At 36.2% G+C, this 72,089-nt stretch overlaps 1 protein-coding gene across 1 annotated transcript; it reads right to left on the bottom strand.

Moving 5' to 3' along the window:
• Positions 1-13,202: 13,202 nt before the first annotated feature.
• LOC110455266 (sex peptide receptor-like) lies at positions 13,203-67,056 on the bottom strand. The gene is made up of 2 exons (XM_021505279.1): positions 66,050-67,056; positions 13,203-14,336 (listed from the first exon to the last, which is right to left on the bottom strand). The coding sequence occupies exon 2, from the start codon at positions 14,294-14,296 to the stop codon at positions 13,283-13,285; it is 1,014 nt and encodes a 337-aa protein (XP_021360954.1). The 5' UTR covers positions 14,297-14,336; positions 66,050-67,056; the 3' UTR covers positions 13,203-13,282.
• Between the last annotated feature and the right edge of the window lie 5,033 nt (positions 67,057-72,089).

Here is a 72,089-nt window from a genome sequence, read left to right as displayed (position 1 = left end):
CAAGACGGAAAAAACACAGACTTATTCTTCTATACAAAATTCTTACAGGAACTGCACAACTTTTTTAACTGAATTAATTGAACCCTTTTTCAACAATATGAACCCATACCTATTAAGAAATGAAAGAATCTTTACAATTCCTATGAGCAGAACAAATACTTATGCCAAAAGCTTTATTCCGTCTTCACTTTAAGATTATAATGAACTTGCAGCAAGGTTTTACCTGACTAACATCACATCACTATACCAATTTAAAAAAACTTTTAAGAAGAGCTGTAAGTGACATCATGTTATTAGACACAAGTAGAAACTTTACCTATGTCAACACAGGTGATAGAAAATAAAACATCATACTCTGCCAACTTAGAAATTCTTCAAGTAACCTTAATTTTGATCTACACAGAGATCATCTTCTCGAATCCCCAACTTGTACCTGTGGTAATGCCAATGAAACAGTACATCATTTTTTTCTCATTTGTAATAAGTATGATGAACCACGTAAAACCCTTAAGGATAAATTATTTGATGTTAATTACAATCACTACACTCTGGATGTACTTCTATCTGGCTGTGGTGATTGTGATGAACAAACCAATGTAAATATACTTGAATGTACTGCCGCGTTTTTCACAGCTACACATAGATTTCCACATATATAATACATGATATATTTCTGATTGATACTATATCTCTTAAATATGAAAACCATCAGTTATGACTGTGCTTCTACATCATAAACATTGTGTGTCATTATCACCCTTTCTTTTTCCTATGGCCGCCTTTCCCCCTTTTGATCTGATAAGCATATATTTTGTATGTTTTGTATGCTATGTATCATTCATTATAATTATTGCAGTGTTGTTATATGTGATAGAATAATAACTAAGTAAGGACAATCTCATAACGGTGGACAAATTCATTTTGCATCTTTCTGTTTACTCAATTTTGTTATTCACTTATTAAAAGATCAAAAATTAAAAAAAAATCTGAAACTAATGTAAAATCCTTGATTTACCTTCTTATTAACAAACCGTTACAAAATATTGATTAGAATCCACCAATACTTCAAAATCTGCCAAATTCTCTCTTAATTATCTTAACTATGAAAATCAGAATGCAGTATCCATGACTGGCCCCAAAACTCATGGGTGGATGACCAGTGGCTGATAAGCCAATATGGACATTTTTGGTCTGTATCCCATGAGTGGAGGGAATCCTGTCATGGATGCTGGATTCGAGGCTTTAAAACAAACAAAAAATGTTTGGAAAACATAGTGAATACACTATTTCACAAATTATAACAACTCTTAAATGTTTGTCCTTACTTCCAAACTCATATTTCATATTTAAACATTTTATGTTTCATACTTAAAATAATCAACTTTGAAATTTCAAAATAACAACATACTTTATTATTTATATATATATATATTTATACACCCACTGTTACCTTTAGGAGAGAACTAATATAGGCTATGCCTGTTGTTCAATCCTTTTTCTAAATGAAATAAAATTTGTTGAAATGAAATTAATGACTTACCTGTGTGTAAGTAAAGAGTATGTGTTTGAAACAAGTTTCAAAGTCAAGTCTAGGTTAATTACTAGGATTTGAATCCCAAAAACAACCAGAGAATACCAAACTGTCGACAAAACCGTAATTCGAACGCAAAAACCAATAAACTAGGGCAAAATGTGAACAAATGGAAGACTCACATGGATACCCTTAAAAAATCACAAGGAGAATAAGACAAAGTGTTTAAGATGCGAAGGTGTCTTCATTGATGACACCCGCCATGTAAATCTAGGTCAAATCTAAGTATATCACTTTCTCACATCGAGAACCCGGGTAGTGACAGCAAACTCACAAGGCTTACTTACTATTTAGCATAATCAAAATGATGGACCTTTATTTCACACACATTAATGGCAAATTGCTCTAAGAGATCAAGATGGCGGCAATAAAATGTGTTTATAGTCTTTATTAATCTGCATGTTTGGAATCCTTGTGTTGCAAATTTGTCAACCAGAGTATGCTGTGTCGTTTTTTTAAGTTCAGGAAGTTATATACGATCGACGTGGTCAATAAGTGTTTTTGTTTTTCAAAGACAGCAAATCATCTATGTTCAAATCCGAATGTAAAATGGAGGACTAGCTGTTTTCTTACCGTCCTGATATGTTCACCAGTGCATTCAGCTTCATATGAAAACAACAACGAGGCCCACAATGTGGTCCCATAGTAATTTCTAAAGTTTGCTGGGAAACCTTCATATTGAAAGTCAACACACATATTGTCAATCAGGATCTCCATAAGTTTTACAATTTCATCCTCAATACATTAGATTTGGAGTTTTGCTGTGCTTTTCACAAAATATGTTCCCAAATAAGAATGATGGGGTTTGGATAATGGGTTGGTTCAACAACTTGAAGAGCCATCGATCTTGTGATTCCAATACAAACCTTGGACGATTTATTCTATTCTTTTATTTCCATTTTGCTAGTACATCTTTCGGAAGACATTTCTTCCGAGTGTCGCTTTTTATGCAAAGATCCATAAAATCAACATGTGTCATTGTTTTATCATTTTTGTCATTAGTTTCTGTGAAAAACTGGTTTGGAGGGTGCAGCCGCTTTGCGAGTAGATGGCGTTTTCCAGCAGATACGGCTTCAACAACGAGGAATTAGAAGTGGTCCTGTATGCCTGTTGAGGTGACTCTAACAGGTGTCCACGTCAGCTCTTCTCACAGCAGCTGCAGACAAACTAGAGAAACAAAAGTGACAATTAAAGATACTACTTTGCGCCAGTAACACTATGCAAATAATTAGTTCCATAAGTCTGTAACGGAACAGACAAATGTGTGTAGATGGAATAAAGTCATTTGTTATGTCGTTCGAATTCGTTATTAGTTAACGCTTGTTACTAAATGGAACTATTTTCGGTCGTTGTTGGTTAATTTTTAAGGGTGACACACTATATGATCATTTTGTCAAATGCAAATGATTGATAGACATTTTGAATGAAAGGATACTGTTTTCTGCAAATCATTTTGGTTTGTACATGGATAAGATCATACCTAGACCGAGAGAAGTAAAATGCTTTACGCTTATGTGGTTAAAATTGGGCCATTCTAAATATCAAAACCAGTCGTATTCCAACAGAATCATTTCTTCCAATGAAATATGATTCGTTCCATCAGGTCCAGCAAAAAGTTTTATCTTATAAAACATTTGACCCCTGTGACCTTGAAAGTCGAACAAAGGTCATTACGTTGAACAAACTTGTCAGCCCTTCATCTCAGCATGCAACTTGCTAATTATCACCACCATAGACCTTTTGTTTATTGAGATTAGGTCATTTAAAGGTTTATGCAATTTTTACCAAATGTGACGTGACCTTGCGTATCGGTCAAGGTCATTCAAATGAAAAAGTTTGATAGCCCTTCATCCAAGCATGATTCTTGCCAAATATCAACATTCTGGGCCTCATGGTTCTTCAAAAGAAGTCGTTTAAAGATTTTAAACAAATTTGGCCCTGTGACCTTGAATATCAGTCAAGGTCATTCATTTTTACACACTTGGTAGACCTTCATTGAAGTATGTCATTTGCCACATAACATCACTCTATGCCTCTTGGTTATTCAGCGAAGTTGTTTTAAAGGTTTTGAACATATTTGACCCCTGTCACCTTGCATATAAGTAAAGGTAATTCATTTGAACAAACCTGGTAGCCCTTCATCGAAGTATGTTACTGGCCAAATATCATCACTCTATCCCTCTGATTTTTTTAGAAGTTGTTTAAAGGTTTTTAACATATTTGACCCCTTTCACCTTGAATATATTTCAGGTGATTCATTTGAAGAAACTTGTTAGCCCTTCGTCCCAACATGTTACTGGTCAAATATCATCACCCTAGGTCTCTTGGTTATTCAGAAGAAGTCGTTAAAAGAGTTTAACATATTTGACCCCTGTGACCTTGGAAATCATTTGAACAAAATTGGTAGTCCTTCATCCCAGCATGCTACTGGCCAAATAGTGTCATCCTAGGCCTTTTGGTTACTGAGGAGCAGTTGTTTCAAGTAAAAAGTTGACGCCGGACAGATGGACAGACGGACGACGGACGCCGACCATGGCAAAAACTCACTTGCCCTTCGGGCAGGTCAGCTTAAAACTATGATGACGCCAGTTGTGAGATTTAAGCGTAGCACCTTGGCATTGAATGACCAAAGCTGTTCAAGGTAGCATTTTCGTAAGGACGAGTTATACCCCTTGCCATATTGGAAGCCCAATGGAATGTCCTCGGAAAAAAACACCGCTTTACGTGCCGGAAGTAATATATTCTGATAACATCTACACCAACACTGATTCCAGCTTTAAGTTTTTTGTTTATTTAGACCTAGGAGTAATGAAATAATGACATTTTTTTTTTGTAACAGTTTCATATTTTGTATAGTGATAAAAAAGCTTTTCGCGACGTCACTACCCTGGAGAACATTGACGAACACGTTTTTTTTTTTTTTGTTATTTATAGCAACAGACTGTACAAGTAATTGATATTGTAAAATTATCGTTTCCAGCTTCAATAACAACTGACATAAAAGTGTGGTCAGTAAAAAAATTGTTTGTATTGATTAACCGCGGTATGCATACCATAAAAAACAGCACTAAAAATCCGTGCAAAAGGCAATAATAGAAACTAAGCAGACAACAAGACAATACATCATGATCTAAAATAAAAACCTTAATGCTGATAAAGTGATATTCTATTGATCAATTTGTTCCGTCTTCACTTACATACCCTGCATATCATGTGATGATATAGTTCTTATGTGATATAGCTGTCTAAGAGCTTGTATCTCTTTTACCATAGTTGAGGAAATGTACTCTTTTTGTCTGCTTTGTATCAGATTAGGTGTCAAGCAGGATACTAGGGTTCCCGTCAATGACGTCACTCAGTTATTATATAAAATTTGAATCCTTTTTGACAAATATTCAACACGTGTTTTGTAAAAATAAGACATTTGGAGCATAAATAGAATAGTTAGCATATCAAAATACTAGGTTAATTCCAGCTCGTGACGCATATATCAAGAGGATTCGGGATGTTGGAAGACACTAACATTTTTTATTGTCTTTGCTAAGCTAGTCTGACAAGATAACGTATCTGTATCGGAGGGAATGTTACCATGGAGACACAGATTCACGTTCTATCTGCATATTTTTCTGCAGTTTACGAATACATGACTTGTCATATTAGACCTATATTGAACTGTGCTCACACATACATGTATAGTCTAATCCACCTTTGACAATTCACAGCAGAACACGTGATTGTTATATACAGCATTGACGTAATCGTATATATTGTCTGCATGCTGTTTTATATATTGCCTTATGATTTATTTTATCGTTTCTGAACATTTAGTTATTATTGTAGTTTAAATGCTTGAGAAAACAATTCCCATGTGTTCTCCCATAAAACAAGGAAAAATGTTTGTACGACCGTTTTGTCTTATCCTAACATCATAATAACATTACGCATTGATACAAAGTAACGAACCTACCTCAGGTTGAGAACTGAGAATGCAAGAGGTAAAAAAAAGAAAACTGTAGCTAAGCTGCTGAGCGAAATGTGCGACAGGAAAGGAATAAAAAATAAAAAACGTACCGAAAAAGTATGATGTATTGAAGGCGACGTCTACTTCGATCCTACAATCGCACAAAGAAATAGAGTTTTCCAAAATAAATAAGTCAGTTCCTATAACCAATTCATAATGGCGGTCGATCAAGACAACCATGTTTTATGGTCCAAGTTTAGTACACCCATGTTAGAGACTGTCTGCTGGTTTAACATTTTCACATGTCTGTAAAAACCAAAGGCCGTAAAAACTGCAGGCTTTGCCTACTGATGGTTTTACGATGCTATGTCATTCCTTGTTCCTTTGACAAAGCATTGTAATATACATAAGTAACATTTACGGGTTTCAGCATACACTTATACATGATGAAGCAGCAAACATTACATATCATTGCTGTACCTAATCTTGACAACAAAGCCAGGTTTTTACAATGGTATTTGTTGTGTGTATATAAGCGCTTCCCCTAAGAAGAGACAGGTTATTAAAAAAAACTGCAAATTATATTGTTTTCATTTGTCTTTACAAAAGAGGATTAACTGATATATGTTTTAATAAAAAAAAGTTGGAATAGAAGGAAATATGATCCACCATATATTAATTTTTCGTTTTAGAGTATTTCTTTCATCAATTTAAATTCAACTTTTGTTTTTCTATCATGAAGGTGTTTTGCGTAGAGTTTGAATCTGCGTATGGGCGAAACTGTTTATAGGATACTCTTACAATAGAAAACAAGTTTTAAAGTAATGAAACAATATCAGTAAGAAAATGACAAAATCATCATTTTTGTTTTATCAACTTCAAAATGGCAATCAGAAACACCCGATTATAGATTACAAACAGGGATTTATAAATAAAATGGGTAGAACTTATTCATATGATAGGTTCCTGGTATTTGTGCTTACAACTTAAGAGGATAACAGGTAAACATATTTACGAGTGTATATATAACGTTATGTAGTCACTACAGGCTATCTGACGCCTGTCTTTTCTAGTAAAATACAATTTTCATCTTGACCATGTTTGGTGTACCACAACGTGGTTGAAAAGGGGATATGATAAAATGATTCTTTAAGTTTAGACAATATGCTATATCCCTATATCCGAATACCTTAACTCGTTGCTGTATCAACTTATTTCCGAGACTTGTTTTGTCTTTACCCCTTGTCAGTTGAAAGACTGATAATTGAAAGCATGCAGATAAATATATTTTCGCCCTTTATAAAACGTATTAGAGGAGTATATGTAGAACATTTTAGTACGTAACATTGAATGGTTTCAATATTATTCATTGAAATCATGAAGGATGATCAAATTTCGAAAAGTTGCTAATTTCGCCAATATCCTTTCGTACAGCTTTGTTACTCTGATATGCTGATAACCGATTGAAATTTATTTTCTTGATTTCTTATCAAATATCATCCAATCAATCTCTTTTTTACTATATTTATCCAACCAGTGTCTTTGTTATTATATTCATCCAATCAGTTTCTTTGTTATTGTATTCATCCAATCAATGTCTTTGTTATTATATTCATCCAATCAGTGTCTTTGTTATTATATTCATCCAATCAGTGTCTTTGTTATTATATTCATCCAATCGGTGTCTTTGTTATTATATTCATCCAACCATTGTCTTTGTTATTATATTCATCCAATCAGTGTCTTTGTTATTATATTCATCCAATCAGTGTCTTTGTTATTATATTGATCCAATCAGTGTCTTTGTTATTATAAATCCTTAAATAAGCGTATTTGGTTGCACATCTAATATTTGGTTGCACATCTAATTTTCTGTCATTAAAAAATATGAGACAACAAATGCAATATGTTCAAAAGGAACCTTTTTTAATATAAGAGCAAAAAGTTGGTAAACAATGAATGACGTTTTAGGTGTTTACATCAACATCAGATGATATGGAAACAATGGAGTTACATTCGATTCTTATCATACCATAAGTATCCAGCTCGAGTTTAATAACCTTAATATACTTTTTATTACCACATAAATGCAATTTTCGGGAGCGCAAACGGACATGTGTTTTTTTATCAGAAGAATTATCTCCCTTGTAACTCTCATCTTATATGAAGAGGTTAGAATAATCCTATTGCTAAACTAAACTTTGCATTTTGTTATTCCAAAAATAGACTTGCAGACACCATAAAACAAAGGATTAAAAACGATGATGTCTTATTAAATACAAAGTTCGTTTACTATATAATATTTCGGCATTAAAAAAGAAACATTTACAGAAATTTCTTACGGCTTTTTAAGGATAGAAGAAAAACATGAGTAAATGTATGAATATCATGAATTGTATTAGTGAAGTTTAACCTCGGTCTGGCCGTTTGCTCTCTCGCATATTGATTTCTCTCTAACAACATGTTAAAATAATAACACAGTAATACTGTTGGATTCAAAATCCCAAAACTTTTACACATAGAAGTCATGTTTGATATTAATGTTCAAACCCAGAAGAAAAAGAAAAAAAAAAGGTTAATGAAAATAACAAGCAGTTACATGTCATACAGTGGGAGAATGTACTTTCAAATACCAGAGGTAATTTAATAAAAGTCACAAATACTGAGGCATTCTTTGGAATGTGTCTTGTTAAAATTTACTTTACAGCTGTTTATCTAATAATGCTAAATTGTGGTCAACCAAGAATAGACAGCAGCAACTTGAAAATATGGCATTCAAAAAACATACGAAGACAATTAAAATGATGACATGAGTTTCTGTTCCGCTGAATTAAGCAACCAAATATAATGTTTGATCGTATACATTATACTACATGTAACAATGTTAGGCAGCAAATGCAGGTTCACTTGGCGTCGCTGAGTTTGTACTTCCAACTCCCGCAGCAAACAAAATGATATATTTCTCAAGCAAATTAATGAAACCCGTAGAGCCAGCCTAAAAACCGTGGTAACTGTTTTATCATGTTTCAGAAAGTTTAAGTATTTGCTATCAACCTTCAATTGTCCCTTGCGATGATAACGCCTGTAAAATGAACTTAAAATGAACCGCACTTGCCAAAACATTACTACGGACCATTTCAAGCAGAAGGTACTGTGTGTGAAACTGTCTATCTTATGATGACAAGCTATACATATCGACATATACTGGTACATATGTATTTGCCGAATGACCGTTACCTGATGAAGGGTTTCTACAATATTTTATTAGAAACATTTTTCTAAACGGTGACTTGTGAATGTTAGTTTAAAGGAGGGGTATCAAAATATCAGTACCATATCTACCTTATATCAAATAAAAATTAAACAAACATCATGGAATCAGTAAGCGCACGTTAAATAACTTTTAATTTTTGAATTTTAGATTTGCCAGAGAGAGGCATCGCTAAAGTGAAAGACCTTTCCCCTTTACTATGAAAAAAAGGGGAAAAAAACCTTTCAGTGAAATGAAATGAAATAAAGCTTCCAAAATAAGGGAATATTTGTGACTCTAGGCCCTGATTGATGAAAAAAATAAGCAAAAAGAACTTCCGAGCGGAATACATGAATTTTCTTTTTAATTTTGTTCAGCAATTACTCACTTGAATACTGAATAGGTGTTTGTCCTTTTTGTATTTCTAGTTATGATTGTCTTAATCACTTCTTGCTCAGGAATATCCAGTTTAATATTGTCAATATTTGATATAATTTCTATCATGAATGAGCAAATATTTTGCAAAAGAGATAACTTTTAATGTAAACTATATAATTAAGATGTACCTGCTGCTAATGGAAATGGTCAACATCCTTCATTTGAAAACAAATTCTGAGAGATGAAATGATTCCGTTTGTACAATGATTCAAAATCATTGTATTGTAAAATAGAAACAACGTTTACATTTGCCATTCTCAAAATTCTAAATCGTGTACATGTTTATTCTTGTACCGATTTGACGAAAAAATATTCTGACACGTGTGGTGTCAATGGAATTACATTTGGAAGGCACAACGTTTGACACAATTAGTAACAATGATTACAGTTAGACATTGCTAAGTAACAATTATTACAGGAAGACATTGCTAAGTAACAATGATTACAGGAAGACATTGCTAAGTAACAATGATTACAGCAAGACATTGCTAAGTAACAATGATTACAGCAAGACATTGCTAAGTAACAATTACAGCAAGACATTGCTAAGTAACAATTATTACAGCAAGACATTGATAAGTAACAATAATTACAGCAAGACATTGCTAAGTAACAATGATTACAGCAAGACATTGCTAAGTAACAATGATTACAGCAAGACATTGCTAAGTAACAATGATTACAGTAAGACATTTCTAATAAACACGTATACTCTATAAAGCAACACTGTTTTCACTAATTAATATTTCAATTAAATGTAGAAAACAAATGAGTTAAGCTTCATCCGTCTTTGCAAGAGAATTGTTAGCTGTTTAATGTATATTGTAAGAGAAAAAAAGTTTTTTTTTTTTTTTTATAAATGTAAGCGACACTTATAGAATTGGTTCGTTGCCAGCTGCGTGCATATACCGTATACGCCGTTAAAATGAAGGTAAATAATTTAATACTGCAAACATTAGGAAAATACTATTAGCGATATGTTATGACATACTATAGAATATCAGTTAGGTAAGAGATATAGGTGCTAAGCCGGAGTCCATGTCTGCTATGGTTTTGAACACCTCTACAATCCTACGGTGCCTCTGACCAACTACATAACAAATACATCAAATGTATGACCCTTCCAGACGTGCTCTTCCTTCAGGCGATGGAACGAATAAAACGTCCTATATACGTATTTTAATCATGTAGATTGATTTGAACATGCACATGCTCTGACTCAGTAAATATACAGAGCCATTTATGTACTGCTGTTCGCTTAATGGTCGGGTAAATAAAACTATGCTTATGAGAGTATCAATTTGATTACCATTTCAGCGAAAGGCATATTTACGCTGTATTCTGAACTGAAGTGTACACGTAGAACTACTTCCTGGCTATGCAAATGACGATATAATACAAGTAACGTATATCAAATCGCCTCCTGAATCTTGGCATATACCCAAAGAGTCATCGTGTGACTGTTCTTGGCCAATAAATAAACAGCATTTCTGCCCAAGATACAACAATCTTCCATGCGGAACAGGTACAGTATATCTAAAATTGTTCGAAGCAAATCTTGCGCTTTTTAAGGACAATCCCATGTAGTCTGAATTAAATCAGCGTGAAGTTTGTTACGTATTCAATATTGAATAAGTAACTGACTTCACGCTGATCTGAATAACTCATACACGTGTTTCAAAAGGAAAATACAGTAAAATGGATATTTTCGCGGTAAGGAAATGTTCGAATTTTCGCGTTGATTATGTTAGCGCGAAAATATAAACACGCTAATATTAATTGATGATATCAATAGATTATTAACATGTAGAATATGAAAATCTCTGAACCATTGACAACGCCCAAAGTTTCCACACTGCGATCTTCTATAATCGTCATAACGAGAACAATTCCGCACACGGAAATTTCGAATTTTACAGTAAATGAAATTCAATTGCAAACATAACATAACGGTATAATAACAACTGGGTTGTGTATATATAACTACAATGTAACAAAATGATGCGCGCGTCCTTACATAAACTTAGTTGATCAAAGGGCTATGAATTCAATAACTCAACCAACTAAAGGATATGCATGAGATTACTACATAGTAACATTGTTTTAACAAAAAGTTTTAACATGTTATGAACAGCATTTATGATACCGGGACTGGGAATATATAAAAAAAAGTAATACACATCTTTTTGTAAATTACATACCAACTGATGATACGGCGACAACGTATATACTGGTCAAATAATATAAGTCCTACATGTACTGTGTGACTGAATGGTTAAAACGTCATGAAGTAATTTGATAAATTTTGATTAAAATATATTTATCGAACAACATTTATGAAACACGTTTCTAAACTTGTAAAATTCACTCCTGTTGGCCTGGTCCCGGTTGTTCAGAATTGGGTGAACGTTAAACAAATGTCAGTGAATAAAATTTGTTGCCACTTAACGTTAAAGGTTTTCAAAGCAGAACAAACCTTCAAAACACGTCAACACGACGTATCTCAGCAAATCTTCAGCCGTGAAATAATATCAGTTGCTCTAAATTTTGTTGTATTCATATTTCAAATGATATTTGAATTGAGCATCCGGGGCCAGGACGGGGGCATGCAGATGTCTAAATACGGAAGGAAACTGTAGTCCAAGGGGAAAACCAATCTAGTCGGGCACGTGAACCCATTCCTTTTCACGTCCGATACGGGAATTGGACCTAGGCCGTTTTGGATGAAAGGCGAGTATTCCATCCACTGTATCACCCGACCACCAAGGGCGCGTTTTAAGTATATTGTTCTAATAAACTTGGCAGTTTATGTTGGTCTGACTATAAAGGTTTTGTATTATCTGAAATCAATGTAAAAGAGAGAAAAAAATGCTTTCACAGGCGTACGTTAAAGGTCAACTGAAGTAGAAAAAGCTGTATTTCATATCGCATTAAAGCTTAGAATTCTAACGCTTGGAAGAATTATCTCGATGAGGACAAAACCATTTTCTTTACATGGACATTTTTTCGTGAAAATAAAATTCTACAAGTCACAACCGAAATCCCTAAAGGAAATCACACCTTAACACGTTACATATTTAAAGCAGATAAACATTCTGCTATCTTCAAACCGCTGATCTTAAATAGATTAAATTGATCCAGGCATGACTGAAGGTGCCTCATTATAAAGGCCGTCGTCACCGTGATGGGAACAAAGCCATCTTCACGCCAACTTACATTGTGTAAAATCAGTCATGAAACAATCGATGCGGATATAGTTTTTCGCTTAAAATGATACATATGGGACAAAGTCTGACATATTCATGAAACACATCAGGCAGAATCAAATGGCATCAAACACCATCATGTTCAGCTAGAAAAAAAACATCGATTATGTACATAAATATGTTTGTCAGTAGAAAAGATCTCTTCTTTCGTCCGCCTGCTCTGTTGATTCAAAAAAAGAAGAAGATAAATAATGATAATCCAAACACATCGCCCGTACTCTTATATAGACGTCGTCGTTTATCATTTTGTCCTGCTTGGACAATAACAGTTTTTGTTTCATATTGAGCATACCAGCCCTCTCACTCCCGTATGATCTCTCATTGTTTCGTATCTTTCACGAACGTTGAAATGAATAGAACATTCTATTCATTATTCCGACCTAGCCGTACTGCATTCTCGCGTTAAAAATCTCACTTAACCTCCTTCAAACCTGTTTTAGCTGCCTTATATCAAAACCCCACTGTTGCAATCTTCTGTAGCAAGTCAACGGAAGCATACTTTTCTTTTCTTTGCCGTCTTGAACGTAACATTACATTAGTACTGAACATCACACTGTCTTGGCGTTTCGGCTATACAAAACTGTTCACATTCCCATCTACTTATTTTAGCACAACAGACCACAACTTTCTCGAATTGTTAATACACCATTGTGTCGTGGGGTACAGCTGTACATGTACGTTTGGGTCAATGTTTTACTTGTTTCAAGTGTTGCATGTGTGTTGTCACGGCCGTCGTCTGCAACTGTGAACGCACCGCCTGATACATTTTAGCCGACTTACTCTGAATGTTGTCGCACGCTATTTCCATCAGACAGTCGCGGAACTGTCGACTCATCGCGCAGTACATGCAAAAGTTTGCGGAACTGTTTATCAGCGACATCAGATCCAAAGTATCTGCAAAACAGTAGATACGTTTCTTCCATGAAGTTCTCCACACACAGACACAACACAACCAAAATGGAGGACGGCAGTTGTGTGACGATGTACATGACAATGATGGCCAGCAACATGATAGTCGTCCTCTTGTGTTGTTTGAGACGGTTTGCACATTGCGCACCTTTTAGTGTTAGCGTCCTTTTCTTACTCTCGTGCAAACTACGTAGTAGTAGACCGCCAAAAATAGATATCAATATACACGGGAACACATTTCCTATCAAAATGAATACCCAGGCTGCCGTTTTCTGTAGCCATGTCGTGTCGCTGGCACCAAGCTTATTTAGACCTGTTAACACAAGGGATCCATTATTGTTGTGAACCTTTATTATGATATACTGTGGTAGGTAACAGAGGACTGTACATGCATACACTACTACCACAAGAATAACGGAGTTTTTTACCTTCATAATGGACTTATTATTTCCCATTGACCGAATGTAGATATAACGCACCACCGCCATACAGACGCCGAGCCAGATGGAAATTGTATGGGTGGTTGTACTGAGACCCGCGTGTACGGCCATGTACCACCCCCAGCCATACGTGTACTTATCCTTGGTGCGCTCTAGACCGTGCATGATGTAGAAATGTATGCTGTAGGGCATGTAACAGAGCATGGTCAACACATCAGCTATTGCTATTCCAGCAAGAATACAATTGATGGGTGAGCGCAGGTTTTTCCGGGTTAGGATCACAATGTTCACGATGTTTGTAGGTACACCGAAACAACAGATGATCAGACTGGCGTATCCGTGTATGGAAAAGATAAAACAAGCGTACGCTAGTAGGCCCTCCGTGTGCGATCCACACTCATCAGAACGACCGGTCATATTGGTTTCGTTGCTAAAATTCATGTTTGGGAATTCCGGGTCGGTCCAATAGAAATGGCGTTATCTGTAAAAGAAGGAGAAAAAAGTGTCATTGTTCAAATTTTAGTAAAACTTTATGAAATTGCACTATAATTTTGCATGCTGATACCGTAAAACAAGGTTTAACACATATGTAAAGATCAATTGTAAAAATTCGTTTAGTTTGATTTCGTATAAGAAAGATTTAATTCAATGAAGTGACCGCGATGGCCTAGTGGTTAAGGCGTCTGACATTCTGCTACCAGTAATCATCCACCACTAGGTCGTGGGTTCGAGGCCTACGTGGGGCAGTTGCCAGGTACTGGCCCGTAGGTCAGTGGTTTTTCTCCGGGAACTCGAGCTTTTGAACAAACCAAATTATTCAATTTTGTGGAAATATAATTTTAAAGCACTGTTGTCATCCCATCCACTAATGTAATCCAGTTATATACGTATGTACGTTAGGCGTACATACAATAATAAATAATAATCTTTATTTAACGTCGTGTACAATTGTCAACAACAAACATAAGCTCTGTAGAGCTTTTATTACGACGCCGCTAAGGAAACAAATGGTGTTTTCGTGCTGGAGGAAAACCCACTAGGGGAAAACCACAGTGCACTCGCAGGGATAACAACTAACCCTATCAGACATCACTCTTTTTTTTTCCACCACTGCTTGGGATCGAACCGAAATTCTTGGGAGAGCGAGTGGTCTGAAGCTCACGCTTGATAGCACACAGTAGTACAATGACTGTGCGCGTTAGCGATCACGGCTACCGAGGCACACAAGGGCACAGTCAGAACTCATGTGAAATGTGCGAAGAGAACAACAGGCAGAGAGGAGACAAGACACTAAGCAAAGGAAACACAAGAGTCCAAACAAAGTAGGAGGCGAGATCATGTCATAAACTCATTCACCCCTAAAATTATGTAATGAACTATTCCAACCATTGAATAGGAGGATTTCAAATGTGTCTTCAGGGGTGAATGAGTTAAAGAGGTTTAAAACTTGTACCACATATGGCAGTCGTTGAGACGTATCCGTGTATGTTGCTACTGAGGAACGGAATGATGAAAATATACAAATTGAAGCATCCGAGACATGAGTTCACCGTATGGTCGGAACCTGTGCTTGTGGGTGTCTGATATCTGTGTACAGTATTTACGTGTTTTATGTGCAAAGCAGATATAACCTCATCTCATCAATATCAGTCTATGGTTGACAGATGTCAGATGTGTTAGTTTTAAATTCTACAGGTTTCAAATTCATGCATTTTAAAAAGTTCGCGTGGACAACAATTGAAACGTTCCAACATCATATTACATGTACATTTTAACTGCCATTACTTTTCAACACAATACACGGGCCAGATAATAAATAAAACATGATAAAAAGTCCGTGCATCGAATAAATATTTCATTGAAAGGTGTATGCATCTCTGTAGTCATGTAACACGTTGTGTCGACTGTAGGACGATTAATAGGCAAAGAACAATGGATTTGTTGTAACTGAAAACCATCAATCAAATATANTGACAATCTCATAAAATAAACAAATTGACGAGTATCAAACTAAGCGGTGACTTTTGCTGGGGTTGTTTTTGTTTTTCTCACAGGTTGACTCTTTGTCATTTAAACGCCTATTAATCTCTATTTTTATTGTTTGCATTTTACATAAATGCACGAGGCGTTTTGTGCACACAATTATTCCTGTTAATCCTATAACACAAAAACAATTCATAATTTGACATAAAACAAACAATACTCTTTAGTTCATAACAATGAATAGATATTTAATTCTGATAAAAACAGTATGCAGTAAATCAGAACGTAGAATTACAAATTCTGCGCCAATTTCGGTATACGATATCATCACTTTTTGTGTTGTATATTTTTTTTAGGTTATACACGATATAAACTGAATAAGTTAAGCATTTGGGAAATACCAAAAATTCAAATCATATATGTATATCGTCAGTATCACTACAACATAGCAGAATCATTATACAATTCGCTGTCCTGTAGTATCACTGTAGCGTGCTAGGCCGGTGCAATGCGTCGGCCTCTGCCGTTGTTGTCTGTCCATGTTGTGTTAGATTTTTTATTGTTGCAATATTGCTTTTGCATGCCTTTTCCATAAGAGACAAAGTACATCTCAATGTTTGTGTCAATCCGTTGAATTATTTCCCGAGTTCTGGAGTTGAACCCGTAGCCAGCAAGGCGCCGGTATTCAAGCGCTTGTAAGCAGATAGATATATACGTATACCTGAGCGAGTTTTATTTTATACAATGATAGAACCATTCCATTTTAATCAATATACACATGTATAGTTGCATGACGTCACATCCTTTCTGATAACAGAGCTCCAGACTGACAATACAATTTTATCTGATTAATTCCTTTGGGATATCGGGTCGGGAAACACATCCAAAGTGATGAGTTAAATGATGCATTTTTGTTCGGTGTTTATTGGATGTTTATTAATAGCTGTTGTTGTTGTTGTTGACATCGCTTTAGTCGGTTATTGCACTGCATGTACATGTACATGTATAACGACGGACGTCTGTGTTGTTACAGTAATTTGTTTGGTATATTATACAATATTTCTATATATTTTCATTAGTTTTATGAACTTCCTCGTTTATATCAATTTTGTCGAGGAAACATGCATTAAAATAACCCGATGTCAAGCAGCTAGGTTTATGGCAATTGTAAGAAACTTAAAATAAAATAAAACAAAAATAAAAATTACACAATGCTTCCATTACTTTTCGCTGCAACAAAAACGAATAAGATCGTGAGAAATATGTATATATATATTAAATAACGCAAGTCACAGGAAATGACATCATGAGAAAAGATAATCAGGATTCATAGACACAAAATATACGCGCGCTATATGAAATCCGTCTGTTTTGAATAATACCTGTTGTTTATAGCTTAATAACACGCATGTCTCCCTGTCAAACCTAGTGTAGACCATAAGGGCTAGACAGGAAGAATTTATAAAATAACGTTTTTAATGTTCCTAAAATTTGAGAAAATAACCCGAAATTTATATCTGATAACTCGAAATTTCGATAACTACATGTATCGAAATATCGAGTTACATGTTGTAAAATGAAAAAAAACGAGGATTTCTACGTCACCCTAAGGATCTTCCGTACAAGCTGGAGGCGTACAGATATCACGTATTAAAACAATAAACGCAAGGGCAGAGCATGGTTTATATGAAGAAATGACAGCTACCGTTGAATGTACGGAGGATATTGGATCTGATATCTATACAGTTTCAACCAGCAGTGTACCGTAGCACATAACCATCGGTGCTTATAGAAAATCGCTGTTAAAATCAAATTAAAATCTCATTTGAAAATCTGGCCCCTACCAGTAAAATGAGGGGTGTAATTATACTCATAAAATCAAAACAGCGTGTTTCCCCTATATCTCGAATAATCTAATCAAACATCGGTGCAATAGTCATTTAGGTCTGTCCGGAATCCAATAAATTTGTGCGCATTTCAAATTCAACAAAAATAAACAAACTGATCTTTATTTAACTTGTTTCGAATTTATCAGATCACCTCGTGTGATACGCAAAATTAACAAATGAAAAATCCAATTAATATCAAATATTGATACAGCATGTCTCATATATCATAAAGAACAAGTCGTGTGATCCATGAAAGTGTACATTACACCACTGAGAACACACAGCCTGTCGTTGATTCTAGTTTACCAGTACAAACAACACAGGGACAATCCTTGGTTTTAGTTTGCATGTTTACGCAACATAAAGACGAACCTTGGTTTATGTTTACCATTAAAAACAACACAGGGACAATCCTTGGTTTTAGTTTGCCATTAAAAACAACACAAAGACAATCCTTGGTTTTAGTTTGCCATTAAAAACAACACAGAGACAATCCTTGGTTTTAGTTTGCCAGTACAAACAACACAGAGACAATCCTTGGCTTTAGTTTGCCATTAAAAACAACACAGAGACAATCCTTGGTTTTAGTTTGCCATTAAAAACAACACAGGGACAATCCTTGGTTTTAGTTTGCCATTAAAAACAACACAGAGACAATCCTTGGTTTTAGTTTGCCATTAAAAACAACACAGGGACAATTATTGGTTTTAATTTGCCAATACAAACAACACAGAGACAATCATAGGTTTTAGTTTACCATTAAAAACAACACAGAGACAATCCTTGGTTTTAGTTTGCCGTTGAAAACAACACAGGGACAATCCTTGGTTTTAGTTTGCCATTAAAAACAACACAGGGACAATTATTGGTTTTAATTTGCCAATACAAACAACACAGATACAATCATAGGTTTTAGTTTACCATTAAAAACAACACAGAGACAATCCTTGGTTTAAGTTTGCCATTAAAAACAACACAGGGTCAATCCTTGGTTTTAGTTTGCCATTAAAAACAACACAGAGACAATCCTTGGGTTTAGTTTGCCGTTGAAAACAACACAGGGACAATCCTTGGTTTTAGTTTGCCATTAAAAACAACACAGAAACAATACTTCGTTTTAGCTTGCCATTAAAAACAACACAGAAACAATCCTTGGTTTTAGTTTGCCATTAAAAACAACACAGAGAAAATCCTTGGTTTTAGTTTGCCATTACAAACAGCACAGAAACAATCCTTGCTTTTAGTTTGCCATTAAAAACAACACCGGGACAATTATTGGTTTTAATTTGCCAGTACAAACAACACAGAGACAATCATAGGTTTTAGTTTACTATTAAAAACAACACAGAGACAATCCTTGGTTTTAGTTTGCCGTTGAAAACAACACAGGGACAATCCTTGGTTTTAGTTTGCCATTACAAACAACACAGAATCAATACTTCGTTTTAGCTTGCCATAAAAAACAACACAGAGACAATCCTTGGTTTTAGTTTGCAATTAAAAACATCCTTGGTTTTAGTTTGCCATTAAAAACAACACAGAGCAATACTTCGTTTTAATTTGTCAGTACAAACAACACAGAATCAATACCTCGTTTTAGATTGGCGGTACAAACAACACATAGACAATCCTTAGTTTTAGTTTGCCATTAAAAAAAACACAGAGACATTACTTCCTTTTAGTTTGCATGTTTAAGCATCAAAAAGACAAACTTTTGTTTTAATTTGCCAGTACAAACACTACAGAGACAATCCTTGGTTTTAATTTACCAGTACAAACAACACAGATTCAATCCTTGGTTTTAGTTTGCTAGTACAAACAACACAGAGACAATCATTGGTTTTAATTTACCAGTACAAACAACACAGAGACAATCATTGGTTTTAGTTTGCCATTAAAAACAACACAGAGACAATCATTGGTTTTAGTTTGCCATTGAAAACAACACAGAGACAATCATTGGTTTTAGTTTACCAGTACAAACAACACAGAGACAATCATTGGTTTTAATTTGCTAGTACAAACAACACAAAGACAATCATTGGTTTTAGTTTACTAGTACTAACAACACAGAGACAATCATTGGTTTTTATTACATTCAATGAGAAAAAGACAGATCGTTATAGAGATCCGGATGTTACAGCTATTCTTCTGATGGAGTACACTGTATGGCTCGTCTCCATTGATTATTATCGCGATACATTCTTTATTGTCAAAATATAGTTAATCATGACGTTATGTATCAATGTGCAACGGCTCTCCATCAATATACAATTTCTCTCTCAAAAAAAATGACAATCCCCTGAAACTCTCAAATTAATGCATCGTTATTAGCGCAGTGAATGGTTTGAAATGAAAAATATCTGCCATAATGGTAAACAGCTTCTGCATGAGGCTAAATTCGTAATTACAATACGTGAATCTTATTGAAATGACTTAGAAATACCGTTATAAATTGTACGTTATCTTAGTCATGTAAAACAACACATACCCTAACGTCAACACAAAATACAAAAAAGACAGAATCAGAATTAGATAGTGATACTCTACAACAGGACGCGAATAGAAATCTAAATAAGTGGTCGTAAACTCCAATACATGACGGAGGCAAGACAATACGTTCCAGAAGGGTTAACGTTTTCCTTTACTTTTGTTGACAACTCTTTTCGAGTTAAGGAAAATATGTCGTGCACCAAAGTACGAAGGTCACGTCTTATACAATGTACCATGGTTGCACACATAATAGCAGAGCGTAAAATGTCTTCTGAAAGGATCGCAGTTTCCTGGGTAGAAAATCTGACTTTGACAAGAGTTTTCCATCGCGACGCTGTGGTTAAAAAATGTCATTTGTGATTCCGCCTAAAGTATATTGCGTCATTTTATATTTAAGCTGTGATATACATTTTAATACTGCAGCATATTTTGTCCTTTACATTTGAAACTGTAGTTTTGATGTTGTAGCATTTTTTGTCCTCTAGATTTAATACTGAAGCATATTTCGTCCTTAACATTTGATATTGTAGCATATTTTGTCCTTTAGATTTGGTGCTGCGGTTAAGGTGGCTCCACACATCGTCATCAGCGTCCATTTTCGTGACGTACTTCCGGAAAAGTACAGCTCGGACTCAATTATCTTGATCGAAATGTGCAGGTACACCGTGTCGTCATTTCCGTATTGCGTATCGGGCATTCAATGTCGTAGTGCAAATGATAGTAACACCAGGGCCGTTTTCGTTTAAACGGTCAAACCGATCGGACCACTGTTGTTCGTTTATTAAATAAGGTCGGACCTAGTAATCTGATGCTGCTTTCAAGCGAGCCTTGAGAAAGCCTTGCAATGCCTGCATACACATTTGCAGGTCCGCCAGAATTTATATCCGAAATTGTTACATTTATAAACGGTCAAACCGGTTTTTCCGCATAAACGAACAGGCCCCTGGTAAACAATAGTACACGTGCGTGCCGAAGATATGTTAACAACCGATATCGAGATTTTACCGGGAAATGTATAATCACACTTACTTCAGGAATAAAGCTTTCCAATTCATAGACATAAACAGACTCACGGGAAGACAGTGACATGAGACCAGACGACCTCAAGAAGGTCATATAGGAAACACATGGAATGCGGACGTACCAACCTCACATGTGCATATCACGTGCTTACACGAGTTCATAAGCTCGAGGTCGTTACGATTTTCGCTGTTGAGGGAGTTTCGCTCTGTTGATTAAATCGTGTTTACAAATGTAGTCTACTTACTCTGTGAAAATAATGTTTCGTAAAATATCAAGATACCTATGAAATGCATGTGTGAGTGCACGTGAGAACGGCATACCATGCGACATATGTACCTGACATGTAATTATAAATATACCGTGAGTTAGCGGACTTAGGAATGCTGTCCAAAGTGTGCATGACTGAGGGTAATTTGGTTCCATTAAAGAACAATAAATTGATAATTTTGATATCATATTTTTGATTTATTTCCATCTATCGGAATGTTTAGATTTTCATAAAATCAACTCTACATAGTTGCATAACCATTATATGAAAGTTTCAACGAATTTTGCTGGTTAATTGCGAAAGTGTGGAGCCACCTTAAGTATGGCAATTATTTGATGCTACGGTCAAGTATGACTTTTATTTGATGCTGTGGTATAGTTTGTCCTTCAGTTTCGATGCTGGTGGTATATTTTGTCACTGTGTGTAGATGTGGTAAATGTTGTGCCCGTGTCATGATGCTATTGGGTTATATATTTTACATCAAGCTGTAACCAACTTGATAAACATTCGGTCCTGTGCTTGTCTCTTGCTAGGCTTCATCGGCTGTAGAAATACATGTAATGCAAAGTAATTGCTCTCATAAGCGTTGTTATATAAAGAACCAGTTCAAGACGATGTGAGTTGTTTCATAACGCAGTGGTAAATTGTTGTCCTCCATATGATCCTGAACAACATAAAACAATATTTTTATGTTGAGAGTATATTTCCAAACCAATTTCCCTCGACTCAGCAGATTTGATATACATCCCAATTTGATGCACGCTCATGATTTAGTGTCAAGGTACACGCATGTGCTGTTAAATAACGTTCAAACTACCATCAATAATTATATCATACTTAAGCATGCACGAACGCGCCTCTTTGCCACAATTGATATAACAGCATATAGAGGGTGTCTTCTAATGATACAACAACACGATTGTCTGGAATTCGGCAAGGACCTTGAAAGTGAACGCTATCATACAATATGCCTACCATGGTCACGGAATGTCTGTCTACACGCTCGATCTCCTTTTCAACGCCTCCTCCGGTTAATACAGATACATTGGTTTTTTGTTGTTGTTGATTTTACTATCTTCAGGGGTCTTCTTTTGGTTATTTTCCCTTTTCATATTTTTGTTTAATAATTTTTGAAGCAAGCTCCTTCGAGAGTGGGAATATTCAGCATAACGAATAACGAATAACTTAACTACCCCCCACCCCCACCCCCCGGAAAGTAAAGTTAGAAAGTAATTTGTTATTTGAATAACGAATAACGAATATTTTCAGAAGTGTTTTATACGGAATGAAGCCAGCGAATAGGTATGCCTGTTTGTAACTAGACTCGAGGATGGAAGAAAGTGAGGAATAAAGGAGATTATGATATATCTCTGAAAAAACCCGCGCGTACCGGGAAAAGGACATTTTTTAAATGAAAGACTGTGCTTATAACTTTCTGCATCAGTACACACATTTTCAGTTAAGGTTAAGGCTGTATGCTACCTTAGTGTGATAGCATCCATTCAGCGCTTAACTCCTACATACATTTGTATACAGTTCGTTTGTTAGGAATTCTTTTTCAACGCTTTGCATCCCCGGGCTTAGCGCTCTATATATTTATAAAGCTTCAGGTCGGTACACCATCTAGTGTAATTTCGCTTAAACAAACAATTATATTGAATCATATGAGCGATGCGTCAGGCCAAATAGTCTTTCGAGTAATAAAACTCTATGGCAACAACATAGTGTCTGCTTCAAATCTCCTTACAGCCTTATACATATTGAACAGTCCGGGATACAACAACGCTGACCACTGCGGCCGCCACATGGTCAAGTCAATCAGAGACGCAAATGACACGGTTACATTTCCCTAGGAGTCAATCAAAGACAGTCAGACGTCAGCAAAACTGGCCACAATTTCTAATTACTCTGTCAGCAGTGCTTCAGTAGATTGCAATCACACTGGGTCTTGTCTTTACAAGGCGTGGAAAATCTGTCATCGCCGAAGTCCAGCAGCTTGATTAAAGGGAAATTATACATATGGTTGGACCTCGCGTTACCCAAGGAGTCCTACCCGTCGCTAGGATAGCAAAGGCGGAGAGAGATGAAAGGACGGACAAAATACACGGGGACTCATAGGGGTGGGTAGCTATATAGGTTCATGGGGGTCTAAGAGTGATGGGTAAGCTACAAGTGGACTAAGAGGGGTAGGTACACGTAGGTACACCAGGACTCAGCAGGAATGACACACGAGGGATTCGAAATACACATTGGGGACTCAGAGGGAGGGGTAAGATACACGGGGACTCTGAGGGATAAGTCAGATACACGTGCACACAGAGGGATTCGAAAGACATACGGGGGACTCAGAGGGATTGGTAAGACAAACGAGAACTTAGAGGACGAATAAGATAAATTGGGACTCATATGGATGAGTAAGCTACACGGGGGACTTAGAGGGATGGGTAAGATAAACGGGGACTCTGGGGGATGGGTAAGATACACTGGGGACTCAGAGGGATGGGTAAGATAAACAGGGACTCAGAGGGATGGGTAAGATACACTGGGGACTCAGAGTGATTGGTAAGTTAGATAAACAGGGACTCAGATAGATTGGTAAGATACACTGGGGACTCAGAGGTATGGGTAAGTAAGATAAACAGGGACTCGGAGGGATTGGTAAGACATACGAGGACTTACAGGAAGAATAAGATAAATTGGGACTCATATGGATGAGTAAGCTACACGGGGGACTTAGAGGGATGGGTAAGATAAACGGGGACTCTGGGGGATAGGTACAGATAAACAGGGACTCAGAGGGATGGGTAAGATAAACAGGGACTCAGAGGGATGAGAAAGATACACGGGGGACCCAGATGGATGAGAAAGATACACGGGGGATCCAGATGGATGAGAAAGATACACGGGGGATTCAGAGGGAAGGATAAGATAAATGGGAACACATATAGGGATGGGTAAGATAAACGGGCACTCAGAGGTATGGGTAAGATAAACAGGGACTCAGATGGATGAGAAAGATACACGGGGGACCCAGATGGATGAGAAAGATACACGGGGGACCCAGATGGATGAGAAAAATACACGGGGGATTCAGAGGGAAGGATAAGATAAATTGGAACACATATAGGGATGGGTAAGATAAACGGGGACTCAGAGGGATGGATAAGATACATTCAGATTTTGGGAATTAAAAAAAAAAGATTGAGAATCGAAGGATTGAGCATCCAAAGGGAACTCAGAAGGATTTTAAACACCCAAGGGGTTTGGTAAATTTCGTGGAGACTCAGAGGGATTGGGTAGGATACAAGGGGAGTAAGATGGAAGGGTATTGTACGCAAGGTGTAAGATATATGATTAGATGCACGGGGGCTAAGCTGTGTTGGTTTTCATGTTCCATTGTTAGTGTATAAGGATGGTACTGTGTGGAATGTGGATGCTATTTTTGTAATCCAATTTGCAAAAATAAGTTATGCTTAATGCATGTTCGATATTCTTGCTGTTATGATGACTGGTAATTGAGGATTGTACCCCTGGCAGTACATAGCTCATTAACATTATCACCGACAGATGTTTCTATCACCGTTTAGTCTAACAACTGATGGGCGGCGTTTATATATGCCATGTAACCTTAATTTGGTGACAGTTGATGACATCTGAAATAAGTGGGGGCATATTTTTTCTTATTGTAATGTTTTTTTCCCCTACCACTCGACTACCGTGCCTCATAAGTGATCAAGTGCAATACTCTGCTGACGAGAACATCAGTTCTTTTTGGTTTTGTTTGTAGTTACCGAAACATTTACAAATACTGTAATGGCGTAAATCGCTGTTATACAGTAGCTTAGTAAATACCGTAATATCAAAGTTTACAACTTAATTTTCTAGTTAAACATCATTGACCGTTACACCGGGATTACCAGTAAGACGGGCCGATAGCATCACAGAGAATAGTTTTATTGTGATATTTCTGGATTAAAAAGTATTTTCTAGACACATCTGCTTACACGATCAATGAATTAATGATTCGTAGTACCGCATATACAAGAAAGTTTCTGAGAATCCGGCTCTCATACCATCGTAGACGTTTCAAATATGTATTTCGGTCCTTATAATAACATTTTTAAAAAGGAGAATCTTTCGGTTTTTTGGTGTGTTTTTTATTTTGCGTTTTAACTCACTATGTGAATATTGTAGGTCAATAGATTGGACGCTTGAATTTCCTTCTCGCATAACGTGAGACCATCGGAAGAAGCAAACATGTAGATGACTTGAGGCTGTTCAAAGAATATCTTTGGTATTGACAAATACTGTTAACTTCAGGGATTTTCTTTCTTCAAATTTTTCGAGTCTCCTTTTCGGAATCAAGAGGTCGTCCTCTTATGATTTCACGCAGGATACCAGTTTTCCACGTGCACGCAAGCACTTCAATAAAGGCAACTTCACAAAAGAATTGATGACTGATGACTTTCATCGTTCATCTTGACCTTCTAACATTACTGATGTTAACAGCAAACTTGGCTGCTGTCTTCTCGTTTAATCAATGTCCTCTCTATGTTTTACATCAATAAGATAATAATGTATTATATAAACATACGTGTGAATCAGATTGAAGTTCTTAAAGTAAGCAAATCAAAGTGCTTGTAAAAAGAACCAATAATTAAACAATACATTTGATCAATCAGCTAATCTATTGTAACAGTATTGACGTATGAGCAATAGCCGTACCATACTTGAGAGACCCACAACTATATACAGTTTTTCTATTCTGTGAAATTTGAAAACCAGAGATCGTGTTACCAAGGTAACCATGGGGACCAGAAAGGAAGCATGGTTCATTGTGTTTGTTGTCGCCGTAGTTCGCCGTTATAATGTTTGTCATCTGAGTGAATGCCAACTACAACGTTCTGAATAGCGTTGCAGCAATGTTTGTATATAAAAATGGATATTGCATCTGGAATTGTATGCATGTTGAATATATAATACATATGCCTTTTCAAAATATTGCCTGTTCAATCAATACCAGGCTGGTCTGGTTCGTCTAAGGTTTACCTACTGTCGAACTAACGAACTATCTCAATAACTCATCTCCTGATATATCTTTTGGTTTCGAATACCAGCTGCTTCATGCAAGCATAACAGACGTTACTTATAATTCAAATGATTTAACAAATTCATAAACCTTCCATTTCTATTTACAAATACGCCTGCAACGATTTGAATAATTAGTAAAAAACGACACCGCGATAAGCGTAACCCACTGGAGACACTGGAAACGGATGTGCGTGTCAACACGTGCAAATTGATACTGTCATCAGCCATACACTTGTAGCTGTTTGTTTTGAAGTGAAACATGCAATCGTTCTCCCGTTGTTGTCACTGCAAGCAACAGTTATGAGACCCTCGGCCGATCCACAAACGTGCAGGGTCTGTAAAGGTCCCATATATCCTTGTAGGGGAGTTTTAGTATAAACATCCAATATATCTTCACAGACAACAAAACCCCTAAAATTAAATTAGATAAACTTCACAAACAAATGCTGGCGTTGCTGGAGAACATTTAAATCCCCTTATTCATGCCTAATACTCGACGTTTAAATAATCCTTGTAACGCGAGCTATAATTGGGAGTAGCACGAACTCATTTCAGATTTGGACGCCAGCAGATTTGGTTTCATTGCTGATCTGGGAACCCTTTCGGAACACCTCTTAACGATTATCTACAGATTCAAAAAACAGTCGTCACATGACAGTTTATTTGTTTATTCATTTCGCGAACTTCAAAGTGACTTTTAGATTGCAATCGTTTGTTGTATAATGTTGGAAGAGAAAAAAGCAATATTACCAGTGGGCATTCGTACAGTGTATATAGGAAGATAAAAGTACATGCTTAAAACACGAATCGTGTTATCGTGTATAATCCCTTTGTTTGGCTCGTGGACTCAAGTTTCAGCAAAAAATGGCACCATTCCGATATATAAACTTTAGTTAAATGTAACGTCATCGTACAACATTTGAGATTGTTGTTCAAATTACAGTTTTACCATCACAACTCTGTCACTAACATAACGATCACTTTTAGTCAGCCTGAAATTGTGTTTTTATGTTGTAAGTTAGGTGTTTGGGAGGTTGTGGGGGCACTTTTGATAAACTTCAAATTGCTCGTTTTAGATTGGTCGACTAATGGTGATGCAGTGATTAAGAGTAAGATTGAGTGCTCGCCATTTTTTTTCTGTGAAAAAAAAAGTAATTGTTTACATAAAAAAATGTTTTTGTCGATAAAATTAAATCACATAAACTGCCAGTATTATTTTTTGTTATGCCGTAACTGCAGTGTATCAAGCATAACCTTGGAATGTCTTCACCCCTTGATCTTGGCAGCGCGTAGGTCGAATCGAGAGTGTCGATGCTCGGGGCCCATTTGAGCTTTTAAAGTATTGTATAGCATTATTGTCGTTAGCAATAACTACCTACGTATTCTTAGTATGTACCGACAGATTTCAAATCCCTATCGCGGCGTAGACCTCATTGTGAGGTACATTTATCCTGCTATCATCTATATATCTAACTGTAGAAGTACATCTCCATCCATTATCCACGGAAAACTAGATACTAATGCAAATAGCCGGAGACTCTTTTGGCCACAGAACCAGACTTTAAGGCAGTTTGATATGTAGTTCTCTGGTGTTGGGCCAGAATGCATTTCTACATGTACGTCGAATTCAGATATAACTTTTCGATTAAACGATTTAGAATGAGAACTTGATGTTCCCTTCGTGTTAAACATTCATTTTCTACAAAACAACTCTCCTAGCTTCTTTCAACACCTTGTCAATGTCAGCATAACGTTGTGACCCTATGTATATACCGGAAGGAAGAAATTTCAATGACCTCATTCGTCATGACCTCGTGACCTATGTACAATGTATATACCGGAAGGAAGTAAATTTCAATGACCTCATTCGTCATGACCTCGTGACCTATGTATATACCGGAAGGAAGAAATTTCAATGACCTCATTCGTCATGACCTCGTGACCTATGTGTATACCGGAAGGAAGAAATGTCAATGACCTCATTCGTCATGACCTCGTGATCTATGTATATACCGGAAGGAAGTAAATTCCAATGACCTCATTCGTCATGACCTCGTGACCTATGTATATACCGGAAGGAAGTAAATTTCAAAGACCTCATTCGTCATGACCTCGTGACTTATGTGTATACCGGAAGGAAGTAATTTTAATAACCTCATCCTATATTATCATTGGTATTTGATGCTGTTTTGCATTGATAAACAGTTTATCAATAATTAATTTAGTACCATATCCCATAAGTGTATGCGTTTCAAAAAGCACGAATGCTTCCAACAGCGTTATTTTGTTGAAAGAAGTTTTAATTGAGCTGAGGTCAAAATGTTGTATATAACTTAGTAGTTTAGTATTTTTGAGTGCTAACTAAATTGTGTCCAACTTGGTGAAATATGTGCACTGATGGAAAACTATTAACAAACTTTGAAATTATTATAGTAGGACCTTCGGGATGCAGGGTCTGAAAAGCGCGCAAGAAAAAAAGTAAACACTCATGGCTGCGGTTAATACCGAAACGGTTATCGTACAAAGGTACATAAAACATACAGCCGAGTGAAAATAGCGCCACACAACGGGAAGTAATCGAGGTATGACCGACAACTAGAAATACGCATATTTTGTTATAGTTCCCTCTTTGTACTGAATAGTATATACCGTGTACAATTATATCTAAGAAAATTATGTATTATATTCTTCTTGGGTTTACGTCGTTAAGTTTAAAACGTGTTCGCTTTATACAAGACTATAACTAACTCTCGCTATTATCAATATTTAAGTTGTGGTTAAATGAATACCATGTATCTAAGTTAAAAATATGTACGTATTAATTGCTTCAGGATTTTACGTGGGTTAGTTTAATACGTGTTTAGTATCGAAGGTACTTGTATTCTGCTGTTTTTATGGGCCGTGATTAACTTTTATACCTGTATGATCACACTTAACTACGCCGTAACGGTATTATTATAACACCACCGATCTATAAACACCAGAGAGCTAATAAAAACTGTCAGCGACACAGCCATTCTGTGCGTTATTGAAACACTTAATGTTGAAGTCCCGCGTGAGCACGTGCCAAGTGGAGCTCGCGAGATTGCTGGCATGTATGGCAAATGGCTGATAGAGATGCAATTTCTGCCATATTACATTATATACTTTGTGGTAGGCGTTTCAATCACTACTGTGCCCGTGTTTCCCCTTTCCTGTGTAATATTTGATTAGCACAACAAGTATACATGCATAGGAAACTGATAGATCATTATAAAGGTGACACGTGCACGCACCAACAGCATGCGTTGTCAGAATTCTAACTTTCTACAATAGCAGAAAACATGCACCATAAGTAAATAACAGGAAACCTGTATCAAGCATTCTTGTCACATGGACATCGTATATCAAAGAAAAACAAGCAATATTAGATAACCTGAACAAGCGTTAACGTCACATGCACTTCCTACAATGACAGAGAACATAACCAAGCGTTAACGTCACATGAGTCGACTTCCTACAATGACAGAGAACCTGAACAAGCATTAACGTCACATGGACTTTCTACAATGACAGAGAACCTGAACAAGCGTTAACGTCACGTGGACTTCCTACAATGACAGAGAACATGAACAAGCGTTAACGTCACATGAGTCGACTTCCTACAATGACAGAGAACCTGAACAAGCATTAACGTCACATGGACTTTCTACAATGACAGAGAACCTGAACAAGCGTTAACGTCACGTGGACTTCCTGCAATGACAGTGAACCTGACCTGAACAAGCGTTAAAATCACATGAGTCGACTTCCTACAATGACAGAGAACCTGAACAAGCATTAACGTCACATGGACTTTCTACAAAAACAGAGAACATGAACAAGCGTTAACGTCACATGGACTTCCTACAATTACAGAGAACCTGAACAAGCGTTAACGTCACATGCACTTCCTACAATAACAGAGAACATGAACAAGCATTAACGTCACATGGACTTTCTACAATAACAGAGAACATGAACAAGCGTTAACGTCACATGGACTTCCTACAATGACAAAGAAACTGAACAAGCGTTAACGTCACATGAGTCGACTTCCTACAATAACAGAGAACATGAACAAGCGTTAACGTCACATGGACTTCCTACAATGCCAGAGAACCTGAACAAGCATTAACGTCACATGGACTTCCTACAATGACAAAGAACCTGAACAAGCGTTAACGTCACATGCACTTCTTACAATAACAGAGAACATGAACAAGCATTAACGTCACATGGACTTCCTACAATAACAGAGAACCTGAACAAGCGTTAACGTCACGTGGACTTCCTACAATGACAGAGAACATGAACAAGCGTTAACGTCACATGTACTTCCTACAATGACAGAGAACCTGATCAAGCGTTAACGTCACATGGACTTCCTACAATGACAAAGAACCTGAACAAGCGTTAACGTCACATGGACTTCCTACAATGACAAAGAACCTGAACAAGCGTTAACGTCACATGGACTTCCTACAATGACAGTGAACCTGAACAAGCGTTAACGTCATGTGGACCTCTAACAATAAGAAAGAATATGAACAAGCGTTAATGTCACGTGGACTTCTTCTTACAATAACAGAAAAACCTGAACAAGCGTTACAGGTAACGTCACGTGGACTTTTTTACAATGACAGAAGACCTGACAAGCGTTAGTGTCACGTGGACTTCTTACAATAACAGAAAAACCTGAACAAGCGTTACAGGTAACGTCACGTGGACTTTTTTACAATGACAGAAGACCTGACAAGAGTTAGTGTCACGTGGACTTCTTACAATAACAGAAAAACCTGAACAAGCGTTACAGGTAACGTCACGTTGACTTCTTTACAATGACAGAAGACCTGACAAGAGTTAGTGTCACGTGGACTTCTTACAATAACAAAAAACCTGAACAAGCGTTACAGGTAACGTCACGTGGACTTCTTTACAATGACAGAAGACCTGACAAGCATTAATGTCACATGGACTTCTTACAATAACAGAAAACATGACAAGCGTTACAGGTAACGTCACGTGGACTTCCTACAATGACAACCTTTTGTTAAGGACTAACGAAACGCACAGTAGTTAAGTTTGAATCTGAAGGTTATCCGATTAAATCTTATTACAATCAGTTTTATCCATTTGATTGTCAGAGTTTAATAAAGACTTTGGTATTGTTGATAGTCAATAAATACACAGCAACGCATTCCTATTTTCTCACATTTTATCGTTGCTACCTTATACGAGTAGCATGCAAAGTCGCCAGAGTTTAGTTCGACAATTATGTGGGAACGTTAAAAAAATATGCTCACGAAAGCAGATTTACTGTGTATACACATGAGAAGAAATGGACGGAAAATATCCTTAAATGTATACAATATCGCTGCATATAAAGGACTGAATGATTAAATTTGTGACAACGGATTACGTCGATTCTCTGTGGAGATCGTGATGTAGTTCCTACCGCCCGTCTGTCTGGAACGATCGGTGCTGCGGATGTTATTATCGCTAGGTACGGAAAATGGTGCCGGCGGAAGTGGCCAGCGGGAAAGCATGTTGGTCTAGTGTAGATAGAGGTGTGCTTCCGGTAGACGTCTGAAAGGGGATAATATTGTCGGTACTTCCTATCAGTGAAAGGGAGCTAGATAAAGAGGTATTCTTGGAATGTGCAAAAAAAAAAAAAACATTTCCCCTACGGCATTTAGACATTGTATTGAAAAGTAGACATGTGTCTCCAAAATAGCTATTTCGATGATAAATGTATTGATTCTTTGGCGAGGGAAAATTGTTCCAAAATGAGATTTAAAACTAATCTGCCAACAGATACTGCATTCATCATACACGAGACTGGGCCAGCGTGTTGTGATAGAAGCGACGATCTCGTGGTATTTACATTATAATACTTACATCTCAGTAACATACAGACATGTGTACCACGTCATATATCGTAGCGATACAAAGAGATGCGTACTATGATATGTTCAATATTATATTGTATTGATATAAAGAGGTGTGTACTACGTCGCGTGTCATAATGATATAAAGAGATGTGTACTACGTCATGTACAATGTATTGTATTGATATACAGAGGTGTGTACAATGTCACGTACCATAGTGAAATAAAGAGATGTGTACAACGTCACGTATCATATAAATATTGAACGGTATTGTTTTTAATGTTCATGCTGGTATGAAATTTTAAAAAATGCCGTTCAATCTTTATGTTTACATTCTTAATATTTCGCTATTATTGACCTAAATACAGATATTCTCTTATATTTTCGATCAAGTATCTGTGTCGTCAGCGCGAACAAGATTCATGGAAAAGCCTAACGTCACCAAAATGTTTGATTCTCTGGGTGTCTCATGTAAATCGAGGCGGAAGGAAAAGTTTCAAAATGACGTTGATCGAATTGCATTTATAGGTCCATGAATGCAATTTCTCCTGGTAATTCTTATAGAGGAACTTGCAACGATAATATAAATTTAGTTATATAAACAGATGTGTACCACTTCACGAATCATAGTTTGAAATAAGACGGAACACTGATTGTGCAGTTAGTTTATCCGCGAGCAGTCGACATCTAAAACAGAATTCGTGATATTTAAAGCAAGTTCACGAATACCGAATCAACTACTTCAAGTAAACACCGTAGATTATGGAAACAGAGATGTTACTATCAAGAAAAGAAAAAATCACGATAAACAATTAAATTTTTATCGTACAATTTAGTAGTAAGCCACCCCTGTCGGTCAAGTTGATTATATACAGACAGCACATCATCCAAATATCTACTTAGACAGTATCACAGGCAGTACCAGTGTCAATAGAATAAGGGAGTCACCTAGTTTATTTCTATTTTATTTCATTTTTTATTTTTTTCCATAAAAATGGGCTAAAATCGTGAGACAGATTGTCCTCAGAATCATAACTTGGATGAAAACTATCTCCTTTTCGACCGACTAGTCCTCGTTTGATCATGTGGAGCTGTTTAAGGCCACTGCCGAATGCCTCTATTCTTCTTCATTATAAATCTCATATAGACTGCTCTAGAAAATTGTTCTCCGTCAAATTCTGCTATTGCTCACCCTTCGACTCTGCATGCACTTTGTCTATAGTGAGCTCATCCCCTTATGATAACCGTTCTGTCTTACAGCAGATCTGGGGTTTTTTTCTCACTGCGTTCCTCCATGTACTGAACAATGAGTTGGGTCTCAACACCGCAACCTTTCATATCGGCGGCGCGTGATTGTAAAAGAAGTCGATAGAATGCCACTGTAGGCATCCGACAGATAAAAAAAACTTGTGTCATATGTTGAAGGAGGACGATTTCGCGTCATAGATCAGATTTGGCACAGAAACGGTCTTTATCTGAAATCAAATCTATCACCCAGCAATATGGATCTTCATATACGGCGACGTAAGATGTCAGCTCCTGGATGTTAGACAAATGGTATAGGGATTTTCACCTAAACACAAGACTTATAACAATAAAGTGTGTTTAGAGTTTTCAATTTCAGACTAATTTTGAGAGACATCAATAGAAATATCTGCCAATCATAATCCACGTCGGTCGTAAAAAGAATAATAAGATTCCAGCTTCAGGACCCGAAAGCTGGCTATAATGAGTAACGTTAACTAGGAATGGCAAATGGTGAATATGGGTGACTAGATGTGATCCTTATACGGTATTAGTAAGCTACATGGATAATACAATTTGCTGTTGCTACATGCATCTAATTTTGATAATAAGCTCAGGCAGACTCATCATTTAAAATTCTGGTACTGTTCCTTAGCATATCCGTGGAGGCATGACGCGGGTGACAACGACGGTATAAACATGTAATTTGTATATGTCACCCTACCAACTCAATTTTCACCGTCAAAATCCCACACAGAACCAGCAAGACTTGAATAAAACCCACCGACAGATGTTTATTGGAAGTAAGATTGAATATCTGAACGAAAGCTAAATGTCATGACCCAAAATTTCAGAAATAAAAAGGTTATGCAAAAAAGAACGCACAGCAACAAAAGAAGAGTGAATGAGTTCAATAGGTATAAACACGTGCACGCGTTGATCCTTCATATACCATATACTAGACTCTCGTTCTCCGGAATTCTCAGAAGGCTTGCCGTCATTGTGATAGGTATATCATTTATTACTGTCCGTCATGATTTACGTGTTGAATCCACGTTCAATTTTAATATTTCCTAAATTGCCTCACTGGAACGCGCATGTCCAAATTAGACAAGACACGGTCTTCTCGTTTCGTTTTACTTTTGCTGTTATAAGCTGTCCCATCGGGCCTGTCGTGTTAGCTACCACTTCTCGGGATGTCTCGTGTTATCTCACGTGATTAAATGAAGTATACATTATAGACAGTATTTATGAGACAAAAGCATGTAAGATTCAAAGTGGTATATTCTCCTGTGAATAGAGAGGATTTATTTTTCCTTTTCCTTTTTGCCTGGGCATATTATAAGTCTGACAGCTCTGGCCAGCTCTGAACAGCTCTTCTCTATAGACGTTCTGCTAAATCATTGTATGCGAATACGTTACATACCAAACCTTTCAGAAAATACTGTGCTGGTAGTATACCGCTGACTGATATATAGCCAAGTTTAAGAGCTGGCGAAGACAACAGAAAAGAATCATCACAGACGGCAACACAAAGTATTAAATCCAAAGAAAACCCGGTTTTGTTTATGAATAGGATGAAGAGACAAGGTCAGCTTTAGAATGTAATGGGAGCCATTTGGGATTGATAAATGACCGCAGGGGACAGACAGGAAAGTATTTACATGGTCAGTTTTTCCTGACGTGTACTTCCTATCAGACACCGCTGTATTGATCTCGGAGGCTGAAGCTGATCCGTGTTATGAAATTAGAAAGTTCCTCCTACTGTCAAAGATAGCGACAATACCTTTAATTTCTGTCGTAGCATGATAGGATGTTTTTATATTTTGAGAATGATCTCCCTTTATTTTTTTTTAATTTGTTAAGTTCTGTGAATATTCAAATCAGGAATGTTTATGAGTAACATATTGGGTACAAATAATTGGGTATGCTATAGAGACATTTCAAAAGAACTCGATTGCATCAGTGGACCCTAATGAGTTCTGGACTGTTGTTATTGTTGATTCTATCTACATGTATAGTTAACGTTCAAAGAACATGTGCACAAACCACCCTATTAATAAAGACAAAACTATTTTAGTGTTTTGTCCAAAATATCTGTTCAACTTTTAAATGCTCACCACACTCAGCGTATGCGCTGAAATTTGGCGCAGCGCATGCGCAAACATCGTAAACATCCGGTACCGCGATACCATATAGAACCCGCGATATCAAAGGAATTGAAAACACACGTTTATGTAATATCTGCAGTACCAAATGAAAATTTATAAGTTCTGTACTGTGCATTATACAGGATCGGTAAGAATCTCACACGGGCTTAATTATATGATTAAGGATTTTTTTACACAACCCCACCTCTGTTTCAACAGTACATGTAGTTTAGGCCATTTTGAATGTTTACCTTTTTTGGTCCTTAGCATCACTGATGATTCGTACAGCTGTATAGTGCAGTGTAATTTATTTTTTGAATACTTTTTAAAGGTGAAGTCACATGCGTGTGTCTTACGTACGCTCATCTCATAAACGTGACGATTCAACAGAAGATGACACGCGGCACGTGACAGTATTGTATTATATACAATATACATTACAGTAACGAAACAAGGACCTAAAGGGGGTTCGAGTTACATGTTGAATTTTTATTCAATCAAAATGTGTCTCGTTTATCAAATCCAACAGACTACTTACAAAAGAGGGGCAATGTTTTGATTTAAAATAAGTGCTAAACAACCAGTTAAGAAACATTTTCTATTTCATAAAAGTATGGTAGAGTTTAACAGCTCTTATCCTTTATTATACACTTTCTTTTCATTGTTTTCATTTACAGTAGTTGACCTTTGCTCTTCATATTTTGCTAACGGTCGTCAGGTAATTTTAAAGTGTGTAAAATCCTTAAAGCATATTTTCTTTTTCATATCTGAAAATAAAACCAACTCGAGCTAAAAACATATGTTTAATACCAGTGACTTGCAAAGTTTTTATTTTAGCAACCGGCATTTCGTTAGAAAATGTTTGATTATACATTGGAAATATTAAACATATGCATTATGTTCGGTACCACTTCATCAACTATGCAACAAATAATTTTATAAAATGAAAAAATATAAATCGATTCGGTTCCTTCACATCCGTTAGAAACCTCACATGTGGTTTTGTAAAAACGCATATGAAAGTGTTCGCGTTTGTATTTCTACATAAAATATGATATTCTGTAGAATTCAAAAGGTTTTTAATCGTTTTTTATATGATTCATGTAAATATGATGAAGAGGATGTTGATGTGTTTGCATACATAACAAAAATTCTGAGAAATACTTCGTTTATGAGAGTCATATCAATTCAATTATGACAAACCTTCGTCACAGCCTCTGTGTTGTGGAAGTGCGCCTATAATATAACACGCAGCTCCCGTCCTGGGTAAATTGTTTGCTTGTGCCTGCTATAAAACGGTACAATATATAAACGTGAAGTGCTTTGTCATCAGAATAAGAAACAGAAATAGCAAAGCGATAAATATTGTAAAATAATATGAATTTGTATAAGAGAGTTATCCGATGAAGTTTACACGTATTAATGTTCATTGTATACAATACACAAAGCAAGTATCCAGACAAGTTTGATAGCAATATTGCCAAGAAAGCATATCCACTACTACTTACTCGGACTTTATTAATCCACGGCGAGGAGTTCCGAACAATTCCAATGCAAAATGAGCTTGCTTTGTTTTGCATTGCTCTTAAATAAGCTGTCAGGAGAGCATGTCAGCCCGATCTAGTCTGTGATTATACACGAAACCACTGTCTCATACAAATTATCATCAAACTCCTGCTTGATAAAACGGAAATAATACCAGTTCAAGGTTGGAAGATTGTAATGGCGTAGCGGACCTTGTTAATTTGTCTTCAACAATTAGTTCAAAATGTTTCCATTGCGCAATACATTGTAATTACATGCAGTGATTTGTTTCCCACAGAGCCGGGGTTAATTATACTCATTCAAACAACAGCATTAGAGCGGAATTGGGATGATGTGGCGATAATCCTTGCTGATATTGAATCCTGCGGTTGTAAATATCTAGAAGTGCTTACGTTAACAAAATGTTGAGTTCAATCCTTTCAATGTTACGTAAGGATTAATTAACACAGTCTAGAAGATTTCGACGGTTAAGATCACGGATTAGATCATTATTATCCACATCATACGAAACGAAAAATGCTAAATTTAAAAGTACACAATTGATGGATTTTGTAAACACTGGAGCTTAATGGCCTCCTGTACACCCAGCTGGTAGATCGAGACATTTGTTACAACCTCTACAGGTTTTAATTGCATGAGAAATACTAGGCCGTGAAGGCAATTTAAGAATAAAGACAATGCAGTCAGTAAATCTTAGGTTGTAAACGACAAAGGCGGTGTATGTAAGTTTGAAGCATGTGAAGGCAGTAATCATTAGGTTGCAAACCACAACAGTGGTGAGTCTTAGTTAGTTTAACCACGAAGGCGGTGTTTGTAAGTTTAAAGCATGTGAAGGCAGTAATCATTAGGTTGCAAACCACAACAGTGGCGATTCTTATAGTTAGATTAACCACGAAGGCGGTGTTTGTAAGTTTGAAGCATGTGAAGGCAGTAATTCGTAGGTTGTAAACCACAACAGTCGCGATTCTTATAGTTAGATTAACCACGAAGGCGGTGTCTGTAAGTTTGAAGCATGTGAAGGCAGTAATTCGTAGGTTGTAAACCACAACAGTCGCGATTCTTATAGTTAGATTAACCACGAAGACGGTGTTTGTAAGTTTGAAGCATGTGAAGGCAGTAACTCGTAGGTTGTAAACCACAACAAAGGCGATTCTTAGTTAGTTTAACCACAAAGGCGGTGTATGTAAGTTTGAAGCATGTGAAGGCAGTAATTCGTAGGTTGTAAACCACAACAGTGGCGATTCTTATAGTTAGATTAACAACGAAGGCGGTGTATGTAAGTTTGACGCATGTGAAGGCAGTAATTCTTAGGTTGCAAACCACAACAGTGGTAATTCTTAGTTAGTTTAACCACAAAGGCGGTGTTTGTAAGTTTGAAGCATGTGAAGGCAGTAATTCGTAGGTTGTAAACCACAACAGTGGCGATTCTTATAGTTAGATTAACCACGAAGGCGGTGTATGCAAGTTTGAAGCATGTGAAGGCAGTAATTCGGAGGTTGTAAACCACAACAGTGGCGATTCTTAGTTAGTTTAACCACGAAGTGGTGTTTGTAAGTTTGAAGCATGTGAAGGCAGTAATCATTAGGTTGCAAACCACAACAGTGGCGATTCTTATAGTTAGATTAACCACGAAGGCGGTGTATGCTAGTTTGAAGCATGTGAAGGCAGTAATTCGTAGGTTGTAAACCACAACAAGGGCGATTCTTAGTTAGTTTAACCACGAAGTGGTGTTTGTAAGTTTGAAGCATGTGAAGGCAGTAATCATTAGGTTGCAAACTACAACAGTGGCGATTCTTAGTTAGTTTAACCACGAAGGCGGTGTTTGTAAGTTTGAAGCATGTGAAGGCAGTAATCATTAGGTTGCAAACTACAACAGTGGCGATTCTTAGTTAGTTTAACCACAAAGGCGGTGTATGTAAGTTTGAAGCATGTGAAGACAGTAATTCGGAGGTTGTAAACCACAACAGTGGCGATTCTTATAGTTAGATTAACCACTAAGGCGGTGTTTGTAAGTTTGAAGCATGTGAAGGCAGTTATTCGTAGGTTGTAAACCACAACAGTGGCGATTCTTAGTTAGTTTAACCACAAAGGCGGTGTATGTAAGTTTGAAGCATGTGAAGGCAGTCATTCGTAGGTTGTAAACCACAACAGTGGCGATTCTTAGTTAGTTTAACCACGAAGTGGTGTTTGTAAGTTTGAAGCATGTGAAGGCATTAATTCGTAAGTTGTAAACCACAACCTTAGTTAGTTTAACCACGAAGTGGTGTTTGTAAGTTTGAAGCATGTGAAGGCGGTTATTCGTAGGTTGTAAACCACAACAGTGGTGATTCTTAGTTAGTTTAACCACAAAGGCGGTGTATGTAAGTTTGAAGCATGAGAAGGCAGTAATTCGTAAGTTGTAAACCACAACAGTGGGGATTCTTATAGTTAGATTAACCACTAAGGCGGTGTTTGTAAGTTTGAAGCATGTGAAGGAAGTTATTCGTAGGTTGTAAACCACAACAGTGGCTATTCTTAGTTAGTTTAACCACAAAGGCGGTGTATGTAAGTTTGAAGCATGAGAAGGCAGTAATTCGTAAGTTGTAAACCACAACAATGGCGATTCTTATAGTTTGATTAACCACTAAGGCGGTGTATGTAAGTTTGAAGCATGTGAAGGCAGTAATTCGCAAGTTGTAAACCACAACAGTGGCGATTCTTATAGTTTGGTTAACCACGAAGGCGGCGTATGTAAGTTTGAAGCATGTGAAGGCAGTAATCATTAGGTTGCAAACCACAACAGTGGTGAGTCTTAGTTAGTTTAACCACGAAGGCGGTGTTTGTAAGTTTAAAGCATGTGAAGGCAGTAATTCGTAAGTTGTAAACCACAACAGTGGGGATTCTTATAGTTAGATTAACCACTAAGGCGGGGTTTGTAAGTTTGAAGCATGTGAAGGCAGTAATTCGCAAGTTGTAAACCACAACAGTGGCGATTCTTAGTTAGTTTAACCACGAAGGCGGTGTTTGTAAGTTTGAAGCATGTGAAGGCAGTAATTCCTAAGTTGTAAACCCCAACAGTGGCGATTCTTATAGTTAGATTAACCACGAAGGCGGTGTTTACATTTATAAGGTTGTAGAGTGTAAAGGCACTGTATCTAAGGTTGGAGAATCATGAAGGCGCTACCGCGTATATCAGGTTGAAAAGTATAAAGGCAGTGATTCTAAGTTTGGTAACAATGACGGCGGTGCATATAAGGTTAAAAAAATGTAGACACTATATCGAAGTTTGATGAACCATGAATGAAGTGTTTATAAGATTGTAAAATGTGAAGGCAGTTATTTAAAGTTTTGTGAACCATTAATGAAGTGTATATAAGGTTGTAAATACAGTGATTCTAAGTTTGGTGAATCATGAAGGCGGTGTATATCAGGTTGAAAAGTGTATAGGCAGTGATTCTAAGTTTGGTAACAATGACGGTGGTGCATATTAGGTTGAAAAATGTAAAGACACTATATCGAAGGTTGATTAACCACGAATGAAGTGTATATAAGGTTGTAAATATAGTGATGCTAAGTTTGGTGAACCATGAAGACGATGTAGATGAGGTTGTAGAGTGTAAGGCACTGTATCTAAGGTTGGTGAACCATGTAGGAAGTGAACATAAGGTTGAAAAATGTAAAGGCTGTGATTTAAAGTTTTGTGAACCATGAATGAAGTGCATATACGGTTGTAGAATGTTCAAGCACTGTATCTAGTTTTGGTGGACAATGCAGACGTTGCATATCAGGTTGTAAAGTGTGAAGCCAGGATTCTTAGTTTCATTAACCATGAAAGCGGTGGTTCAATGTTGTAGAGTGTTAAGACACTTTATCTAAGGTGTTGAATCATTTAGGAAGTGTATATAAGGTTGAAAAAATTAAAAACACTGCATCTGAGGTTGATGAACCATGAAAGCGATTTATATAAGGTTTTAGAGTGCTTTACTATTTATTTTAACTAAATTCCAACAAACAACATATTTCAATACACTTACGACAGGTCGAATATGTTTCGATGTTTTTTTTGCCTGATTATCCCAAAAGCATGTGCCTCAGACGGTCACCTTACAGTAAATTGCTGGAAATTATAATCTATATTTAATTATCGTAAATTAGGATGATCTGTCATTTTCTCAAACCTAGTATTATGGACTCTAAAGAAAATTGACTCTCGTATGCTCTTGACTGAAAACTTTTTTTACTGAGTACTCTGACCGTCACGATCCTACAGTCTATCTAAAGTCTGTAAGGACAACGTGACAGAGTAAGACAAACACGGACAATGACATTGAAATTCACCGGAAGTGACCACATGTCTGAAGCCGGAAATTAAACATAAACCAAAACGACAGGGGGATACTGATATATCTTAATCTATTTCTGTGTAATAGTTTACCGCATTAGAAACACATTAATAACATAATGGTTACAAAGTCTTACAGTTAAGGATCCCCGTCCCGTTAGTGCAACAAAGCAGTAACATAATGGTTACACAGTCCAACATTTTAGGATACCTGTCCCGTTAGTGCAACAAAGCAGTAACATAATGGTTACACAGTCCAACATCTAAGGATCCCCGTCCCGTTAGTGCAGCAAAGCAGTAACATAATGGTTACACAGTCAAACATTTAAGGATCCCCGTCCCGTTAGTGCAACAAGGCAGTAACATAATGGTACACAGTCCAACAGTTAAGGATCCCCGTCCCGTTAGTGCAGCAAAGCAGTAACATAATGGTTACACAGTCCAATAAAGGATATCTGTCCCACTGCACTCTAGTTTATCGTATATAGAGTTACCTCCCCTTAATATCGTTTGGATATAACTGTAGTGCAACTCCGCCAGGGAACTTCGATTGACAAGTTAGCTCAGTCGTTTAAGGCAGCGGTAAATTATCTGAGGTCCAGGGTTCGAATCCCCGTTCTGGCCCCGCTGCAGCTTTATAGTCGGAATACTGTTGTTGGTTATAGTTTGTTTATTTCGCCTGTACTACTTTTCATTAAAGTCCTGTAGGATATGGTTTTCTATTCAGAAACAATTTAGATTAACTATAGACAATCTGTAAAAAGGTCAAATACGAATTTACAGTTTAAGGCAGCTGGACGGGGATCGTGAAAGCGACCCCATTGTTTACACTGATATAGATTTAACATCACAATATTTAACAGAATTTAAAACTTAGAAGCTCGATTGAATACAAGCAGGTCCGATCTTTACATCACTACTACTTAAACAGAACCAGACGTATCACCACGAGAATTAACACAGGCCAAAGTCAACATGATTGTTTACACACACATCCAGAGTTAATATTACTCCTATGTATACAGTGCTCTCCGAGCGTGCCGAATCCGTCGTGGAGAAATATCGTACAATGACACGTACGGCGTCTGTCATCCAAAAGATAAATCCATACTTTCATTGACTACAACTAGTATGTCCTTCGAAGAGATCAAGTTGTGATCATAGATATCATGGTAGCCATATTGTAATATTTTGTCAAAATGAAAGTTACATTATCTCTTCCTATCTGAAACTTTGTTTCATCAAAAGAAGTATTTTTTTCCAAATTTTCGTCAGTTCCCGTAAAAGGTTCATCGTTTACAACCGCCTCTGTGACATTTCCAAGTTTTGCTTCCCACTACAGCGGCCTTTTAAAAGCTCTCGAACAACCCGTGTAGTTTTAAAACTTTTAAATTGTCGACGGATTTAATTTAAAAGGTTCATCCAGGCAAGATCGCCATCACACCGTCCTCGTTACCACGATCATGACTGATGTCACAATATTTCCTTCTGACAACCCGCTCTTGTTATCAAAAAGTTATTACGAATATTTATTTCTGATAGTTTTACAAGGTGTTTTATTGTTTAAGATACTTAAAATCATCCGTCTTTTTATATTAACGAGCCGTATGAATTTACAACCGCCTCTGTGACACTCCCAAGTTTTGCTTCCCACTACAGCGGCCTTTTAAAAGCTCTCGAACGACCCGTGCAGTTTTAAAACTTTTAAATTGTCGACGGATTTAATTTAAATAGCTTAGATAACCTTTCGCCACTGATACTATTTTCAGTGAAATCAAGGTCAGGACTATATTCAGGTCTTTGCCGATCTGTTAAATCGTTTTGCAAACGACTGTATAGATCAAGCTAAGGCCTATTTCCGATGAAGCTATTTTTAAAACAACAACGTTGAGCCAAGGTTAATATGTTTAAATTTCTTCCGTCTAAAATGTGCTCTTACTAGAAAACTTTCATTGATTGTTATCGAAGCTGCATTTTCTTCAAATTGACAAATTGCGTCATTTCGTCCATTTTCGAGATGTACTTTATGCCCCTGGTTGTATATTAATACATATACATTTTTGGTCTGGTGACAATGCTCATCCATTACTACGTAAAAATAAAACGATTTAATTTTTTGAAGTTTTGTATTTATGCAGTTACGGAGTGCTTTCTATCAATGTATTGGCACTATCGTCCAAATCGAGATTACAATTATGCTGCTGCTTTTAAAGCCTCGGGGTATTGCGTGTGATGTTTATTTAGATACCTTTATACTGCAACCACAACCAAGAAATTCACCAAAAGCATTGCTCACGGAATTGCACTTGTTGGCAACCGCTCTCTGATACTCCAGCTGATATGACTGAATGATCGGGCCTCTAATGGAGCTAAAACTATCAATACGATAAATTCATATTCCCCAAAGTGAGTTTCCACATTTAGGTTGTGTATATTTTGATAGGCAAGGATTTGATACTCTCATTTATGGAAAACAGCTACATTAAGTTGGAAAAACTTACCCACTAATCCCTTTGTCAATAAGTTGTCAATAAAATATGTTTAAACTAAACAGCAACATCTGTATACAAGTAATGACGATGGTAACAATACCTATATTTCACAATAAACCTCGGCCATTACATGTCTAGCCGAAGCGGTACAGGAAGCCGTTTACGTACTATTAACGACACTGACAAAGCGTGCCAGATACGATTTCGTACGATGCCATCGAAAAAAACATCCTAGTGTCTCCATCCTGATTGATTGTCTGATGCTGCAAATACTTAATGGTAGTCAAACACCGAGAAAGTATACACTATTGATGTCGACACATATTATACACAGCGCATTTGTTACATTGTCGTCTGATAACGTTTTAAACAATAGTTTCTAGGACGTCTAAAAGTTGTGCACATCCTTAACAGAATCTACACCAATCAATGGGTTTGTTTGTGATGTCTGCAGGCGATGAGGCCGTTCACCGGTATTTTTATAGAGCCTTTTCACCGAAATGTGCCATCATGGAAACGATGAAATGGCACCTCACCCGGTCATGTACTTGTGATATTTGGGTAATACTGTGCATGTGCAAGAGGGATGCCTTTGAAAGGAATTCGTAGGTAAGAGGATAGATAGCTGTTGAAATAGGGGCAGCAGCACAACTTTGGTCCGTTCTGTGTCAGGAATAGAAAGACATATATATCATATAATGATATGTAAGATTATTTATGTTTTGCATGATTAAGTGCCATTATCCCGTCGGAACATCACATGTTTTTATTCAATTCTGGGTAAACCTCAAAGCAGACCTGCAACGTCCTTAGCGCCAAATCGGTAAATGTAATAGAGTAGCATAGTTGTTCATGTTACAAGTGTAACGATGAACATCTAAAGTGAAGATTTTATTTTTTATGTTTATTAATTATACTTTAGGTTTTTTTATGGTAACTAGTCTAACATTGGGCATTAATATAACTGCGATATAACTGCGATTTCAAGTTTAAACAGCAACTTTTGCTAATCATGCGCTTTGTAACACTCAATTGCACCAGTAGTCTCTCCCCTAGGTTAGTAATTAACTACCATATCCCACTTTTAGCCATCCCCTTCTTGCCGTCCCTTCTCGCTGTTCTTGCTTTAATATAGATTATAACACAGATAAATTCGTTTCAATGCCAACATGTCTCTAAGCACATTCACTTAAAGAAGAGATTACCTCGGGATTTTCTACTTAATGTAGACCGGGCGGTTGATCTTCTTTGTGATAGTGTTGTTTATCCAATTTAAGCCTAATAGTGCCCAGAACGACCGTAATATTATTAAATTTACACGCACATATAGGCTTAACACTGCCCCGATAGTATGGCTACACGTGCATGGTTTCTATCAAAGGCGAACGTGACGTCCAAATATGTGTATGGTTTGTCAAGTGATAGTCGTTTTCAGGGATATTCGACTTTTTAAAAAACGAATTTGCTTGATGTTTTGTAACTTCAAAAAAATCATGGCATCGGATAAGAGAAAATGGTGGTAAAATGTGTCAACGCTGATTAAAAAGCTTGGATGTTTTTGTTTTATTTAACAAATATTTTACTTCGACTGTATTAACAGGTTAGGTAAATGTTCAACAACTTTCTTAGTCTGTATTTCAAAAATAAAAAAGTAAGAATCGAATGTTACTGACACAATCCAATAATCAATATGATATATATGTTTAAGAGGTAATATAACTAACATATATCAAATCAAAGGCAAGGTATTAAGGAATCTTACTCCGAGGGTTGAGATTTATCGAGTTTCCACTCACGTTGGGAATAAGACAAAAATGCAGACAAGCTGGTAAGACTGTGAAAGGACTAGGGGCGCTATGGGTCATTTTTGGCTTCATATAAAGTAAAAATTTCAACTTCAATTTCTTTTATAGGCATCACATAGGTTAACGGGGGCTTTCTTTCTTGGTGCAGATTTTTTCCAATGCGCATGCGTATATGCCCTACCAGAGCAACAACATTGCGTTGCTATAGAAATTGCCAAAATATGGTGTTTTTGGACAGTTAGAACGCAGTAATTAAAGCCTCCGCATGTGACAAATAAAAATTCCTTTCTACGAATGAAAACTGGTGTGAAAATGTTTAAGCATGTCAAATTTTTATTTGTTTGTTGCATGCGGAGGTGGAAGCTTTCAAAACTTGATGAGTGTGTAGTTAATTTCCTTCAAAATGGATGCCACAACTGACGATATTCATGCATTTTATTATTAAAATGCGGGTTTTATGTCTCTCTTTGTAATGTCATATCTCCTAAACCAGTTGTCGGATGAATTTGAAATTTCATTTTTGCATACTTCATTTATTCCAAACTACGAATATAACAACTAGTTCTAAATCCCCGATGAGGCCGGAAATGACCCATAACAACCCTAGCCCTTTCTGGTCCGAGACATAGCCAGGATTGAGATTTTTCTCTACAACCTCTTGTTATCTTTTCCGACCTCAGAAAAGTACATATATAGCCATATACATATTTCTACACTTCATCAGGTCTTGTCAATGACATTTAAACTTCCTAACTTACATGTATAGGCATTGCCCTAAAACTAGCAAGGCATATATCCTATTTATCTTTTATTACCAAATTAAGACTTTGTATTTCTATTCAACGACAAAATACTTACTTCAAGCAATACACAAACTGTTTGGTGTATATTTCAACGCTGTAGGTAATGCAAGTATAGCATATTAGTGTCGCACGTTCATGTTACCTGGGTAGAATACTGCTATGAATAATCGAATGAAAGTTGAGATGACAAAGTCTGTAGGGTTCAGCACGTGTAAGTTATCCTGTATAAGCTGTTCCACACGTAATTATATCTTCCTTAAGATAATAATTCATTTTATACAGACTTAGACGGAACCTTTTTGTGCTAGTGGTAAACAAAAGTCTTAAAGTAAGAATAAGTTCTGAACTTTTAGCTTCAACATTTGTTTTTGAAATCATAGAGACTGAAAATTCAATTTCGGTTAGTTTTAGCTATTGATATCTCATTACATATTTTCACTAAATTTATCTACTTTTAACCCCCTCAAAACGTGTCTAGTTTATTTTACGTATTTTAACAAACCTCTTATGTATAATGCGATGTACTCATCGATGTTGTTAGGTGTTTAACGTTCACCAACTATCTAAATACTCATTTCCTTTTTCATTTTAGGTTTATTTTTCAACAACTTCGAATTCCTGCCTTTTATCGCAATCTAGATATGGATAGGCGTCACTTACCTTCTGACACGTTGGCTATCTGTGTAGAACACACATTTTGGACGTATGTAACAGCCAGTATATAAGGAACACTTAATGGCGTATCTGTATCAATTCTCTGTTGAACCTAATTATGGCTTAATTGCAATGGAGGAGAAAGCGCACGTGAAAGTTATATCATGTTGCCGATTACCGCCTTGAAAGCCTCACACTACATAATGAAGACAGTCGATTCGTTCAGGAACTGCTAAATACATGTATTACAGTTGCGTCTGATATAGTCTTCGGTAGCTTTCTTCTGATACTTCCACAATATTGTCAATATGTATAATAAAGGTCCTACATATGTCATAATTTGCCATTTGTAGGCAACCTTGGCCTGATGCTGACGATGCGACATTACTGCTTCCCACTTCTATCCACATAGAGGTCAGACACGATTCTTTTATCATGCCTTGTCACGTTGCAGGTGTAAATCTGATAAAATACGAAGGATGGTCTCCACTAATGAAGCGCACTTCCCATCGTTGGGCCCTGTCTATCTTTACCGATATCGGTGTTCATGTACAGATCAGAAATGATAACAACTCGCTCTAGTACGGACCTGACTTGTGACGTGCAAGTATTTTTACATTAACATTATGGTTACGAGCGGTGGTGACTGTGTCGACATGAAAAACCAATCAAAGAACTGCCTCTGTTGTGAACATTGTTGACATAGACGTTCAACTGATGGCCATTTATATCATGTCACCCAGCTCGTGTATTTTTTCTTTCCGACTGCAAAATTTGTTCACCAGGTTCATCGAAAATGGATGTTCTGTTCTTAGTTTTGAGAACATGGTAGTTCTATGCATAAATGAAATTTGCTAGTTAATACTAATCTGTCCTCATTATGTAAATATAAAGTGACCAAAAAGAAAACAAAAAAATCATCATTGTCTTTTGGATTGTTTTGTTCTTTACTTACAAACTGTTGAATCCGTATACTACTTTGCTATGCAGGTGACATCGAACACATTCCAGGCCGAATATCTGACAGTGAACAATCATCTTACAACTCAACTAGGTGTAGCAATATCAATGAAACAATAGAACTTTTAATGATATCAATAAAACTTTAAATAATTCAAAGTGATTGTTTTATTTTTCATTTGCGTTTTAATAATCAAAAGACGAAATCTTTACGTGATTGCCTAATAAAATATTTCTTTTTTGTTTTTGTTTTCATTAAAACATGGCTGTGATTGAGGGATAAACACTCAATCTAAAAATTAAAAAAACAATTGTAATCCATTCATATATTGCACGAAACCGCAATTAGCGAAGAATAACTGTTTACGATTTATATGCCAGAACTTAATTGGACTTATATAATTGAATATGTGATTATTGCATGTATTTTTTTTATCATAAATTTGAAAAATTTGAGAAATTTTATATACTTTATTTCTTACCACTCAATACTTCTATGGATACAGAAAAAATCAGATCCAAAATTCCCCCATGTATTCACGAAACACTATTTTACACTTCATATAATTGGATTCTTTTTTCAATTTGCATTGGCTATTGATCTAGGTGGGGAAAAAAGAGAAAGGAAAATACCGAAGATTGAACATAATAGAATTCTACATTAAAATCAATTTTTTGCTTTATCAACGACACGCGCTTATTAAATCTAGGTCATATCCAAGTAATGTCAAATCTTTATAACGAGAACCGGAGTAGTGGCAACTATACCACTAGGCTAATTAATCTAATAAGCATAATAAACTTTTTTTACATGATGTCGACCACCCGTTTGCCAATAGTCTTTATCAAACTACATGTATTACTACGACGGGAATCTTGCTATTCCGAGTATGCTCATGCATACTACAACTAACTTTAACTTCGCAGGTTGGGGAATCAGAGATACTACTATCAAGAAAGGGAAAGTTCACGGTAGGAAAGTCCTAGCTGTCCCGTTTATCGTGCAGCTTAGTAATAAGTCATCCCCCTCAATCTTGTTATACACGTAAGTAAAGCCTAAGGTAAGAGTATTAACAAATCTGTAGTATCCTTGGTTTCAATTTTTGGAGGATGTGTACATATACGATCGACATGTGCAATGTATATCTTATTTTTACCTTTTGTGATAACTACTTAAATAAACTCATACTTACATTAAACAAAGACCAAGTCACACGAACACAGTTTGTCATTATACACATGTCAACAGTCCACAGTCAAATCTTGTCGTGTTTTCTGAAAGCATGCTCCAAAACAATTCAGAATACTACGTTGTTATCGCCGTTGACATTAATAAAGCGAAGGTGTATATCAAATCGACATGAGATATTGTAGCGTAGCGTGTGAAAAAGGTCAGATGTTCCCATAGACCACTTTTGAGGAAAGGCTGTTCACGAACATTGTACATTTTAACAATATGACAGTAATCTTAATTTTTAGTAATGAAAATGGAAATAAGAATTTAGTATAATGTGTTAGACGAGCACCTGTAAATCTAAACGTTGTTTACATAGATACTGTTAAGTTTCGGAATCCAATGCAAACGAGGCATGTTTTGTTTTATTATCATTAATCAATGTTTGGAACAATTGTAATACAGAAACATGGTTTCATGTAGCTAATATTTCATCTTTCGACAAAAATTGTGAATGAATTGGTACGACTTCCTTGTTTATCTAGCAAGCCCTTTTCTTTTAGCAAGCAGAATACATAATATTGTTTGCATACAAGAATCATGTTAATAGATGCTTTGTCATTACAGCCATATACTTGTTTACCGTTAAGTGTGTTTTCGACACTGTGGTCGACAGATACAGACTTGAGCTTTGTTTTCGATTTTGGCACATTTTGTATCAATCTGCTTTTGTTTATATTCCATTTATTATTGCATTCACTATACCATACATCATTTAATAAAGAGACCGTTAGCCTTAGGCGCATTATAAAGGAAAACAATTCATACAAATAACACTATTTTTATCAATACCCATTTGAGGATTTTTTCAGAAGCTGCCTTATCAGGCGCAAGCTACAATTCTCATTGAGATTTGCTCAGTTAGGCAGTGGGATCATATTCCCAACGGCACTTTTTTCATATTGTTTGGTTACTTGAATGTCCTCCAGCTCCCACCGAAGACCACTTAATACTCTAATTATCTTTTGCCCGTTTTTTCTTGCAGATTCTCCCACGACATCCAGCGATATCTTGAATCTCGCGTTTAAATTAATGGTAACTTTGACTCTTCATAAAATGCCGTATGAACAACCATAAAACGTTGAATTAGTAACACATCATTAATCATTTATGAAATCTCCGAACTGGTTTAAAAATACCGATAATTTAAGTTTATTCCTCTGGCAAGGCGCAATGCAGATAGAAAAATCAAACAAAACGTAATTCAAATAAGGTAGACACCAAATAGTTTCTGTATCAGTCCCTAAGGTCTTCGAACGAAGTGTTGTATTTGGTTCGAGTATCGTATTGTCGTTGTTTATAACTACGACCGTATTCCTTTGAGGAGTGAATAAAAACACTAACTGAATATGACTGCATCCTGGACTTACAGAACCTTTACGTCCATTATAAATGTCCACTGCATTACAGGAAATATGATACACGAACAGTTAACGCCACTCATGTCATTTTCTAATAAGGCAGTAGGCATTCATATTGGCTATGTATCGCATCTGAAAGCAGTTTAAAGCTTAGGTGTATGACTCAATTGCCGATATCATCTTGTAAGTAATAAAGACGTGGGCTATAAGTACACATGACCTCTCGTAAGATGACACTAAAATAGTGTATCCGCGTTAGTGTTCCAAGATTTTAGAGCCTGACCTCGAAATCCACGGTTACTCGGAGAAGCGCCAAGTTTCATTAGCAGTGCCCTTGTTACTACCTTCAATAAATAAGTATCTGCTGTACATCAGATGGTGGAGCAAGACTACTGTGTCGCTTGTTTCACTTCTTTCCCTATTTTATCAGGCCTCGTTTATACAAAACTTTAGGAATGCTCTTAACCTACACTTTCTTAATTTGAATATTTCTTCTCCAATGTTGTGGATTTACATTTCTGAAATTGATCCACTCCTGCAGGTTGAGAGGTGATTTCGCGACATGAATTGATAAGCAATTTATGAAGACAATTAATATTCGCGAACACATTTTTTTTAAATAAACCTGAAATTGAAAATTAAAGAAATACTGAAAGTTTAGAAATGTAGTGAATTAGGGACCTAGATTCACGCCTGGATATTTCATCATGCATATCTTTCTAGTATTACATAATGTAGAAATCTTAAGCCTAAGATACAGTGAAAGAAATAAGAGTTTTGTGATATCAGGTAAATGCAAGTCTTTGAGGCTGTAAAATCGAAGCTTATTGATAAATTTATGTTTTTAGAATGAACGGACCCTATCATTATGGTTCGATAGTACTTACAAAGTCGTAAAGAACAATTGGTTTGGCTAGTCCTTACGTGTATCCAACAAACATGATCAACTTTATAAGTTGCTTACTAATGACATAACTTTGCATGTAATTGTTTAGAGGCAGGTAAGTTTCTTTGAAACAAATCCTTGACAATGACAAGTCCAAAGGTAAAAGGTTTTAATCCCCTGAATATCATCATAATTAAAAAGCTTCATTAACCAAACCAGTTCATTTTCAAAACTGAAGACCACAACGCTTATATGGTTTTATTTCTTCAAGTAGCGATTTGAAAACACGCGTTTACTTCATTATCAGTAATTATGTAGGCTTGCCTTTAAATTGATCGAAACACATCTGATTTAAACTGACATTTTAATAATAGGACTAAATAAAGATTATGACAATATTTTTTCATAATAGTGTCATTATCGTTCAAACAATATGGCTGAATATTTGCTATTTGAAGCTGCCCGCATACCATTATTTTGCATGGTAAATTATTTTGGCAACTTTTTTTTTATCTCGCCGATTGAAAAACACGATAGTTTTGATACATTTAATAATACCCGAACAAACAGCTTTTTTGAAAAATATATGCCTGACAACACTAGACAGTTCCTGATTACAACACCAGAGACGTATGATTTGATGTAAATTAATTATGTACTCAGTTATACAGTTTTGGACTTTTGTGCTGGTGAATATGATGTGATATAAACCTGAACAAAATTATATTCACCGGATGGTCACGTGTATAAAATCCGGCCAATGCGATTGCGAGAAATTTTAAGCTTTAGAATACTCTGTCTAATGATATTAAATGTGAAAAAAATCATCCCGAACTAAAACATATCTAGAACCCAAAACTGCCCATGTCCTTTCATACATTAATTTGTGATTTGAGTTAGGAAAGATATAGATATTGCTAGAACACGAATGAATTGCAGTTTATTGGAAAACTATTTCTGTATCAAACTAAACATTTTTGAACTTCTTATTTATTGCTTTTTAGAAATACATATTAAATGTTCTGTGTATACCAAATCATATTGGGATAAATCATTAACCACAAGAAAGAAGATATATTGCATTATCTATTTCAATTATTTGTTTACATATTGGTTGAGATGTGCTTCCTTCCCTATAACACAATTACAGTTTACAGATTCTTTATTTAAAATGAACCACAAATTCTTCTTAATTTTCTAATTCTTACATGAAGGGTTTTAAGATAATTTGGATTTCCTACTTTTTGGCCCCTAGCATCACCGATGAGTCCTAGAGGAACGAAACAGCTGTATGATGCAATGTAATCCGTCTTTGGCAAAATGATTCTGTTACCACACGTTAAAGGTCCGATCAAGGTGTCTATGTTTCATTCATCTTTATTGTCGATTGGTTCCATGGTTATATTTCCCTGTCTTGTTTAATTCTTTAAGAAACTTCTATTCACACAGGGGTTAAAAATTTTGCTATGATTTTTTCCCTATAACATTATATGATTTGTTAGATTTGTAAAGCAGAAAAAAGGGAAAATAAAGATTATATAAAATGAAGTGACGTAATTTGAAACCTTCGCAGGTTTGCAACAAGTTGAGATATGCTCGTGTAAATAACACAATTCATATGTAATCGGAAGCACAACTCGTGCTGATTGTCAAACAAAGCTGAAATTAAATATCCAGTGTTAACATTAACTCTGCAGGCCTGCATGGCATACCATGTCATTTAAACTTCGGATACATTGAAGAGGACAATAAACCGTCCCAATAGTCGGTTCTCCCAACAGGTTACAATGTTACCGTGATTTCCACATTTCGTCGGAAAGATATTAAATTGTCCGTTTAAATTACATTATCATCGTCAATATTTATTCCGTGCATTGCTAGATTGCATGCTACGGAGTGTTAAATTGTAAAAATTAAAAGAATGTTTTGAATAATTTAAAGTCATGACACATTTCTGGTGCTGCTAACACTACATTAACACGACGAGACCACAGGGACATGACCTTGGCTGTTGTTGTGGACAAACCCAGTCAAATCATGCTTTCAAGAGCATCATTTCGTCAATAGACACGTGGCTGAGGGCGGGGGAAAGAGTGGTTAACAAATGGTTTATGACGCGAGAAGAGGTTGGTTTAAGGTGTGGAGTTAAACGTGGATTTACATCAGGTTGTTACCATCTATGTGATAAATTTATGGTGAAATTGTTACCATCTCTGTAGTAACACTATCGTCAGGTTGTTACCATCTCTGTGATAAATTAATCACCAGGTTGTTACCATCTCTGTGATAAATTAATCACGTGGTTGTTACCATCGCTGTGATAACATTATCGTGACGTTATTACCATCTCTGTAGTAACACTATCGTCATGTTGTTACCATCTCTGTGATAAATTAATCACCAGATTGTTACCATCGCTGTAATAAATTAATCACCAGGATGTTACCATCGCTGTAATAAATTAATCACCAGGATGTTACCATCGCTGTGATAAATTAATCACCAGGTTGTTACCATCTCTGTGATAACATTATCGTGAGGTTATTACCATCTCTGTGATAAATTAATCACCAGGTTATTACCATCTCTGTGATAAATTAATCACCAGGTTGTTACCATCGCTGTGATAACATTATCGTGAGGTAATTACCATCTATGTGATAACATTATCGTGAGGTTATTACCATCTCTGTGATAACATTATCGTGAGGTTATTACCATATCTGTAGTAACATCATCGTGAGGTTATTACCATCTCTGTGATAATATTATCCTGAGGTTATTACCACCTCTGTGATAACATTATCGTGAGGTTATTACCATCTCTGTGATAACATTATCGTGAGGTTATTACCATCTCTGTGATTACATTATCGTGAGGTTATTACCATCTCTGTGATAATATTATCCTGAGGTTATTACCACCTCTGTGATAACACTATCGTCAGGTTGTTACCATCTCTGTGATAAATTAATCACCAGGTTGTTACCATCTCTGTAGTAACACTATCGTCAGGTTGTTACCATCTCTGTGATAATATTATCGTGAGGTTGCTACCATCTCTGTAGTAACATTATCATCAGGTTGTTACCATCTCTGTAGTAACATTATCGTGAGGTTATTACCATCTCTGTAGTAACATTATCGTGAGGTTGTTACCATCTCTGTAGTAACACTATCGTCAGGCTGTTACCATCTCTGTGATAACATTATCCTGAGGTTATTACCACCTCTGTGATAACATTATCGTGAGGTTATTACCATCTCTGTAGTAACACTATCGTCAGGCTGTTCCCATCTCTGTGATAACATTATCCTGAGGTTATTACCATCTCTGTGATAACATTATCCTGAGGTTATTACCATCTCTGTAGTAACACTATCGTCAGGTTGTTACCATCTCTGTATTAACACTCGTCAGGTTGTTACCATCTCTGTGATTACATTATCGTGAGGTTATTACCATCTCTGTAGTAACATTATCGTCAGGTTGTTGCCATCTCTGTAGTAACGGTATCGTCAGGTTGTTGCCATCTCTGTAGTAACATTAGCGTCAGGTTGTTACCCTCTCTGTATTAACACCCGTCAGGTTGTTACCCTCTCTGTGATAACATTATTGTGAGGTTATTACCATCTCAGTAGTAACATTATCGTCAAGTTGTTACAAGCCCTGTGATAATATTATCCTGAGGTTATTACCACCTCTGTGATAACATTGTGATAACATTATCTTGAGGTTATTACCATCTCTGTAGTAACACTATCGTCAGGTTGTTACCACTTCTGTAGTAACACTCGTCAGGTTGTTACCATCTCTGGGATAACATTATCGTGAGTTTATTACCATCTCTGTAATAACATTATCGTCAGGGGATTACCATCTCTGTGATTACATTATCGTGAGGTTATTTCCATCTCTGTAGTAACACTCTTCAGGTTGTTACCATCTCGGTGATAACATTATCGTGAGTTTATTACCATCTCTGTAGTATCATTATCGTCAGGTTGTTACCATCTCTGTAGTAACACTATCGTCAGATTGTTACCATCTCTGTGATAACATTATCGTCAGGTGATTACCATCTCTGTGATAAATTAATCGCCAGGTTGTTACCATCTCTGTCATTAATAGAATCTTCCCCTTACTTGAGGGTGTGACAGAGAAATCTCCACCCCAAAGGGAGGATATTCTTGAGGGTTTGATATTTACTATTGTTATGACTTAGATCGCACGTTTCTGCTGATTTTTTCCGGCTTAAAAAGGGAGACACTAGTACATGTGAAGGGTGGGAGAAAACATTAGCATCTCCTTTATAAGATTATATGTTTGATTTGGTTAATTTTGTTTAACGCCTACTAACGGCTGAGGTCATTTAAGGACGCGCCTCCATGTGTGTAGTGTATGTGTGCTTGCGTGTTTATATGCAGGAGACATGGTATGTTTGTGTGCTTGTCTCCTTGTGATAGCGTGGATCTCATGCCGACTTTGTAGTGCTATCTCACTGAAATCCCATGCCGAAGGCACCAAGCACAGCGTTCCGCCCGGTCACATTATACTGACAACGGGTGAACCAGTTGCTGCCATTACACTTAATGCTGAACGTTAGGCAGGGAATAACAACAACCATTTTTTAGGACTTTGGTATGTCCCGGCCTGGGACAGAACCAATTGCCTTCCACACCTGGGAAAACGCTCAACATTCAAGCCAAACGTGAGGTGTCGCCAAGCGAGGCGCAAGGAAATAGAAGATATTTAGAAGTAGAGAGAAAGATTAAGACTGCAAATATTGCAATTGGCGCAGCAGATTTATTTCAGTCGCCTTTGTGTTTCCAAATAGAGGACAACAAAGCAAATCCCCAATTCTGCAGGGGTTCCACATTAGTCGCCTCCTACGATACATGCAGTGGGTAACAGCAGGTGTATTCTTTTCCCGGTCTCCCACCTGCAGGGGTGAGCTGATTTGTACTCCTAAAACTTTTCACAAATCTTGCAGCAAATAAAAAAAAATGACAGTATATCAAAATATATCATTACTCACATCCTGCTCTTGTCATATTAGGAAGTTATCAGAAGATAATGGGATACCTCTTCAACATTTAAAGATGTTTCGTGGTCAGTAGATGAAGATGACATTAATTCTGTCAGAATATGAATTATAACAAAAAAAATACGTTTTAAACACAGTATAACCGTAAAGGATTTTAATTCCGCAAACAGTACAGATAATAACCAGCTACGCTTACTATAGTATACTCTTGTGTACTGTTATTTACCGAAGCTTAGACCTACACTCTTTATATACAATACACTTAAACAGTAGTGGCGCTTTTCTTGGGATTAGAACATGGAATTTATTTTGAACTCGAGAGCGATGGGTCGAGAGTAAAAACCAATTATGTGGTCTTATCTTCAGTATAGACACGAAAAACAACACAATATCCCCATTCTAACACATTTCAACAAGTAGATGTACATGTTCATGTATTTCGACCATATTTCTAGAAATATTGCTATTATCTTTCTGAAAGCACCTGTGTTGGTGATTTGGCAATTTTAAGCGGACTATCCGATCAGGAGGAAGCTTTCAAAGGCCGGCCATCTGGCCCCGTTAATACGTGCCTGTGATCGATCTGTATGTTGACGAGGCGGAAGTTTACGATAGTTGTTCATTACCCCTTTAAATTCCTACTGTTGTCTGTAAATACACATGGCAAGCCGATCGTATAGACGTCTGTGACTAATAAGTTTTAGTAATAATCAAGCTATGGCAAGAAAACTTGCTGATTACATTTTGTATCTGTTTGATAAATACATTAAATTCCTAATCCGATGTTGTCAATTAAACTCCATTGCATTTCATGGAACATACTAGAACGTTCATGTTGTTTCTGTTTTGTTTTTAATTATTCATCGTGCTTTTTTTGTCTCATATTTTGGCACTGCTGAGTGTTGATCATTTAATCTTATCACACATGATAAATTATTCATCAATATCGGAAGCCATCTACATTGATTAAAACATGAATACATATCCCCGGGAAAATTACAGAAATGTCGATTGCAAAATTAACCGTTCACGAGATAGAAGTCATATATACCACATGATGGATTTGTAAATATTGTATTTTGATGTATTCACCACCTCGATATTGAAGACAATCACGTCTGTTATTTGACAGCATACATTTTTTTGAGAGCTGCATTACAAATGTTCCTCTCGGCGGACGAAAGGATGTAATAGAATTACCTCAGTAAACGTGCATGATGGCGCGAACGCTCACGCGATGTATTTACTTAATATTATAGACTGCGCACAAAGGAATGAAATAATGGTCCATCGCTGGTCGGAAATGGGTGATTTTGCGATCAATATGAGAGCCGCAAATTCCAACCTGACCTGACTTCAATTCACTTTCTAAGTAAAGTGTCTTCTAGATTATACATGGTAAGATTCGCTTTATATAATTACTAATCCCATTATCTTACTGTTGATGACGTCACAGAAACTCGAGTTAATAAAACATTCTCACAATTATTTTCAATATATCTTTGATGTTGACCACTACATTTCGCTCAAGTATTACTTAGCTTTCGAGTTATGAGATAGCAAAACTAACAAATCAGAAAAAAAGTTTTTATATTTTTATTTTTAAATCACTCGTTTCTCATTGGTCGACTTCTGATGTAAAACAAAAAGTAATGCACATTATTGTTATATTCACTCGCCCTTTTTTGTCATTTTTTTTTTTTTTTTAGTTCGGGTGGGTTTGTTTTAGATTTTTTGTTAGGTATTTTGTATATCGTCCTTTTAATAGCTGCGATCATTTTAAAGACGTGCTTCCTTACGCGTGAATGTGTGTGTATTTGTGTTGAAGGAAGGGTATGTTGGCGTTTTTCCACATTACGATAGCGCAGATCGGATACCGAATGAATAAGTGCTATGTCACTGAAAATAACATTTCGAAGGCACCCGGCATAGTAGTCGACCTGGTCAAAGTATATACTGACAGCGGAACCGTTGTTGCGATTACCCTCAACAGGGAATAATAACTACCATTTTCAAGGACTTTGGTATCTTCCATCCTGGGAACGTAACCCATTGTTTTCCCCGGTTAGCCGAATGTTCCACTCTAAGGCAAAGCAGAGACAAAATTAATAGTTCGCCAATGTCACGACTGGTACAGCGGATGTGTTTTTGCTTCTTAAGAAAAGGGCACAAATCAGATACCCAATTCTGCAGGAGTTATCTGTACATAATGTGAACGTTTATAATTGTTTTGTTCAGAATGTAAAAGTTTATTATTGTTGTATATAGTGTGATTTTTTATATCACAACATGGTATGTTATTTGCCTATTATGTAGAAATTTATTATTGTTGTGTAAAGTATGTGAAACTTTGTTATTGTTGTTCATTGTGACATTTTTTCTATGACACAGTAAAGTACATTGTTTGTTATAATGATGTGCAATTTTGTTTTATATTGGTTATAACATTTGAAGTTATTTTAATGGTTGATAATGCGGCTAATGCCTACTGTATTATATTTTTATATAAAAAGTGCTATATTGTATGTTGTAAATTGTATATATGACTTTTTGGGATTTAGAATTATTATTGGTATTTTTGTTTAGTTTTTGTTGTATCTTTATAACTTTTTGTATGATAAGTAAGTCCGAAAGATATTTATTTTTTTGTCACCTATATTTTCTTTTCGTTGTCCTAAACGTGTTGCATTGGCACTCGGAATTTTACTGATTCATGTAACGGGCATTTTTGTTTGTTTTAGTATTATTGTTAGAAAATTACTCAGTTTTTTGTGCTTTATTCATCAATATTGACAATGTTTTTTTGTTTTTTTTTGTGTTTTAATTCTAATAAACCATTGTTGCATCAAATAAAATGTTTTTTGTTTAATTTTGTTCCACTGAAAAAAAAATCTAAAAAATATCGAAATTTCATAATACCCCAAAAAATCTGAAAAACTACTGCAAGGTATGGGTTATTGTTCAGAAATGATTTGGTTATGCAATAGCGATGCCGTAGAAAGAAAAACAATGCCTAATTACATTTTTAGACGGAGGGACGGGGATCCTTAAGTTTCAATATGCAAAGCGTTTGATGTCAATTTAAACGACCTAATACGTATTTACCATCCATTCGCTATGAATGTTGCGTTAAGATACAGTGTTGTCTCAATTCACTTACTTTTCCAATTTCACATATCCCAGTGTAGTAACACTATATAATGTCGCTCGAGTTTGCCATCTAATCAAAAATTGATACCATTATTATAAAACCCTTTGACCTCGTTAACCAAGGCAAAATCATATTTTTGCTATCGTCACGTCATCAACCGATCGATAATGTCCGCAACATGTGTATATAGTATTGAAGATTGTTGACGCTAGAATAGCTCCCGTGGATACGAGTCCTGCGATATGGAAGCAAACACAATATGTCTATATCCTCGAGAGAAATCAAACATCGCTGTGAGAAATCCGCGCTGTAATAACGTGGCGAGGGATTACTAGGGTTTGTCTAATGTATTATAAATGCAAGGATAAGCAGTGCGAGTAATGATCGGGACTTAAACCTTACTTACCGTCTCAATTATCTCCCCTTATCCTCCCCAGTACTCAGACGTATACGAAATGTTCACAGACAATTAACCGGGGTAAGAGTATTGACATTCTGAATTCTTAATGAGGTTTAACAGGATCAGATAGGAGTTACACGGTAGTTCGAAGTGTAATGAGGGATATTGCGACAGTCATGAATTTTGCATTTCTCCCTTATCATCTGTTAATCAGCCTGTTACAAAATGGTACGGTTCGTAATAGTGTTCTCGTCATTCTAATGCTGTCTCACTTAAGCTAATTGACTGTGAACATACTAATGTCTCTGTCTGTGGATGTTACGTCGCATCTATTGTCACTATATACACAGTATTGTCTGTGTATGTTACGTCGCAACTGTTGTCACTATATATACAGTATTGTCTGTGTATGTTACGTCGCAACTGTTGTCACTATATACACTGTTGTCTGTGTATGTTACGTCGCAACTATTGTCACTATATACACAGTGTTGTCAGTGTATGTTACGTCGCAACTATTGTCACTATATACACAGTGTTGTCAGTGTATGTTACGTCGCAACTATTGTCACTATATACACAGTGTTGTCTGTGTATGTTACGTCGCAACTATTGTCACTATATACACAGTGTTGTCAGTGTATGTTACGTCGCAACTATTGTCACTATATACACAGTGTTGTCAGTGTATGTTACGTCGCAACTATTGTCACTATATACACAGTGTTGTCAGTGTATGTTACGTCGCAACTATTGTCACTATATAGACAGTATTGTCTGTGTATGTTACGTCGCAACTATTGTCACTATATAGACAGTATTGTCTGTGTATGTTACGTCGCAACTATTGTCACTATATACACAGTGTTGTCAGTGTATGTTACGTCGCAACTATTGTCACTATATACACAGTGTTGTCAGTGTATGTTACGTCGCAACTATTGTCACTATATATACACGTTGTTCTCTGTGTTTGTTACGTTGCAACTGTTGTCACTATAAATACACTGTTGTCTGTGTATGTTACGTCGCAAATATTGTCACTATATATACACACTGTTGTCTGTGCATGTTACGTCGCAACTGTTGTCACTATATACACACACTGTTGTCTGTGTTTGTTACGTTGCAACTGTTGTCACTATAAATACACTGTTGTCTGTGTATGTTACGTCGCAACTATTGTCACTATATACACAGTGTTGTCTTTGTATGTTACGTCGCAACTGTTGTCACTATATATACACACTGTTGTCTGTCTATGTTACGTCGCAACTATTGTCACTATATACACAGTGTTGTCTTTGTATGTTACGTCGCAACTGTTGTCACTATATACACACTGTTGTCTGTGTATATTACGACGCAACGGTTGTCACTATATATACACACTGTTGTCTGTGTTTGTTACGTTGCAACTGTTTTCACTATATATACCCAGTGTTGTCTGTGTATGTTACGTCGCAACTATAGTCACTATATACACAGTGTTGTCTGTGTATGTTACGTAGCAACTATTGTCACTATATACACAGTGTTGTCTTTGTATGTTACGTCGCAACTGTTGTCACTATATACACACTGTTGTCTGTGTATATTACGACGCAACGGTTGTCACTATATATACACACTGTTGTCTGTCTATGTTACGTCGCAACTATTGTCACTATATACACAGTGTTGTCGGTGTATGTTACGTCGCAACTATTGTCACTATATACACAGTGTTGTCTTTGTATGTTACGTCGCAACTGTTGTCACTATATATACACACTGTTGTCTGTCTATGTTACGTCGCAACTATTGTCACTATATATACTCACTGTTGTCTGTGTTTGTTACGTTGCATCTGTTGTCACTATATATACACAGTGTTGTCTGTGTATGTTACGTAGCAACTATTGTCACTATATACACAGTGTTGTCTTTGTATGTTACGTCGCAACTGTTGTCACTATATACACTATTGTCTGTGTATGTTACGTCGCAACTGTTGTCACTATATATACACACTGTTGTATGTGTATGTTACGTCGCAACTGTTGTCACTATATACACACTGTTGTCTGTGTATTTTACGTCGCAACTGTTGTCACTATATATACACACTGTTGTCTGTCTATGTTACGTCGCAACTATTGTCACTATATACACAGTGTTGTCTGTGTATGTTACGTAGCAACTATTGTCACTATATACACAGTGTTGTCTTTGTATGTTACGTCGCAACTGTTGTCACTATATACACTGTTGTCTGTTTATGTTACGTCGCATCTATTGTCACTATATACACAGAATTGTCTGTGTATGTTACGTCGCAACTGTTGTCACTATATATACACACTGTTGTATGTGTATGTTACGTCGCAACTGTTGTCACTATATACACACTGTTGTCTGTGTATATTACGACGCAACGGTTGTCACTATATATACACACTGTTGTCTGTCTATGTTACGTCGCAACTATTGTCACTATATACACAGTGTTGTCTTTGTATGTTACGTCGCAACTGTTGTCACTATATACACACTGTTGTTTGTGTATGTTACGTCGTAACTATTGTCACTATATACACACTGTTGTCTGTGTATTTTACGTCGCAACTGTTGTCACTATATATACACACTGTTGTATGTGTATGTTACGTCGCAACTGTTGTCACTATATATACACACTGTTGTCTGTGTTTGTTACGTTGCAATTGTTGTCACTATATATACACAGTGTTGTCTGTGTATGTTACGTAGCAACTATTGTCACTATATACACAGTGTTGTCTTTGTATGTTACGTCGCAACTGTTGTCACTATATACACACTGTTGTTTGTGTATGTTACGTCGTAACTATTGTCACTATATACACACTGTTGTCTGTGTATTTTACGTCGCAACTGTTGTCACTATATACACTGTTGTCTGTTTATGTTACGTCGCATCTATTGTCACTATATACACAGAATTGTCTGTGTATGTTACGTCGCAACTGTTGTCACTATATACACTATTGTCTGTGTATGTTACGTCGCAACTGTTGTCACTATATACACAGTATTGTCTGTGTATGTTATATATAATGACGTCAAAATAAATTACATCATATGGAAGCATCCGAGAGGTCACTGTTTCAGAGCCGCTTATTTGCTATATATTGCTTTATAACATTAATTTCTGTATTTTTTTTATTTAGCATAACTCTGTGAATACGAGATGTGACAGAAAGGTAAAATGTCGTTGTGCTTTTTATAATATTATAAGAGCATTTAAGAATTGCATAGATATTATACGAATTCAACGATAAGGTACGACTGGCCTATGGTTAAATAAAGTGAATCGTTATTAAAGCAGTATAGTAACAAATAATCAATTAAAAACGATTTGAACAGCGTTATTTCACAAGAATTGAACACGAAAAAAATCGCATGACATTAATACCAGCTCTTTAGAGGTCATTTACCTGTATGCTGGTAAGTTACTGCTCAGGAAAAGAGTGCTGAAGATCATAAAAGGAAAGTCTCATTTGTTTGTTTTCAAGTTTAGTATTTAGGTGACCATTATAGTGATACTATTAGTAAAAGATCATTTAAGAAACAGAATAGGAGTATGTGGTATTTAAGTTACTGTAGGATTAATAAGATGAACGTATTTCTTGAAATTCTTGTAATTTGTGTACTTTCATCCATGTACATGTGAATATGAAATGAAAAGATTGACTAATATCTTATCTATTTCTTAACAGACCTTCGGACTCAGAAGAAAATAATATAAAAATTATATATCTGATACACTTAGTCCTATATGGACTATTGATAGCCAAATTCAGTGTTTTCCTACCAAGTGCTATTTGACAAAAACATGTACTGTGCATTGGAAACAGATTAATGTTTAAGTAAATATGAACAATGTCTTTTTTGACAACACGTATTGACTGTTGAACCAAATATTTGAGATTTGATATAAGTTAAGCATGACAAAATGTTAGAAAATAATGAGTAGAAAATCGAAAATTTTAATAAAAGCTGTTTTGGGGGATTATGGAGATGGAAAGCTTTGTTTGTTTGTTTGTTTGTTTGATTTTGTTTAACGTCCTATTAACAGCTAAGGTCATTTAAGGACGGCCTCCCCTGTGTGCAAGATGCATGCGTGTAGTGTATGTGTGTGTATTTTGGGAGGCTGCGATATGTTCGTGTTTGTCTCCTTGTGATAGCGCGGAACTGATGCCGACTTTATAGTGCTAACTCACTGAAACATACTGCCGAAGACACCGAGCAGGACGCCCCACCCGGTCACATTTTACTGACAACGGGCGAGCACTCCAGGGGTATTTTTTTCTTAATCAACAGTAATGTATGTAGCTATGTGAACAGGTACATCCTTAGTATGTTTGAAGTATGTCCTCAACTGTTGTTGATATGTGGCTAATCCAACCAGTGGAAGACGCAATGCACTAAAATAAACAATTGTTTGTAAGGATAGGTAAGATAACGTATTGACTGTTGAAACCGTGATGTCCAGAATCGCTTGTACTTTGCGCGTGATACATCCTAAATTGATGTTACTATTCACGTGATGTCGTGAATCGCAGTAACTGTGCACGTGATGGCGTGAATCGCAGTTACTATGTACGTGATATGTCCGGAATCGCCATTACTATGTGCGTGATACATCCGAAATCGCTGTTTCTTTGCGCGTGATATTCCGGAATCATTTTTACTTTTCGCTTGATATTCCGGAATCGCTGTTACTATGTGCTTGATACATCCGAAGTCGCTGTTTCTTTGCGCATGATATTCCTGAATCATTTTTACTTTTCGCTTGATTTTCCGGATTCGCTGTAACTATGTGCGTGATGCAACCGGAATCGCTGTTGCTTTGCGCTTTATATGTCCATAACCGCTGTTATTTTGTGCTTGATACATCCGGAATCGCTGTTGCTTTGCGCGTGATATGTCTTAGATCGCATGATACCCCGTGTACGTTATATATAATCACTTATTACCACGTTCTCGGCCTGTCCGTGATCCACGATCTTACTTGTTAATTTAGAATATGACGTTTTTACTCTTTTTATTAAGATGGCAAATGTAAACATCTCCATTATCTCAAAGAAAGCTACAGGAACACATTTGACTGTCGAGATTTCAATCTCCTGCCGTCGAAGTTTCTTTTAAAAGTCATCATTGTTCGCTCAAGAATGATGTTACAGTTACATTGAGCAACTTAACTATCATCTAGGGAAGATGAGCTGATTTTTAAAACGCGTTTGAAAAGACGTTAACCATCTATAGTCTAGTAAACTAGACATTTATTACTCTATCGCTATAATGCATTTTTATTTTATTTTATTTTATTTTCACTACATTAATGTCAACGTTTTGAAAACAACTCAGTAGGACATTACCAGACAAATAAAAGTGATACAGAAGTGCAGGATAAAATCAATTTATATTACACATGCCGTTGTTTTTTAACCGACTTACCTCAGAGTCCGGTATCAGAACTATCCATTAGTTAGCACGTTGGCGTTCCGGCCGTTTAGCAGTGACGCAATCCATGTACGCCAACACGCGTGATCTGCTTATCTTCTTCGCCGTAATTTGAATCCAAGGGCGGATGTTTCTTAAATTCTTATAGTTCACTTTAATGATTTTTCTCCAAGTTCTTCTGAACTTAAAAATAAATCACACTGTTGTAAAAGCTGAAAGGCTGTTTTCCATGGAAAATTGACAATTTGTTTAACTACTTTCAACAATGTCGAGTGCAATTTGTCTTTTGATTTTGATCAAACACTTAGATCTGTTATTCGCTTCGTCACATCCAATTGCAGAATGACACCATTATAACCTTATCGCAAACCGACTTGTCACATGATGATTGGCTATAACACTTTGGTATGATGCACCTCCCCAAAACTATTTTCTTATATGATTACTGATAATGCTATTTATGTGCTTACTTGGCTCAGTTTAATTACAAACGTCCGTTTCGATTATTAAAACGTTTTAGTTTTGATCTATTTGAAATTCGTGAAATCGTTGTTTTATATAAATTAATTTCCACACTGAAGCCCCGAGGATAAATCCATGTAATTTAAGCTCGAGTGTTAATTTTTTACCTCAGATATTTCATTTTACGATCCAGGTAAATAAGGCGCTTCACAGTCCTTAAACTTACCGGTATACAGCACCTGCTCATGTAATTGAGCAGATTCAGTTATTTTCCTCAAACAAGTCCTCAGATACCCGTTTCCTCCGATGCACGCGAAGATTTTTATAAACTTGCACCTGTTGTGATTTTATACGCTATAAAATCACATATGCTAAGTTGGCTGTTATATAATCCGCATGTGTATATGCGCGTGAACGATCTGCTCCGGTGTGATAGATAAGAATGCCTCACACTTACAGAGATGTGCGAACGCTACCGATCTCTGCACTAGGTGGCGTGCAATTATATAGAGGATGTCGGGAGACAGCGTGGGGGTACAGCATCGATCTCACTGGTCAACCTTGCGCTACGAATGTACGTGAAAAACCTGTCCAGTTTATAAGCAGTCATGGCCGGTAAAACAAATCAGGTTTACCTAGTGTCGTTTCATAGATGGTGACAGAGCTTGGTGCGAATCCATTTTTATGTGCAAATATTAATCGACATAGAGTGCCATTCCGGAAACTGTGTGTTGGCCATTTGGGAATGAGTAGATTGATTTGATATCGGTGGTTGAGTGGTAATACTCTGGTGCTCATCTCCGTGATAGTCGTATGGCTGGATGTAAGGCAACAATGCATAAGGTCATGATTACTTGTCAACTCTTTGAATCGGAAACTTACTCAACAGGCGTATACTGTTTTTATTGTTCTGACCGTCCATTACCTTCAAGCAAATTTTATCTTAAAGCTCTATCCTTTTTAACAACTGATCTTCAAATGAAGTACCTGTTGACTTCGGTAAGTTTGATGGGAGTGATATTTCTAATGCCGCCGATGAAAATCAACAGACGGAAATTGCACGCTGTTATTGAAAACTGTTAAGTTATCGAGTGAAAATCATTCTAAGTATTAAATTATTAATAACAGAAACAGTTAAAAATCAAACGCTATTAAGAAATCAACCCTGATCAGTAAAAAAAACATTTTTGAATGTTTGGACATCGTCTGGGATATGCTAAATACATAATGATACACTTAATTTATAAATCGATACCTATCTACATCCAATCACTTCCTATTGTGGTACATGCACATGTTCTAATATTGTTACAGGATTTACTATATGTCATACAATATAATTCCTTTTATGAGGTTAAATAGAGAATAATACATGCCTTTTTCCATATCACACCCAGTATCAACCCGAGACTGCAATATCAGCCCAATTCAAGGGCCGAAGGCCCGAGGGCTGATATTGGTCAAGGGGTGATACTTGGTGTGATATGGAAAAAGGCGTGTTTTATTCTGGTTATTACATATTTACTAATAAAAACTACTATCTTATGATTTAATTTATTTTTGTAATATTGAAAAACGAAAAAAAATCCAAAAGTGGTGTGATATGGGTTTTGCGGGCTGATACGGGTCTTGGGGTGTGATACGGCGGGGGCTGATACGGGTTTTGGGGTGTGATATGGCGAGGGCTGATATGGGTTAGAGCAATTGTGTCGTATCGCATATACAAAAAACCCGTATTTATCAGTAAGTATGTAATAAATGCTTGTAACAGAATGACGAACCACCCTGATTTGTTGAACACAATGCCCCAGCAATAAAAACGCCATCATTCTCTCTCATTCCTGCGAGCACATGACAGAACTGTCCATGGTAGGAACGCGGGGCAAGAAACTTTAATCTAACATTTCACGTGCGCCTTTTTGTCGTTTTGTAATAATTCAATGAGAGAAAAGTGCGTATTTATGTCAAAAGCAGCTTGATAGGGAAATTCTATCCTCAGGATTTTCAATTGGTGCAAAATCCTTGACAAGCCTCGGGGTTTTATCCATTTTGTAAAAAAAACTTGGGTGGACTGTCCCTATCCTACACCATTGGGCATGAAGCGTCGTATAATCTTTATTTTCCCAGGTTTTGAAACCTTTAAAACATTTTAAAATATTCGATACATTAATTCTTAACTGCTACATCATTTTAAGGACGCCAGGATTTAGTGATCCAATATATTAATATATAAGAAGTATCCGAAGGCTGGTGAAATATGTACACTATACGCACACTGTATATCAATTTAAGTGATAAAGTGTTCATTTGTAATCTACTTGCGTCAGTGAGTACATGATTGAGAATTGATATTATCTCGCTATTGAACACATGCAATATCAACTTGAGCGCACGTGTATGTTTTAAATTCAAAGACAAAATCTCATCAGTCGTGCTCGAGCAAAACTGTTATGTTGCAGAAGCGCAAAGTAAACGTTTATTGATTCCTAAAAAAGTGGTCGATATATTATACAGTGTTGTGTATTGAACCCTTACTCCAATATAAATAAGAAATCAAGAAATAATTTAATCTTGCTTATAACAAGCATTTTCATTGGCCTAAAACTTTATGTAATCAGAGCCATAACGTAAAAAAATCACGTCGCCGTTTGTAACTTCGCTTACAGCGGCGTAATGATTTCTAAGAGGCCATCAATAAAAATGGATTTCCACAGGGATTGTGTATAGTAGATTAAATAATAAAGATTGACTTGAATATATTATGTATGAAGCTATAACACACACAAAAACGAAGTACACTCCGTTTCTCCATAACATGAAAAGATATTCAAGTTAATCCTTAATTAAAAAAGAAATTTTTACAATCCATGTTGATAAATTGATTACATATCGTTCCAGGTTGATGCTGCGCCTGGGAACAGTGACACGAGTGTAATGAACCACGTAGGAAATACACAGGAAATTAATCTTAATCAATCCGCATGAGTCGGGTATGCTAATTAGGACACAGCTGTTGGTTATCTGTTGATGTCACTTGCGTGTCTCGCCCAGACAGTAGTAATTAAACACCTATCGAAACATACATAGCCCGTGCAAATTTGCTGCCATTATGCTACCAATTGCATAAGGATTTTTGATACAATTTCAAACTAATTTGGCGTAAAATGAATTTTAATATCACGTATGATGAAACCGAACATCACACTATATAACACGAATTTACAGTGCAGTTTAAAATCCTGTATTTGCCGTTATGAATTAAATGCGTAAAATGTTTGTTTTGAACAGCTGAGAAAGGCACACGAGCTGCACTTTAACGCTAATTTTTCAATATTCTCAGAAAATGTTATCAAGTGCTAGATTAAGATCTCTAAAATCGTCTCTTGTTCTATTAATAGTTCTCAACATATGAACACTCATTCTTCACTCTCTTATTTAATTAATCTAGCCACACATTCAACCGTTAAGTTCATTAACTATACAGAATACAAGATCTGTGTTTCTTACTTAACTCAATCACTTCTGAAGACACGTTTGAACTCTCCAAAATCAAAGGTTGGTATAGTTCATTATGAAATTTCACGGGTGAATGATTCAAGGATGCACATCATCACTGATATATACAAATAAATTTCAAAGAAATCGATTTTGCGTCTCAATTAATTTTATTTTTGTATTTTCTTATTTTCAGTACTCAGTTTTGGCTCAATTTGCCTATCATATGGTTGTTAGGTATAAAACATATAACATGTCTTGATAAAGTAGTAAATTGTAACTTTTACAATATTTTATTTACATATCTAAATATAGCTTCATTATATAATTTTCCCCAAGCTATGTGACTCTTATTGAATTTCACCTATTATCCACTCTCAACTCGTAAACTTCATTCAAATCTCTTTCTCACTAACAGTAATACATCACATTCTAAATCTCTACCTGGACATATTTTGTTTATACTCCTCAACTCTCACTTTCGTGTTTAGTGCTGGTGGTGAGTTAATCTCAGTTTATATTGACAGTTATATTAATATTAATTTTATTTTACAATTTTGAATTGTATCGTTAGTCTCGTTCATCTAATAATCAATAAGATGAATATAGGTATATAATACTTTCTCTAGTAAACGAGGGGAGGTAACCACTGTATAGGTTTTTCTTTTATGTTACATTGTAATTACTAATATTTTCTGTCCAGTTACAGCTTCAGTATTATTGGACAATGCTGATATCGCTACAATATTTCAGCATGAACACATTCTTCATTTACTAATTGGTCCAGATTATAAGAAAAAAGAAAAATGAAGATAAATATCTGGCTATATTGTTTTCATAGAGTTGAATATCAGGCTATATTGTTTTATAGTGTGTAATCAGATATTTTCATGGGGACCAAATTCCGTTGTTTCTCAAAACAAATCCATTTTGTTGATTCATGAATTCTCGGATCATGAATACCCACTCAAACGGAGAAGAGTTTTAAGTCAAACTTGTAATTACTTCGTGGACCTTTGAAACCATCGAAATTAAAACTCACAAAAAATAGTAATTTAGCAGTATACACATTCTTCTCATGCTACTCTGTTTTATAGAGACAATGATTGTCAAGAATGGCATTTGTTTGATAATTGGAAACAACGAATAATGTGGTTCTGTCTCTCTCTCTCTACTCTCTATCATACCTGCACAGGAAAAATATCCTGTTAAAGAAATTGTCACATATTCAACCGTTAAATTCCTTAACTATACAGAATACAAGATCTGTGTTTCTTACTTAACTCATTCACTTCTGAAGACACATTTGAACTCTCTAAATTCAAAGGTTGGTATAGTTCATTATGAAATTTCACGGGTGAATGATTTAAGGATGCACATCATCACTGATATACAAATAAATTTCAAAGGAATTAATTTTGCGTCTCCGGTGGGTTTTTTTAATTATTATTTTCTTATTAAAGAAAATAAAACAATTATGTCGGGGTGTTATAATTGTTTTCAGTATGAAATACTAAATGATGAACGAATAACATATATGTGATTGCACTCGGTAAAAGATACAGAATGTCATAAATGATTTACTCTGCACCAAACATTGAACGTCCCTCATAGTAAATTATCCATTTTACCTTTAATCTTCTGAAAAATATGACATAGCACCATACCAAACTATACAGTTAATAAGTGTGATAAATGTTCCTTATATTTCCTTTATTACTGTGCTCTAAGTAATATGGTTAATATATTGTTTTAAAAGCAGAGTTACTTTTAGGATGTTCTTAATTATCATACGTACATGTATCGCATTCCTTATCCTCGCCGTACAAATCGGGTTATTGCCAACTATCTGTTATAGTTTAACTACACAGAAGGCTATTGCCATCCTTTCAATATTATTCCGGCATTGTATCTTCATTGCAAAGTATTACAAGGGGCTTCCTTTTCCGCTAAAAACTGCGTGTTTTCTTTAGTAGCATTATTTTGTAAATCTATTTGAAATATCTTACACACTTTAGCAAATGAAATTCCTCTTCACTAAAAGCGTACTTGTAATAAATGATGTTTGTATCTCGTT

The sequence above is a fragment of the Mizuhopecten yessoensis genome, unplaced genomic scaffold (assembly GCF_002113885.1).
Source record: "Mizuhopecten yessoensis strain PY_sf001 unplaced genomic scaffold, ASM211388v2 scaffold8195, whole genome shotgun sequence".
Lineage (NCBI taxonomy): Eukaryota > Metazoa > Mollusca > Bivalvia > Pectinida > Pectinidae > Mizuhopecten > Mizuhopecten yessoensis.
This window is presented reverse-complemented; position numbering and strand designations above follow the sequence as displayed.

Bases quoted from the DNA above. Each gene is read 5' to 3' on its own strand.
- LOC110455266 (XM_021505279.1), bottom strand. From the start codon at position 14,296: ATGAATTTTAGCAACGAAACCAATATGACCGGTCGTTCTGATGAGTGT.